The sequence below is a fragment of the Heloderma suspectum genome, chromosome 1 (genome assembly GCF_057233095.1).
Source record: "Heloderma suspectum isolate Gila_16-S chromosome 1, 16-S_ref, whole genome shotgun sequence".
Taxonomy (NCBI): Eukaryota; Metazoa; Chordata; class Lepidosauria; order Squamata; family Helodermatidae; genus Heloderma; species Heloderma suspectum.
This window is the reverse complement of record NC_139458.1, coordinates 276321360-276393448: the sequence shown is the minus strand read 5'-3', so window position 1 is coordinate 276393448 and position 72089 is coordinate 276321360.

Below are 72089 nucleotides of genomic sequence, written 5' to 3'. Positions count from 1 at the left end.
ACCCGCCGCCGGGAGGGACATTCGGCGAAGGTAAGTCCCGTCCCGAGGGGGGTGCGGGGGGCGGGGGTGTGTGGAGGATTTCTCCCTGAAACTTGTTCGGGGGGCCGAACACGTTGGCGCTTGGCCCCCCGAAGTTTCGGGGAGAAATTATCCGCCATCCCTACTGACTGCAGGGACACAAACGGCGGCGGCCATAGCCAGCTGACATTTGCGGCCCAGCCAGCCAGGATTTGGGGGTGGAGGGATGAAGCGCCTCCCCCCCGCCAGAATTTTGAGGGGAGGGATGGAGCGCCTCCCCCCCACCATGATTCAAATTTCATTCAAGGTAAGTGACTTTCGTACATCCCTAGTTCCAAGTTTGTTGGCATATTGAGTGCAGCACTTTAACAGCATCATCTTTTAGGATTTTAAATAGCTCAGCTGGAAGACTCCAGCTAGCTTTGTTGTTAGTACTGCTTCCTAAGGCCCACTTGACTTCACTCTCGAGGATGTCCGGCTCAAGTTCAGTGACCGCACTAGCATGGCTATCAGGGACATTCAGATCTTTCCTGTATAGTTCTTCTGTGTATTCTTTCCTCCTCTTCTTAATCTCATCTGCTTCTGTTAGGTCCCTGCCTTCTTTGTCCTTTATCCTGCCCGTGTTTGCACAAAATGTTCCCTTGAGATCTCCAATTTTCTTGAAGAGATCTCTAGTCTTTCCCATTCTGTTGTTTTCCTCGATTTCTTTGCATTGTTAATTTAAGAAGGCCTTCTTGTCTCTCCTTGCTCTTCTCTGGAACTCTGCATTCAGTTGGATATATCTTCCCCTTTCTCCCTTGCTTTTCGCTTCCCTTCTTTCCCCATCTACTTGTAAAGCCTCATCAGACAACCACTTTGCTTTCTTGCATTTCTTTTCCTTTGGGATGGATTGAGTTGCGGCCTCCTGAACAATGTTACAGACCTCCGTCCATAGTTCCTCAGGCACTCTGTCTCTCAGGTCTAATCCCTTCAATCTATTCCTCACGTCCACTGTATATTCGTAAGGGATATGATTTAGGTCATACCTGAATGGTTTAGTGGTTTTCCCTACATTCTTCAATTTAAGCCGAAATTTTGCAAGAAGCAGCTCATGATCTGATCCACAGTCAGCTCCAGGTCTTGTTTTTACTGACTGTATAGAGCTTCTCCATCTTTGGCTGCAAAGGACATAATCCATCTGATTTCGATATTGACCATCTGGTGATGTCCATGTGTAGAGTCGCCTCTTGTGCTGTTGGAAAAGAGTGTTTGCTATGATCAGCGTGTTCTCTTGGCAAAACTCTGTTAGCCTTTGTCCTGCTTCATTTTGTACACCAAGGCTATGCTTGCCTGTTATCCCAGTGATTTCCTGACTTCCTACTTTAGCATTCCAATCCAATATGATGAAGATGACATCTTTTTTTGGTGTTAGTTCTAGAAGATGTTGTAGGTCTTCATAGAACCGACCGATCGACCTCAGCTTCTTTGGCCTCAGTGGGTGGGGCATAGACTTGAATTACTGTGATGTTGAATGGTTTGCCTTGGATCCGTACTGAGATCATTCTATCGTTTTTGAGATTGTACCCCAGTACTGCTTTTCCCACTCTTTTGTTGACTATGAGTGCTACTCCATTTCTTCTAAGGGATTCTTACCCACAGTAGTAGATATGATGGTCATCTGAATTAAATTCGCCCATGCTTGTCTATTTTAGTTCGCTGATTCCCAAGATGTCGATGTTCAATCTTGCCATCTCATGTTTGACCACCTCCAGTGTATCTTGATTCATTGATCTTACATTCCAGGTATGTATTTATTTATTTATTTATTTATTTATTTATTTCATTTCTATACCGCCCAATAGCCAAAGCTCTCTGGGCGGTTCTCAAATAGGTTCCTAACCAATATTGTTCTTTACAGTTTCGGATTTTCTTTTCACCTCCAGGCACATCCACAGCTGAGTGTCTTTTTGGCTTTGGCCCAGCCGCTTCACTCTTTCTGGCACTACTTGGAAATACCCTCTGCTCTTCCCCAGTAGTATATTGGACACCTTCCGACCTGAGGGGCTCATCTTCTGGCGTCATATCTTTTAGCCTTGTGATATGTTCCATGGGGTTTTCTTGGCAAGAATACTGGAGTGTGCTGCCATTTCCTTCTCCATTGGACCACTCTTTGTCAGAACTCTCTGCCATGACCTGTCTGTCTTGGGTGGCCCTGCACGGCATTGCTTATGGCTTCACTGAGTTACACAAGTCCCTTCGCCACAACAAGGCAGTGATCCATGAAGTGGGATAACTGTTTGGTGCCAGGTAATTCCTTGCCCGGGTATTCTAGCTCCTTTAGCCCTTCTGTGGTTCCTGGTTTTTTTTAAAAAAATGTTGTTGTTGTTTTTGTTGCTGCTGCTGCTCCCTTTTGTCTCTATTGTGTTTTGTACTGATTTGAATCTCTCTCTCTCTCTCTCTCTCTCTCCCTCCCCCCACCTCTCTTATTTTTAAGCCACTCGGGAAGGGAACCTGTAAGCTGATGCACTAGGAAATACATGTCAAAAACAAACACATTAAAATCAAGAAACAAGTTGCATGTACGTTTTCATGAGAAATCATCAACAGAATTGCAAGACTCATCCTCTGCCTGGAAATGGTAATGGACAGACCACAAACTCTCAGAGGAAAAAGTCCACAGTACAGAAACAAATTGAGGATGATGTGAGAGGCTAAAGTGAGTTCAGTGTTAGAAGAAATGATTGAATAAAGCAGACTGAATCCGGAAAACGAAAGGCTTGGCAAACTTTTTACTGAGTCACAAAAAGATAGTTCCCTAGGTAAGCACCAGAAATATAAAACAGCAGAACAAATAAGGCCAGGCTTCTAATAGAATGAAACCACTACAACTGTAGAACATATGGAACATGTAGCGTTTTTATACACAAAAAAACAGGCTAAAAGGAAAGTTATTTGGCTCCACCTGGCTGCTAGGCCACATTCCTCACCACCATTTATTTATTTATTTATTTATTTATTTCATTTCATTTCTATACCACCCAGTAGCCGAAGCTCTCTGGGAGGTTCACAAAAACTAAAACCAAACAACACACAATAAAACAATTTAAAATATATAGAACATTAAAACCACAATATAACAATACAACCACAATAAAACCTAGCAGCAGTACAGGAGTTTAAAATACAGATTTAAAACAGCAAAGATAAAAATTTAGAAAGCTAAAATGCCTGGGAAAATAAAAAGGTCTTCACCTGGCGCCGAAAGGAGTACAATGTAGGCGCCAGGCGAACCTCACTAGGGAGCTCATTCCAGAGCCGGGGTGCCACAACAGAAAAAGCCCTCCTCCTAGTAGCCACCCGCCTCACTTCCTTTGGCAGGGGCTCACGGAGAAGGGCCGCTGATGATGATCTTAAGGTCCGGGCAGGCACATATGGGAGGAGGCGATCCTTCAGGTAACCTGGCCCCAAGCCGTTAAGGGTTGAATGTTAACACCAGCACTTTGAATCGGGCCCGGAAATGGACTGGCAGCCAGTGCAGCTGGAAAAGTACTGGCGTAATATGAGCTTGCAGGCCAGTCCCTGTTAACAATCTTGCTGCCCTATTTTGGACCAGCTGAAGTTTCCGGACCGTTTTCAAAGGCAGCCCCACGTATAACGCATTGCAGTAATCCAGACGAGAAGTTATCAGAGCATGGATAACTGTAGCTAGGCTATCTCTGTCCAGATAAGGGCGTAGTTGGTATACCAGCCTAAGCTGATAAAAAGTGCTCCGTGCCACTGAGTTCACCTGTGCCTCAAGTGACAGTTCTGGATCTAAGAGCACCCCCAGACTACGAACCTGCTGCTGCTCCCTTTTGTCTCTATTGTGTTTTGTACTGATCACCATCACCTTGAGACCCTTGTTTCTCATGCATCCAGAGCTCGCAATTAGCTCTGGACCCCGAGTCACCCTTGTTATTCTGCCTACTAACTGCTTTAAAACTCTAGGGACAAATGAACTCTTAGCTTGCACCCTTTTTAGTCTGATCATAGAATCATAGAATAGTAGGGTTGGAAGGGGACTGTAAGACCATCGAGTCCAACCCCTGCTCAATGCAGGAATCCAAGTCAAAGCATCCGTGACAGGTGGCTGTCCAGCTTCATCCTGAATCCCTCCAGTGTGGGAGAGCCCACTGCCTCCCTAGGTAACTGGTTCCATTCTCATATTGTTCTAACAGTCAGGAAGTTTTTCCTGATGTTCAACCAGAATCTGGCTTCCTGTAACTTGAGCCCATTATTCCATGTCCTGCACTCTGGGATGATTGAGAAGAGACCCTGGCCTTCTCTGTGACAACCTTTCAAGTACTTGAGGAGTGCTATCATATCTCCCCTCAGCCTTCTCTTCTCAAGGCTCATGCTCAGTTCTTTTAGTCTCTCCTCATAGGACTTTGTTTCCAGTCCCCTGATCATCTTCGTTTCCCTCCTCTGAACCCTCTCCAGTGTGTCTGCATGCTTCTTAAAGTGTGGTGCCCAGAACTGGATACAGTACCCAAGATGAGGCCTAACCAGTGCTGAGTAGAGGGGAACTAGTACTTCACCTGATTTGGAAGCTATACTTCTATTAATTTAACCCAAAATAGCATTTGCCTTTTTTGTAGCCACATCACATTGTTGGCTTATATTCAGTTTTAATCAACAATTCCAAGATCCTTCTCACTTGTAGTATTGTTGAGCCAAGTATCGCCCATCTTGTAACTGTGCATTTGGTTTCTTTTTCCTAGGTGCAGAACTTGGCATTTATCCCTATTAAATGTCATTCTTTTCTTTTCAGCCCAGCGTTCCAGCCTATCAAGATCTCTTTGAATTTTGTTTCTGTCTTCCAGTGTATTAATGACTGACCAACAACAACAACCAATTTTCTGCAAATGGGATCAGCATTCCCTGCACCTCCTCCTCCAAGTCATTAATAAAAATGTTGAAGAGCACTGGGCCCAGGACTGAGCCCTGTGATACCCCGCTCGTTACCTCTCCCCAGTTTTAGAAGACTCTTTGAGTCCGATCCTGTAGCCAACTGTGGATCCACCTGATGGTTGTTTCACCTAGCCCACTTTTAGCTAGTTTGATATCATGGGGCACTTTGTCTAAAGCTTTGCTGAAGTCAAGGTATATGATGTCCACAGCATCCCCACAGTCCACAAGGGCAGTGACCTGATCAAAACTTGAGATCAGTTTTGTCTGGCAGGATTTGTTCTTGACAAATCCATGTTGGCTTTGAGTAATCATGGCATTGTTTTCAAGGTGCTTACAGATGGATTGCTTTATAATCTGCTCCAGAATTTTCCCAGGGATTGATGTCAGACCGACTGGTCTGTAGTTCCCAGGTTCCTCCTTTTTGCCCTTTTTGAAGATAGGGACATTAGTCCTCCTCCAATCATCTGGCACTTCACCTGTCCTCCATGATTTCTGAAAGATAATAGACAGTGGTTCTGAGAGTTCTCCTGCCATATTACTCTAGGATGCAGTTCATCTGGCCCTGGAGATTTGAACTCAAAGTAATTTGGTGTTCCTTGACCATATGCCTATCATTCTCAAGCTGCAATCCTGCCCCTTCAGCCTGTACTTCGCCTTTGCCGAGGAGGTCATAGACCCTCTTTCGGGAGAAGACTGAGCCAAAGTAGGAATTGAGCACTTCTGCCTTTTCTTTGTCATCTGTTATCATTTTGCCATCCTCCTTGAATAGCTGAACCACCATTTATTTCCTCTGTCTTTTACTATGCATGTATCTGAAGAAAGCCTTTGTTGCTTTTAGCATCCCTCGCTAACCTCAGCTCGTTCTCAGCTTTAACCTTCCTGATGCCATCCCTGCAATTCTGTGCTACCTGCCTGTACTCTTCCTTTGTAGCTTGGTCTTCCTTCCACTTCCTGTATGTGTCCTTTTTTTGGTCACATAAGGTCATCTCTAAGCTTTTTGTGAAGTCACATTGGCTTCTTCTGTTGACTTCCACCTTTCTTTCTTGCTGGAATTGTTTGTAATTGTGCCTTTAGAATTTCTTTTTTAAAAAAAACTCCCACCCATCTTGGACTCCTTTTCTCATTAGAGTCGCTTGCCATGGGACCTTACTTATCATTGTTCTGAGTTTATTAAAATTGGCTTTCCTAAAATCCAGGGTACACATTTGGCTACACTCGGCTTTTGCTTCTTTTAGAACCAAGAACTCAAGTATCCCCAGAGTTCCCATAGCTGCTACTTTATCCACTAAGTCATTTCTGTTGGTTAGGATCAAGTCAAGGACAGCCAATCCTCTAGTTCCTTCCTCTACTTTCTGTAGGAGGAAGTTATCCGCCACACCAGCCAGGAATCTCTTGGAATCACTATGATTTGCAGAATTTGTCTCCCAACAAATACTGGGGAAATTGAAGTCCCCCATTACTACTACATCATGCTTCCTTGAAACATTGGCAATTTGCTTTTCAAATGTTGCATCCTTGTCTTCTCCTTGATTGGGTGGGCGGTAGTAGACTCCGACCACCATGTTCCTTTTATCCTTTGCTCCATTTATTTCAACCCAGATGCTCTCGATGGGGATACCAAGCTCATCCTCCTGTATTTCTGTGCAGAGATATGTATTGTTAACATATAGTGCGTCTCCACATCCTTTTCTGTTCCTTCTGTTCTTTTTGAGCAAGTTATATCCTTCAACTGCTGTATTCCAGTCATGGGAGTCATCCCACCAGGTTTCAGTTACACCTATCAAGTCGTAATTTCCCTCCCCTATTAAGAGTTCAAGTTTGTTCTGTTTGTTTCCCATACTCTGGGCATTAGTATATAGACATCGAAGACCATGTGCTTTATTGTCTGACTTTCTTCCTACAAGTTTGTGAAGACTGTTATTGGGCTGTATTAGAGCTGTTCCCTCTACTGTGATGCATAAGCCTTCATCTATTGTTACTCCGAAGTCCCAACTTTATGTCTCCCTCCCTGGTAGGATTCATTTTAAAGCCCTCCTTCATGCTGTGGCCAAACACATTCTTCCCAGCCCTTGTGAGGTGCAGCCCATCCCTTGCCAGCAGTCTATCTTCCAGGAAGTATAGCCCACGGCCCCAGAATCCAGGTCTATTCTGTTGGCACCACCTTCATAGCCATACCTGGAGTATTTTTCTTTCCCTTTCTGTCCCTCTTCTAACTACTGGAAGGATGGATGAGAAAACTATCTGGGCCCCGAAGTTCTGGAGTTTCCTTCCCACTTCAAAGTCTGATGTGATTTCTTCGTAGCTCCGCTTGGCAGTATCATTTGTTCCCACATGGATGAGAGGAAAGGGATACATGTTGGTGGGCTCTATGAGTGTAGGCACTTCAGTCACATCTCCAATCCATCCTCCTGGGAGACAGCATATCTGGCGAGTCCATGGGTCTTTCCAACATACTTGGGTTTCAATTAGGGATGGGGGAGAATTTCTCCCTGAAACTTCGGGGGGCTGAGTGCCAACGTATTCGGCCCCCCGAAGTAGTTTCGGGGAGAAATTCTCCGCCCCCCCGCCCCCCACCCCCCGCGGGATGGGACTTACCTTTCACGAATGTCCCTCCCGTCGGCGGGTCCTGGCGGCGGTTCGGCAGGTCTTCGACAGGGGCAGGGGCGGCAACTGGTCTTTCGACCGGCTGCCGCCGCTGCCATTCCAAGAAAATTAAAAAAAAAAACGCCCCCGTGATAGGCTATGTGACAATTAACGTAGCCTATCACGGCTAGATTTGCAAAGTCAGCTGTGATAGGCTACGTAAATCGTCACGTAGCCTATCACGGGTGACTTAAAAAAAAAGCGCGTACGCAAATGGCGGCCCACATAGGGAGCCGCCATTCGCGTTCCTTATTTGGTCGCTGTAGTCTACGTAAATCTTTACGTAGACTATAGCGACCAAATAAGGAACGCGAATGGCGGCTCCCTATGGGGGCCGCCATTTGCGTACGCGCTTTTTTTTTTTAAAGTCACCCATGATAGGCTACGTGATGATTAACGTAGCCTATCACGGCTGACTTTGCAGATCTAGCCATGATAGGCTACGTTAATCGTCACGTAGCCTATCACGGGGGCGTTTTTTTTTTAACTTTTTATTTCGCGGCCGGGTGAGGCGAGGCGCCTCCTCCCCGGCCTGAATTTCGGCCGGGCGAGGCAGGAAGCCTCCCCCCCAAGCCTGAACTTCGGGGGGAGCAGCGAAGCGCCTCCCCCCCCACCGCGAAGCAAGCTGCGAGACCAGGTAAGTGACTTTCGTGCACCCCTAGTTTCAATCCCACGCAGCAAGGAGTCTCCCATAACTACTAAACTTCTCTTCTTGTTGTTGTAGGCCTTAAAGGTTCGCACAATATGACAACCCATGTTGTAGCCATGGTGGGGTGTTGTGTTGTCTGAACACAGACTGCTCCTCACAGGGTGCTTTATTTTGGGGTAACAAGCTACCCTGACAACCCATGGCTTCTTGTAGGGATCATTTAACCCATTATGGGTTGTCGTGTCATCTGAACCCAGGAGAGGAATTTTGTTGAGAATTGTGGTGATCAGACACAGAGCTGCTTATTCACAGGGTGGGTTGTCATGTCATTTGAACCTGCCCACACTTTATATTCAGTCCACATTTTCCAGGATAATATCAGAGAATTTCTACATGTCAGAATCCCAATATGGCTGGGAATGATTGATTTGGCATAATTGATGGTTGGGCCTTTCATTTTGTTTGTAGGCCACCCTGTAACTGAGGTTCTCTGGGTGGCATAGAGGGAATAAATCAAACAAAATTACAACCAAATCACCAAGGGGCCACTATTGAACAGGGCCCTTTCTCTTGTAGCCACCCATGGTAACCCACCATTTATTACCCACATGCATGTTGGTAAGTGGTGATCTAAAAGAGATCCCCCTTTGTCTGCCTTACATTGAGTGAAATTCAAGATATATATTAATTTCAAGTTATTTCTGAATTCATGTGCAGACTTAACATCAGGTTATCTAAGACATTATGTTACAAATTAAACCATCTTTCTTTCCTAGCAGCTCCTCTCTGATACAGCTGTCAGTATGTCCGGTAGACTTATCCAAGACCATTTGCAAAAATAAAGCAGAGTCTATTTGTGGATGGCAGCCTGCCACCTTTCACCTACAATGATGTACAAAATGGAAGTGGAGTACCATTTACAGGATTATTATTATCCAGTGTTTACAGCTAATGGATTTGTGTTACAGCTTCATTTTACAAGGACTCTTCTCTTCTTTTAATTTACCCTTAGGTCTGTCACTTTATTCCTCCACCCACCCACCCCATCATTCTTATAAAAGCCATTATCTTTCCATTAGCAAACCTGCTAGATAGCTCTTCCTCTACTCTTTGATCTGCCCAGCACCTGTTTCCATTTTTTGTGCCCCCCCCCCCGCCACCCCAATTACTCTCAAGAATTTTAAAGAATTAGTTTGCTGAGAGCTACTTCACACACGGTAGTACATTAATTAACGTAAGATGTAGGGAAGGTTGGCATCACTGCTTTTTGCTGCCATAACAACCCCCCTGTTTGTGCTAAGCAAGTCTCAGATGTAAGCATGCTGAACGCCCTTTTCTCTACTCTGATAAAAGGCAACAGATTCAAACAGAAACCAAATTATGCTTATTTCTTTCTCTGTTGGTTTGCAAAAGTTGCTGACCTCTCTGCATACTATTTAGCACGGCCTGCTTCTTTGTCTATCACACAGTCTTGAATAAGCTTTTTTACTGCTCAACCCCCCCCCCCTTTCCAGTTTGGTTATTATGAATGGTCACCATTCATCTACTATCACTGCGGATCAAGCCAGGATTTAAGATTGGCTGTGGAGGCTTTACTTGTGGTGGCCTTGAAGAATGTGGCCTGTGGGCTACCATATGTTGCAGAGCCTTCTTGGAAGTGGCATCCCAACATTGGAACTCCCTTTCAGTAGATTTGGCTGTGCCTCACGCTGTTGATGAATATCAACAGTTAAAGACATATTTATTTGTAGAGGCTTTGGAGGTATGGGCAAGTGTTTTATCTGTTTTCTGGTGTTTTAGTGACAGTTTTATTGCATTTTATTTTGTATTTGTAATTTTAGAGCTATTATTTGAATGGTGTTCATGTGTTGTATTGTTTTTATAGGGGTTGCTAGCCATCCTGAGATCCTTGAAAGAAAAAGCAGGATATAAATAACTCTAACATTAACAAACACTACGCACAAGGTCTCACGGCCATCTCTAGTTTAAGGAAACTAGGGTTGGCACAAGTTATTTTGGTGCCTGAGACAGAAAATCAAAATGGTGTCTCTTGCCAAAGGAGTACCAATATAACAACAAACTCAATCATTGGCAATTGGCTGCCCCATAAAGCTGCCATAAAAACTGCTTCCTGAGACAGGCTGCCTCACTTTGCCTAATGGTAGGGCTGGCCCTTCTGCTTGAAACATTGGATGGCTCTGGACAGCCTGGATAGACAGTCCTGGTCTAGATGGACCAGTGGTTTGACTCTTGCTTGGTAAGACAGCTCTTTGCATCCATCTCAGTAATTGCTTTCACCTGGTCTCCTCTTCACTCAGATTATTAAGTCATCACTAAATGATCCCTGCTGAGGATCATTAAGTGGGGCTGATATTTATGGCAAGGTTCTCAAACTGTGAGAAAGATAGATTTCCTAAGGTGAGCAAACAAACAACCGGTTCTCCAAAAGTAACCATAATTATTCTCCACTGTCCACCCTGGAGCTTCATTCTGAGGTAAGGCATTAAGTGGCCTTGTGGAAAACGACTTCACTTCTTGAGGAAAAGCAGAGGCAGAATTCTGCCTACCTGCCTGCCACCGGCATATATGCTTCTGTGTGTGTGTGTGTGTGTGTGTGTGAAGTGGATGACTTTCCTTTGGCTCATGGTGGACTGGTCAAAAATTAAAATAAAATAGGAAATGCTTTGGCTTATTTTCCATGCCGATCCCACATTGGACAACCAGTGCACCGGAGAGGGCAGCTAGTACTGCTAGTACTGCTGCTGCCCCACTGGGTAGCAAACGGAGCAGGTTTGGGGGATCAGAGGTGTAGGGATAAGGGTGGAATTCTTCTTCAGCTTGAATTGTAATCCAAGCCACAGAAAAAATCAGGTCTCTTGTAATGCTTGCTTGCTTCTTCTTTGAGGTAAGCATGACAAGCCCTGAAGCTCAAATCTGACTGAAGCCGGTAAGCTTCACTGGCATCTGTAGTAGTGGGTAAGAAGTGGGTAAGAAGAGGATGTTGGAATCAGCTCTCTTTGGCTGTCCACCTAGCAGGCTGTTAGTCCCAAAGCAACCTAAGCACCCAGTAGTCCTTCTTTATATTCACCTCATAGGAACTCTGGCAGGAAAAAAAAATCAAAAACAGACTGCAGGGTCCCACCCCCCAGCCCAGACATTATGCCAGGCAAAACTCAAGCTATATATATTCCAAGATGATGGACCATTGACACCTGCTGCAGAGATTGTCCATTATGGAAGGTTCGTCACATCTCTGCCTAGGGCTACTAAGAGAATCACTTTGCATAGCAATACAGCCCTGCTATAACACTATAACTGGGGTGGGGGGCAGGCGACTAACTAAGCGGTACGTGGAAAAGAGGACTATATTGGTATAATAATATTCATTGCAGACAAAGCATATACAAAGCTGGAAAGGCTGTAATGAAATCTCTGTAGCTATGACTTACTTAGCTGGCTAGTGAAAGATTTCTATCCTGCCTTCTCAATCCTGAAGAAGTGTTCAAGATGGCTAACAGAATAAAATTTGTTTTTATGATTTATATATTTTATATAGTTTTATTGTGTGTTCTTTGGTTTTAATTTTTGTGACCCGCCCAGAGAGCTTCGGCTATTGGGCGGTATAGAAATGAAATGAATGAATGAATAAATAAAGCAAAATAACTTAAGCAATTTAAAAATCAACAACCCACAAACCATATGTTGTTTTTTTAAAAAAAACAAAATATAAAAAGTAGTAGAAAAAAAGCAATTGAACAAAAGAGGACCAATAACTCATCCAAATTCCAGCAGGCAGAAAGACAAATTGTTGCCCGATCAATAGAATGTTCAGCTGATAACAAAACACTGAGAGGGAGGGGGTCAGTTGAATCTTCCAGGTTGGGTTCTTCCACAACCTGGGTGCCACAACGGAAGAGGCCCTTTCACACATCCCCGCCACACTCTTGGGCCTCAGAAGAGGCAAGACATGCAGATGTCTTCACCAAATGAGCACAGTGGAAGGGCAGGCTTGTCTATAAATATTTCAGGGGCTGTAGGGAAGGGGCAGGAACATGTATACTTTCGATTTGTACCAGCTTTGTTGCAAATAAGTGCCCGAAAGTGAGTGGCGACACAGTGTTTACTTCCCTGCCAACCAACATTTATCGGTGTTAATTTGTGGCAGGCAGACAATGTGAAATAAAAATCAGTCCCCCAAACATGTCTGTTCCTACCTGGCTGCCTGCAAGTTATTCAGACTTCCCCACAGCTGATTAGGCAGGTGGTGGTTTTCAAATCTGAGTCAGACAAAATCCCAAGATGTTCACCTCAAAATTTGTTCCAGTGTTTTGCATATCAGCATCCAGACAACAGAATAATCACTTTGCCTTCCTGACAGACAGCGACTTTACCACAGAGTTGCCTTTTCGCATTGCTCCATTATACCCTTGATTATATGTCCTCAGTGACAATACATTTCTGGGTCCGTGCACTTCATTGCTTCTAAAAGAAAGTCCCTTTTACAGCTGCCAAAGCAGGAGAAATTATGTCAGTCGCATTCAGAAAACTAGTGAACCATATAATACCATTGACAGTGAACATACGTGACTTTAAGCACCCTGGCTACTGCTGGATTGATATCCCTGCAATTGCTATTAAGAATGCGGTCCAGAAGAATGGGATAGCATGACACTTGAGTAATATGCATTTTGAATTTTTCATTGACCTTGTCAGACTTAAGTGTGGCATTTTTTCTCCTGAGATTAAGAGGAGTGTGTGTGTGTGTGGGGGGGGGGGGGTTCAATGTTTGTGAATTGCCCTCTCATTCCATTTCACCATTAGCTCAATTTGTCACAAGAAGTAAAAGTACCATTATCTGATTAATAAGGAGGCAACAGCTGATGTATTTTTTTTTCATATTTTGAGGAGGAATCTACTGCCAAAAACTAATAATCACAATTTCTGTTCAAGAACACCAAGTCTTTGGAATAGATCCATTATCCTGCAGCCTTTCACTGTGGTTATCACTGTTCCGAGAAAATGTACATCACTATTGAAGCTTTCTAAGTTGCAGTGTTATGTTAATGACTTCAGCCTTTAGCTGCCTTTCAAAGTGGCCATGTAGTCCATTATGCATGCACAATTTGTGTGTGCATGTTTTCAGATGGCACAACATTCACTGATGCAGACCTGTCAGCTATGAGCAGGGGACGTGGCACCTGGTTCTAGGGTTAACCCTCCAACTTGAAAATGTGATTTCCTGGCTGGGCCAGTCACTTGCACTCCGGGGGAGGCAATTAAGATAAATGAGTGGATGAACATACTTAGAAACTGACAAATAGATGATCATTCAGGAACTGAGCTTGCTAGATTGATACATAGCAGAGTTTCTGCAAACTAGTAAAACTAACTGCAATGCATTTAGATTGAAGCAGATCTGCTTGCAAGACCTTTGTCAGCTAATTAAAATAAAACGTTGCTAAGCTTGAGCAGCCAAATAGCTCAGTTCTAAGGTGCTACAAAACCTCTTGCTTGCATATTGAGCAGCAAGCTCCTTCTTAAGCATTTCCAAAGTAGAGAATAAAATACAGGCTTAAGTCACCCTTACTGCATGGCACTGTGTGCATCAACTTGGGTATACCTGCCAAATACAGCCTGTTTCAGGAACCCTGCTTCCTAATTTACTAGCAATGATCAGTATACACTAGGGATGTTGGAGCAATCTAGTTGGGGGCTGGAGCTCAACAAGCTTTCCTCAGTTCGCCCCCCCCCCGACTCCATTCCGTCTTCCACCAGCTGGGCCGACTCGATGCACAATGAGTCGGACCAGATGGCAGAATTCCTGCAAATTCTTATTTCTTTTGCATTAGAAATATTTGTGCAAATTTGGCCTGTGAATTGCGCAAATTTGCATGATTGGCACAGATTACAGCCATAATGTATGCAAATTATGCAAATTTGTGCAATTTACTGCCCAAATTTGCACAAATATCTATTTGCTCATATCCAAGGCAAAAAAATGCATTTAAAGTCCCCAGAACTTGGGGAAACTGTGTGGCTCGGTTTTCAAAAGCAAGCCAAATTGGGTGCACCGCAGAATTCCAGCAAGCCCCCAAAGGGCTGGATTTGCAAGCGACGGACATCCCTAGTGCACATATTCTGAATATATAGTCGCCTAACTTTAAAAATGCAGGGGAGGGGGGAGAGACATGTTTCAGGAATTAAGTCTAAGCAAATCACAAACGGCCAAAGCAAGTTTAATGCTTAATGCTTAACAGAATTACATAAGCATGTCTTACATGAAAAGAAGGTTATAGCAGTATACACACTATAGTGTAGCATAGGTGGCCACTTACACATCACTAAAAAAGAGGAGAAGCATAACCAAAAATAGGATAAAAGAGGACACCAGTTTGCATAGCATATGCAAGTGTATATGTAGACATTAGATATAATAAGCGTAATTTAAATACAAATACAATACATCCCACTATAGTGGAGAAGACTGACTAGGTGACCTGGGTGCCTGCTTAGTTTGCTGTTCAAGTGCCGATGATGGGTCATTTCAAGGTTCCTGCCCTTTCTCTTTATGGTTCTTTGATTCCAAACCAGATGCGGACTGGACAGTGCATCAAATAGATGACACCTTCAAATAGAGGGCTGTCCTCTGTCAGCTCTGCAAAATAGGGGACTCTCCTCTGTAAAGTGGTACATCTGGCCACCCAACTATAACGTTACACACAATGGCCCTGCTGGGTTCCCAGCTGCCTGTAGAGCGCCTTCCATAGGTACAGCTGTATGCATGGGAGTGCCCTCTGGATGTTCTAATAAATAGGCATTGAGTGGGGTGGGGGAGTTCAGTGTTGATGAACCGCCATTGCGCTGTCATTCCGTTTCGCCATTGACTCCATTTGTCTCAAGAAGTGGGGGCAGAGCCCTGCTGCTGCAGTGCTGACCTCTGGCCATGTGCATTCGTTCTTCATGGACTGAATGGCTGAAAAGTGTTTTACTCTCAAGCAATTTCAAACACAGGAGTGCATTTCAACTTGCTCACAAATAAATGCCATTAAAACCCATGGTCCTTGCTATCATAATGCATAGCATCGGGCTGCACAGCTATGCGCAATCCCATGGACTTGAGAACAAGCCCACTGAAGTCAGAGGCACTTACTTTGGAGAAACGTTTCCGCAGCATTCAGGCTCCGGAGGCAGCTTCCACCAAACAACAGCGACTGGGCCTTTAAAAATCCTGGGGAAACATTCCTTTGAATTGTAGTCTTGTATTTGGGAAGAATGAGAACAATTCTCCCTCAGTACTTAGGATGGTTGAGGAATCCAGTCGTTATGAATTCCTATGCAAAGTTACCTGGCTCGCATCTTCCAGGCGCCCAGCTACACCTGGCTTTTACTCTGGGGTGGCTGTGAGTTGAGGTCCGTCATGATAGATGACATAATCTCCACTTCGCAGCCATCCGTGGTTTTTGCCCGGAAAATGCGGAGTTCCAAGGAGTCATTTTGCTCCAATGTTTTTTGTTTGCTACGGGCTTGTGAGCCCTCTGTCCCTTCCCCAAACTGACTCTGCATTTTGCGGTGGGCATGTTGTAGGCGTGCGTAGTGCCTGCATCACTCTGTGATACCCCTTTACTTCCCCCATCCCTTTGTAGCTGTGCAGTTACAGAGGCACAGAGGGGCAGTTTCGTTTATTTAATCTCACTTTTGCACATTTCTGCAGCTTCGCATCTTCGCAATGGTTGCTTTTGGACTCAGTGCCCAAGGGCTGTGGAGGGTCTTGGGGGAGGAACAACATCGCTCCGGGCACTATTTCAGAGCGATGGCTGGGCATGTAGCACTCACGCTTGTGAGTGCAAACCATCGCGAGAGTCTCAGGCTGGGGAACTGACAAACTGATGGTACGGAAACGAAGGAGCACAAAACACCCAATTTTTACCTAAAACAGGGTCAGAAAGACACAGCAGAGCCCCTCAAATATAAAACAGCCACTGACGTGTCGCACCCCTACACTCTCGGGACTGCACAGCTGTACATTTCAGTATAATGGCAAAAAAAGAGGGCACGATGAGTCTGTTAGGGAAGCACACAGTATATTGCCAGTGTGTCACAGGGCATGGTGATTCCAAGCCGCATTGCTGCACAGTTGCGATGGGGTGGAGGGTCAAAGTGATGCCATATAGATGGGGCCCAGATTAGTCTGTGAATCAGATCTTAGCTTTCCACTGGATTTTGCACTTCTCCTAATGTTAGGAACACAGGAAGCTGCCATATACTGAGTTAGACTGTTGGCCCATCTAGCTCAGTATTGTCGACTCTGACTGGCAGCAGTTCTCCGGGGTTTCAGGCAGGATTCTTTCCTCACCCTACCTGGAGAAGCTGGAGATTGAACCTGGGACTTTTTGCATGCCAAGCAGCTACTCTATCGCATTGAGCTATGGCCCCTCCCAGCTGCTCCCAATGTTTTGACACAGCCCTCGACAGTTTAAATGTATCCAAATAAAGCATTTCAATATCTTTTGAGAGAAAAGCCGCATTTAAATATTAATATTAAGGAGGACCAGCCAGCAGCTGCACCGGGTGGATCCTGAGCCTGAGCCTGCTTCTGCCCCTGCCCACAGGTACTTAAGGCGGGGCTGCCAGAGGCTGCTCGGGAAGGAGCCTGGGGAAGGAGGACCAGCCAGCAGCTGCACCGGGTGGATCCTGAGCCTGAGCCTGCTTCTGCCCCCGCCCACAGGTACTTAAGGCGGGGCTGCCAGAGGCTGCTCGGGAAGGAGCCTGGGGAAGGAGGACCAGCCAGCAGCTGCACCGGGTGGATCCTGAGCCTGCTTCTGCCCCCGCCCACAGGTACTTAAGGCGGGGCTGCCAGAGGCTGCTCGGGAAGGAGCACTTAGCGTCGCACTTGGAGTCGCATAGGATCTGAAGACCCACCCGCCTGCCTCTCCGGAGACACCAGCAGCCACAGTACCAGCAGCAAATAGCAGCAGCAGAGGGCAGCAGCTTAAAGACAAGGGGAAAGGGGCAAACGTGGACTTTATCTGCTCCTTCTTAGCTGCTGTTCTCTTTTATCTCTTTTATCTTTTATATTCTTTTAAACTGTTGTGCATTTTATATTCTAACATTTTAATATGTGCCTGGGAGGACTATTGGGCAACTCAGGGGGTGGGGGAGGTGCCACCATAACTGTGGTCGCGGGCAGGGGGAGGTATGGTGTTGGGGGATTAACAGGCCAGCTGAGGAGAAGAGGGGCTAGACACCTTACAGCTGTCCCCTCTTCTGGTTCTTCCCCCAACCTGATGGTTCCTGGCAGCCTTACCAGTCTGCCCTCGGGTCTGGTGGTGCTGCTGCTGAATGCCAGGTCGGCCCAAAATAAAATCTCCCTCATCCATGATTTGATTGTGGATGAGGGGGCTGACCTGGCATGTATTACTGAGACCTGGGTGGGGGAACTGGGAGGGGTCACTCTCTCCCAGCTGTGCCCTCCTGGGTACTCGGTGCAGCACCAACACTGACTTGAGGGTTGGGGAGGGGGGGGTTGCCGTGGTCTATAGGAATTCAATCTCCCTCTCCAGGCTTCCTGCTCATTCGAGTGCAGATCTTGAGTGTTTGTACCTTGTGTTGGGTACCCGGGACAGATTAGGGATTCTGTTGGTGTACCGCCCACCCCGCTGCCCATCAGACTCCCTGCCTGAGCTGATGGAGGTGGTCTCGGACTTGGTGTTGAGGACCCCCAGGATGATGGTCCTGGGGGATCTCAACTTCCATGCCGAGGCCGCTGTATCCGGGGCGGCTCAGGACTTCATGGCCGCCATGACAACCATGGGGCTGTCCCAACATGTCATCGGCCCAACGCATATAAAAGGACACACGCTTGATCTGGTTTTCTCAACTGGGCAGGAGGATGGTGATCTGAAAGTGGAGGAATTAACATCTGTCCCTTTGTCATGGTCAGATCACTTCCTGCTGAGGTTTAGACTCCTGGCGGCCTTTCCCCTCTTCAAGGGTGGGGGACCTATTAAAATGGTCCGCCCCCGGAGATTAATGGATTCCGATGGATTCCAGAGGGCTCTGGGGGATTTTCCTGCTGGTAAGGCTGGTGCTCCTGTCGAAGCCCAGGTCGCTCTGTGGAATGCAGAGATGACTCGGGCGGTTGACACGATCGCGCCCAAGCGCCGTCTCCCTCTGAGCAGAGCACGGCCAGCTCCTTGGTATACACCTGAGCTGAGGGCAATGAAGCAAGAGGGGAGACAGCTAGAACGCAGGTGGAGGAAAACTCGTGCTGAGTCTGACCGAACACAGGTAAGAGCCCACTATCAAGCCTACTCTGTGGCGGTGAGGGTGGCAAAGAGACAGTTCTTTTCCACCAGCATTGCATCTTCTCAGTGTCGTCCAGCGGAGCTTTTCCGAGTGGTTCGTGGCCTGTTACATTCTGGGCCAGGGAGAGAGATGGTGGAACCCTCGGTAGCATGCTGTGACAAGTTTGCATGGCACTTTGAGGATAAAGTCGCTCAGATTCGTCATGAATTGGACACCACCATTAATGCAGTTCCATTGGTAGAGGCATTCAGAGCACCATCTGGTCCAATTTTATTGGATGAGTTTCAGTTACTGAGGCCTGAGGATGAGGACAAGGTGCTTGGCCAAGTCCGATCGACCACTTGTGTGCTTGACCCTTGCCCTTCATGGCTTATTAAATCAAACAAGGAGGGGTTGTCCGGCTGGGTCCAGGAGGTTGTAAATTCCTCCTTGAGAGAGGGAGTGGTGCCTGCCACTTTAAAAGAGGCAGTAATTAGACCACTCCTGAAAAAGCCTAACCTGGACCCAGGGGATGTTGTTAACAATTATAGGCCAGTGGCCAACATCCCCTTCCTGGTCAAGGTGCTTGAGCGGGTGGTTGTAGGACAGCTCCAGGCACTCTTGAATGAAATGGATTATCTAGATCCATTTCAATCGGGCTTCAGGCCTGGTTTTGGAACGGAAACTGCCTTGGTCGCCCTGTGGGATGACCTCTGCCGGGAGAGGGACAGGGGGAGTGCGACCCTGTTGATTCTCCTGGACCTCTCAGCAGCTTTCGATACCATCGACCATGGTATCCTTCTGGATAGGTTGTCTGGGTTAGGAGTTGGAGGCACTGCACTACAGTGGTTCCGCTCCTACTTGGATAGCCGATTCCAGAAGGTGGTGCTGGGGGATTATTGCTCTGTGCCATGGCAATTATGCCATGGGGTTCCACAGGGCTCTATTTTATCCCCCATGCTGTTTAACATCTACATGAAACCGCTGGGGGAGGTTATCCGGAGGTGTGGGCTGAGGTGCCATCAATATGCAGATGACACCCAGCTCTACCTCTCTTATACATCAAAACCAGGTGAGGCAGTGACTGTTCTGAATCAGGGCCTGGGCACGGTAATGGACTGGATGAGGGCTAATAAACTGAAACTCAATCCAGACAAGACGGAGGTACTGTTAGTGGGTGGTTTGTCTGCCTGGCTAGGTGATATTCAACCTGTTCTGGAGGGGGTTGCACTCCCCCTAAAGGATCAGGTTCATAGTTTGGGGGTGCTCTTGGATCCAGAACTGTCACTTGAGGCACAGGTGAACTCAGTGGCACGGAGCACTTTTTATCAGCTTAGGCTGGTATACCAACTACGCCCTTATCTGGACAGAGATAGCCTAGCTACAGTTATCCATGCTCTGATAACTTTTCGTCTGGATTACTGCAATGCGTTATATGTGGGGCTGCCTTTGAAAACGGTCCGGAAACTTCAGCTGGTCCAAAATAGGGCAGCAAGATTGTTAACAGGGACTGGCCTGCGAGCTCATATTACGCCAGTACTTTTCCAGCTGCACTGGCTGCCAGTCCATTTCCGGGCCCGATTCAAAGTGCTGGTGTTAACATTCAAAGCCCTTAACGGCTTGGGGCCAGGTTACCTGAAGGATCGCCTCCTCCCATATGTGCCTGCCCGGACCTTAAGATCATCATCAGTGGCCCTTCTCCATGAGCCCCTGCCAAAGGAAGTGAGGCGGGTGGCTACTAGGAGGAGAGCTTTTTCTGCTGTGGCACCCTGGCTCTGGAATGAGCTCCCTAGTGAGGTTCGCCTGGCGCCTACATTGTATTCCTTTCAGCGCCAGGTGAAGACCTTTTTATTTTCCCAGGCATTTTAGCATTTTAGCTTTCTAAATTTTTATCTTTGCTGTTTTAAATCTGTATTTTAAACTCTTGCACTGCTGCTAGGTTTTATTGTGGTTGTATTGTTATATTGTGGTTTTAATGTTCTATATATTTTAAATTGTTTTATTGTGTGTTGTTTGGTTTTAATTTTTGTGAACCGCCCAGAGAGCTTCGGCTATTGGGCGGTATAGAAATGAAATAAAAATAAATAAATAAATAAACAAATAAACAAACAAATAAATAAATATAGGAATACATATTGTATATGTCTTTTGAGAGAGATGAAAACATACTCTGGATTAATTAATGTGGAAATGGAATGGAACAAAATGGTGGGTAAAACCCATGCAAAAGTGACACAGACCAGAATTAGACATATTCACCCATTACTGCCCACTAGAGACCGTTTTACTACCAAATATGTGTTGGTTTCTCAAGTGCAAATTATGGTTGTATGAATGAGGCTCTTGTTTTGTTTCATCTCTTTACCTTGACTATTAGAATAGGACTTTCCCAAAAGAAAGTTGTTTCTGCCCACCTAAACTTGTTTCTGCCTATCACAGCAGGGCACTTGGACACACCAACACTGTTCCTCTCCATGGAATGACACGTAATCAGTTTCTAAAAAACCCTCCTTTTGTTGATACTGTTAATAACAGATGTTGCTCTGCGACATCACACATGCTGTTTAATATTATCAAAACAATTATTCATTTATTCATCTTTGCACAGTGTGTGCAAGCTGGCATTACAGATCTTGCAGGCATGGCCTTCGTGAATGCATAAACCCAAAATGCATGTCATATATAATAAATCACCCTCTGCATCCCCACTCCCATCACCCTTCCTAATATTTGGTCTAACGTTTTCATTCCATTACTTCTGACAGACAATCCGCTAAGGAGGTGGCAGGCAAAACTTTTGGCACACGCTGAGCAAAGGGCTGGATGTGCCTGATCTCGTCTGATCTCAGAAGCTAAGCAGGGTCAGCCCTGGTTAGTACTTGCATGGGAGACCACCTGGGAATCAGGCTTCCTGCACTGAGCAGCGGGTTGACTCGATGGTCTCGCAGGCCCCTTCCAACCCCATGATTCTATGAAATGCTGAGCTGCCAAAGATTTCACCCTATTTCATGTGATGTCAATAATGACCCTGCAACAGGCCACAGAAAGGAGGAGGAGGAGCTTCTTTGGAGATCAGATGAATCAAAACAGAGAATAGTTCAAAAAAAAAAATCAGAAGTAGAAGACAGGAGCTGGGAAAAGGCAACCCCCATCCTCGTGTGTGTTCTCACCTGTCATGGTGGTTGTGAAAACTCTATAATCTAACAATGCAGCTGGTTGTGGCTTGGCTGAACTTAAGTGCTTTTATGTGCAGGTCCACTAGAGATTTGCATAATGAGGGATCAGTGCAGAACAGCCGGAACCTAAATCAAGGCAGCTTAATATGTTTCAAGGTGTGTGTTTTTTACGTTTGTTTTGTGGACCACCTAGAGAGCTTCAGGTATGGGGTGGTATCGAAATATATTAAGGGCACAGTCCTATGGGTTGCGCCCTGGGTACTCATAAGCCCCTGAATTCGGAGGCTTACGGATATCCTCACGCCTGCCTCTCTGCATTTTAGCTAGAGAGGCGATTTCACCTGTCTAGTGGAGGCTTAGGGGAGGAGGAGGGGGAGGCTGGGGCAGCCATAGGAAAGAACATAGGATTGCTGACCCAGTCCTTTCCCCCTCCCTTCACCCAGGAACACCCCCTTTCCCCCATCTCTGCACTCTACTTTCCAAGTGTGGAGAGGCAGTTGGTGCGGTTCTCTCCGTGCCGGCTATGAGGGGGAGGGGGAGGGGAACGTGGTTTCCTGGCTCTGAGCTCGGAGCCAGGAAACCAAAAAATCCTACATCCCCCAGACATTGTCTGGAGGACATAGGATTGCCCCATAATAATGACAAAATAATGAACTTGCATTAAATATTAATAAAATGACATGTTATAACATTTAAAAGGAACTGGCTAGTCCTTGTCAGTTATCCCAGTGGCTTTGTGCTCATTGGCCAGAAACCTTGGAAGGAGGGAGAAGTTTTGCTTTTATTTATTTATTTATTTATTTATGTATTGCATTTATACCCCGCCTTTTTTCCTCTTGCAAGGAACCCAAGGCGGCTTACATGATCCTCCTCCTCTATTTTCTCCTCACAACAACAACCCCGTGAAATAGCTTGGGCTGAGAGTCTGTGACTGGCCCAAAGTCACCCAGTGAGCTTCTGTGGCTGAGTGGGGACTAGAATCTGGATCTCCTGACTCCCAGTCCAACACTCTAGCCACTATACCACACTGGCTCTCCTTACTGAACATTTGGGTAGAATGCCATCTACCACAAAGCTTTTCTATCTATCTCCACAAGTAAAAGGGCTGGAGGCATACTCTCCAAGTGTGTGTGTGTGTGTGTGTGTGTGTGTGTGGCGAAAAAATCAGAAAGTGGCTTAGACTATCCCAGAGATTGGAGGAAACCCTCATTGCCCTCCTTGGGGCTACACTCTGGGTCAAACTGTGCAATGGTAACTGTTGTCAGCATACTAGCTCTGACCCATGTTGCTACTCTTTCATTGGTTCTTCAAATTCCATGTAACAATGTAAGTTGTATCACTGAAGGGATGCTGCATTCTCTGCACCAAGTTCTGAACACACTTCATTGATCAGAATGGGCTGTGTGAAGTCTAAAACATTCCAATAATCAGATGTTTGGATTGACAAAGCTGGATGGTTGGCTCAGCTGAGTATACCTGAGTACGCTAACATACGTCACGTCACTTACAATGGCCAGCCTCCCCACTGGAAGACGGTCAGCTGTAAAGATTTGGTTCCATTCACTTTCCAGTGCTAAGGGATGTAACGAAGCAGTAGGCTTTATATTTGTTTCTCTTTCTAATTACAAATTGTATAGTGAGCTGAATGATGCCCCCCCACCCCGACCTTGTTGGGATGGGAAAGCAATGGTTTGTATAGTCCTAGTTGTTCATTCAGTTTTATGACATTGTATAAGTTGTGTGTTCACAGACCAAGCAGCAGAGAATTCAAGGTTAAATGAATCAAAAGCTCTAGTTGCTCTACTTAATTTTGCCTTGAGTTCTTGACAGCAGGGGCTGATAAGAATCTTTCGATAGGAGCTGACCTTTGTTTGCTGCCACGGCTGGGACATTTTGTTTGCATGGGACTTTCTGAGGCTGGAGCAAAGGTCAGAGTTGTTCAGTGTGGTACGCCCAGTTCCCATAATTAAAACATTCATTAAAGCTTTTTGGTTAACATTTCTGTGTTTTCACTTGAGAAATTCATTAACCACCAGGCACATCAAAAGATGGGCTTCAGATCTGCTGGGAAACTGAACTTTTAAGCACTTGTATAAGAAACTGTAAAATAAAAATGATTAATTGTTCCTTAGCTGTGACACGAAGGTAATACAAAGGGGTAATACAATGATGGCAGACCCCCCGCTTAAAAACAAACAAAACAGCCAGGGTCTGGTTTCCTGAAGATGGTTAGACTGAGATTTCTAAGATGTGTTTTACTTTGTATTTTGTTGTCATTAATAAATGTAAACAGTCAACAAGATAGCATCATTGATGACACAGCACTTCACAGTCTCATCTGCAAAAAAAGACAGGTTTGGGTCCCTGACCCAAGCAGCAATTTACAATCTAAATGTTGACCATAGGAAAGAGAAGAGAGGAAGGGGATGGAGAGGGTGAATCAAAGGTGACATGACACTGCAACATGAGGAGTGGGAAAGGGAATGGTAGCAAGCGATGATCGTGAACAAATCAAGTGTTATGCATTTAGGCTCCATTTCAGCTAGGGATGAGGATTAAGGGATTAACCGGAGGCCACACAAAAGGAAGATTTTGAGGATGCTTTTGAAGGGGGAGCGGGAGGTGGCATCACATAGGTGTTTGCAAGGTCATTCCAGGAATAACAGCAGAGTGGTTAAGCCAGAGGGTTTGACCAAATCATGCACTTGGGATTAAAAGCATCAAATTTGCCATGAACATGCAGTGTCAGTGCCTACACAGGTCCTGAAATGGATCCCCTTCGAAGATCATCTAGCTAGTCCAAACCCTTGCTCAGTGCAGGATAGCCTCAGGTAAAGCATTCCTCCTTACTCCTCCTCTACATCTCCCACACAGGTTTTTGGTTAGTTTTAAAATCCTGAAACAAAAATCCCCTATAGTATTTCTCCAGAATGTAGAAGGAGCTAAAGAGCTGAGAGAGAGAGAGAGAGAGAGAGAGAAAGAGACTTTTACGTACTTTTTGAGTTTATGGCACAGGAAGGATTCAAGCTTTCGATTTCTTCAGTTACTGAAGTTCATAACTACATGCAAACTTAGTCAAATGTAAACCACATGTAAGGACTGAGATTAGGGCAGAGTAGCTCTCCCTAATAATATTGCAGGGTTAGTTCATGTCATCGGCCACTTAGTAAAAAGTCTTGACTTTTAAGCAGTTAGGTTAGGTAAGGCAATGTATTTAACGGACTCTGAATAAATGTACATACTTTATATTTCTCAGTGCAGGCTGGTGGCTCCGATTTCAGTGGGGCTTTGAATTCATTCTGCATTTCACTCAGAACCAGCCAGAAATCTAAAGAAGCTATCCAAAGTGCTGAACCCTATCCCCCAAATGGGTGCAGCACCTTGGATAGCTTCTGTAGAGTTCTGGCTGGTTTTGACTGAAACCTAGAATGGATCTACAGCCCCACCGAAATTGGAGCCACCAGCCTACACTGGTATTTCTCTTCTTAAACTGGATCAGGGTTCAGCGTTGTGGCTGCTTTTCCTTCAGAATAAAAGTGGCAGGTGTTAATTACACCTCTTCTTCTTTTTAAAGTGTGATTAATGTTGCTTTTAATTTAGTCCTTAGTACAAGCTGGCCCTAGAATATTCTCAGTTTTAGCTCTCGAGGGCCAAACTAGATATCACAGAAGCATAGAATAGTAGGGTTGGAAGGGGCCTATAAGACCGTCGAGTCCAACCCCCTGCTCAGTGCAGGAATCGAAATCAAAGCATCCCTGACAGATGGCTGTCCAGCCTCGTCTTGAATTCCTCCAGTGTGGGAGAGCCCACCACCACCCTAGGGAATTGGTTCCATTGTCGTATTGCTCTAACAGTCAGGACGTTTTTCCTGATGTTCAGCCAGAATCTGGCTTCCTGTAACTTGAGCCCATTATACCGTGTCCTGCACTCTGGGATGATCGAGAAGAGATCCTGGCCTTCCTCTCTGTGACATCCTTTCAAGTACTTGAAGAGCTCCATCATATCTCCCCTCAGTCTTCTCTTCTCAAGGCTAAACATGCCCAGTTCTTTCAGTCTCTCTTCATAGGGCTTTGTTTCCAGTCCCCTGATCATCTTTGTTGCCCTCCTCTGAACCTTCTCCAGCTTGTCTGCATCCTTCTTAAAGTGCAGTGCCCAGAACTGGACACAATACTCCAGATGAAGCCTAACAGTGCTGAGTAGAGGGGAACTAGTACTTCCCGGGATTTGGAAGCTATATGTTAATTGTGGGAATGCAGGGTGTCAAAAATGTAAATAGTCACTGCAAGGTGTCCCAAGCAGTAGCAGGACTGCAGGAGGTGAAGAGGGAGAGTATAATCCTTTTCCCACCCTGCCATGGTTCTGCCAAAAACTGTTTCCCTAAACCTGCTATTTGCATAGGAGATAAGATGGAGGCTTCCTTCCTTATACAAATTGCCACTTCAGGGAGTTGATTTTTTTGTCAGGGCCATGGCAGGGTGAAAAGGGTTAAACTCCCCCTCTCCCCCATATTTCCATTGCCACTTACACTCCTTCATAGCTACTATTTACCTAACAAAACATGTGAATGTTAATTTCATTCACGCAATTAACACCATGTCTAGATTGGCCCTGAGTGATTTGAATAAACAGGATTTTTGTTGTTGTTGGAGGGAGAACCTATTTATGCAGTAATTCACCAGTCTGTAGGCTTTGTTGTTCAGTCGTTAAGTTGTGTCCAACTCTTCATGACACCATGGACCATAGCACGCCAGACCTTCCTGTCCTCCGCTCTCTCCCAGAGTGTGCTCGCCTCAAGTCCATATTCATTGCATCGGTGATGCTATCTAGCCATCTCATCCTCTGCTGTCCCCTTCTCCTTTTGTCTTCAATCTTTCCCAACATCAGGGTCTTTTCCAGGGAGTTTTCTCTTCACATTAGGTGGCCAAAATATTTGAGCTTCAGCTCCAGTATCTATTAGGGGTGGACGAAAGTCACTTACCTTTTCTCGCAGCTTGTTCGCGGTGGGGGGGAGCGCTTCGCTGCTCCCCCCGCGAAGTTCAGGCCGGGGGGGGAGGCTTCCCGCCTCGCCCGGCCGAAATTCAGGCCGGGGAGGAGGCGCCTCGCCTCGCCCGGCCGCGAACGCGAAAGTAAAAAAAAACCAAAAAAACGCCCCCTGATAGGCTATGTGACGATTAACGTAGCCTATCACGGCTAGATCTGCAAAGTCAGCCGTGATAGGCTACGTGAATCGTCACGTAGCCTATCACGGGTGACTTTAAAAAAAAAAAAAAGCGCGTACGCAAATGGCGGCCCCCATAGGGAGCCGCCATTCGCGTTCCTTATTTAGTTGCTGTAGTCTACGTAAATGTTTACGTAGACTACGGTGAAAATAAGGGCAACGCAAATAGCGTTGCCCTTATTTTCGCCATAGTCTACGTAAACATTTACGTAGACTACAGCGACCAAATAAGGAATGGGAATGGCGGCTCCCTATGGGGGCCGCCATTATCCGTACACACTTTTTTTTTTTTAAGTCACCCGTGATAGGCTACGTGATGATTCACGTAGCCTATCACGGCTGACTTTGCAAATCTAGCCATGATAGGCTATGTGAATCGTCACGTAGCCTATCAGGGGACTTTTTTTTTTTTTTTCCTTTTATTGCAGCGGCGGCAGCCGGTCGAAAGACCGGCTGCCGCTCCCGCCCCGCTCGAACACCCGACGAACCGCCAGCCGGACCCGCCGCCGGGAGGGACATTCAGGGAAGGTAAGTCCCGTCCCGGGGGGGGGGTGCGGGGTGCGGGGGGGGTGCGGAGGATTTCTCCCCGAAACTTGTTCGGGGAGCCGAACACGTTGGCGCTCGGCCCCCCGAAGTTTCAGGGAGAAATTCTCCGCCATCCCTAGTATCTGTCCTTCCAATGAGCAGTCAGGGTTGATTTCCTTTAGTATGGACTGATTTGACCTCCTTGCAGTCCAGGAGACTCATAAGAGTCTTCTCCAGCACAGTTCGAAAGCATCGATTCTTCGGCACTCAGCCTTCCTTATAGTCCAGCTCTCACAGCCATATGTTGCTACTGGGAAAACCATACCTTTGATTATACGAACCTTTGTTGGCAAGGTGATGTCTCTGCTTCTTACTATGCTGTCTAGGTTTGCCATAGCTTTCCTCCCAAGGAGCAAGCATCTTTTAATTTCATGGCTACAGTCACCGTCTGCGGTGGTCTTGGAGCCCAAGAAAATAAAATGTGTCACTGCTTCCATTTCTTCCCCTTCTATATGCCAGGAAGTGATGGGGCCAGATGCCATGATCTCTGTTTTTTTAATGTTGAGTTTCAAACCAGCTTTTACACTCTCCACTTTCACCCTCAACAAGAGGCTCTTGAGATCCTCTTCGCTTTCTGCCATTAGGGTGGTATCGTCTGCATATCGGAGGTTGTTGATAATTCTCCCGGCAATCTTAATTCCGACCTGTGATTCACCCAACCTGGCATTTCTCATGATGTACTCTGCATATAAATTAAATAAGCAGGGCAACAATATACAGCCTTGTCATACTCCTTTCCTGATTTTGAACCAATCAGTTGCTCCATGTCTGGTTCTTACTGTTGCTTTATTGACTACTGTTGCTTCATTGACTACTTTAGCATAGTCAATGAAGCAGAAATAGACGTTCTTCTGGAATTCTCTTGCTTTCTCCATGATCCAGTGAATGTTGGCAATTTGATCTCTAGTTCCTCTGCCTCTTGGAAACCCCGCTTGTACTTCCGGTAGTTCTCGGTTCACATACTGCTGAAGCGTAGCTTGTAGGATTTTGAGCATCACCTTGCTGGCATGTGAAATGAGCGCAATTGTACGGTAGTTTGAACGCACTTTGGCATTGCCCTTCTTTGGAATTGGAATGTAAACTGACCTTTTCCACTCTTGTGGCCATTGTTGAGTGTTCCAAATTTGTTGGCATATTGAGTGCAGCACTTTAACAGCATCATCTTTTAGGATCTTAAATAGCTCAGCTGGAATACTGTCATCTCCGCTAGCTTTGTTGTTACTAATGCTTCCTAAGGTCCGCTTGACTTCACTCTCGAGGATGTCCGGCTCAAGTTCAGTGACCGCACGATCATGGCTATCAGGGACATTCGGATCTTTCCTGTATAGTTCTTCTGTGTATTCTTTCCACCTCTTCTTAATCTCATCTGCTTCTGTTAGGTCCCTGCCTTCTTTGTCTTTTATCATGCCCGTCTTCACACAAAACATTCCCTTGAGATCTCTGATTTTCTTGAAGAGATCTCTCGTCTTTCCCATTCTATTGTTTTCTTCGATTTCTTTGCATTGTTCATTTAAGAAGGCCTTCTTGTCTCTCCTTGCTCTTCTCTGGAACTCTGCATTCAGTTGGATATATCTTCCCCTTTCTCCCTTGCTTTTCGCTTCCCTTCTTTCCTCAGCTACTTGTAAAGCCTCATCAGACAGCCACTTGGCTTTCTTGCATTTCTTTTTCTTGGGGATTGATTTCGTTGCTGCCTCCTGAACAATGTTATGGACCTCCATCCATAGTTCCTCAGGCACTCTGTCTATCAGGTCTAATCCCTTCAATCTATTCCTCACCTCCACTGTATATTCATAAGGGATATGATTTAGGTCATACCTGAATGGTTTAGTGGTTTTCCCTATGTTCTTCAATTTAAGCTGAAATTTTGCAAGAAGCAGCTCATGATCTGAGCCACAGTCAGCTCCAGGTCTTGTTTTTACTGACTGTATAGAGCTTCTCCATCTTTGGCTGCAAAGGACATAATCCATCTGATTTCGATATTGACCATCTGGTGATGTCCATGTGTAGAGTCGCCTCTTGTGCTGTTGGAAAAGAGTGTTTGCTATGATCAGCGTGTTCTCTTGGCAAAACTCTATTAGCCTTTGTCTTGCTTCATTTTGTACACCAAGATCATGCTTGCCTGTTATCCCGGTGAGTTCGTGACTTCCTACTTTAGCATTCCAATCCCCTATGATGAAGAGGACATCTTTTTTTGGTGTTAGTTCTAGAAGGTGTTGTAGGTCTTCATAGAACCGATCAACCTCAGCTTCTTCAGCCTCAGTGGTTGGGGCATAGACTTGAATTACTGTGATGTTGAATGGTTTGCCTTGGATTCGTACTGAGATTCTGTCTTTTTTGAGATTGTACCCCAGTACTGCTTTTCCCGCCCTTTTATTGACTATGAGTGCTACTCCATTTCTTCTAAGGGATTCTTGACCACAGTAGTAGATATAATGGTCACCTGAATTAAATTCACCCATGCCTGTCCATTTTAGTTCGCTGATTCCCAAGATGTCGATGTTCAATCTTGCCATCTCATGTTTGACCACCTCCAACTTACCTTGATTCATTGATCTGACATTCCAGGTTCCTAAACAATATTGTTCTTTACAGCATCGGATTTTCTTTTCACCACCAGACACATCCACAGCTGAGTGTCCTTTTGGCTTTGGCCCAGCCGCTTCACTCTTTCTGGCACTACTTGGAAATACCCTCTGCTCTTCCCCAGTAGTATATTGGACACCTTCCGACCTGAGGGGCTCATCTTCTGGTGTCATATCTTTTAGCCTTGTGATAAGTTCCATGGGGTTTTCTTGGCAAGAATACTGGAGTGGGTTGCCGCCATTTCCTTCTCCAGTGGACCACATTTTGTCAGAACTCTCCACCATGACCTGTCCGTCTTGGGTGGCCCTGCATGGCATAGCTTATGGCTTCACAGAGTTACGCAAGCCCCTTCGCCACAACAAGGCAGTGATTCATGAAGGGGGTCTGTAGGCTACATCCCCAATAATTTCCACCGTTTAGGTTGAAATTCTATGCTCACCAACACTTACCTAGACTTGCATAAGATTGCACTGTTAGTAGGTATTCTGGTTGTTTGAGAATTAGTTTTTTCAGTTTCATTCTCACCTCAGTCATTCCCAGTCCTTGTGCTGGATGTGTGTGTGTGTGTGTGTTCATTCTAATGCTACAGGGAATGATAATAATAATATTACATCTTATTATGGCTATTGAGTGAATATAGTGAATTTCAGTGTAATCAGTGGATTGGCATATCTTTCACTTTTTTCAGTGTCGTTAGAAATCTACTGAGATTTAATTTGGTACAATGTGGATATGTAACAGTAAGCAATCTTTACAGTAGCTAAGGGTGAAAGAGCCTGAGCAGGAGGAAGGAGGCAGTCAGGAAGATAAATGAGCAAGTATGGTTTCTTAATGAGACAAAGTTCCTGCCAGAAGTGGAATGAGAAGAAGATGAGGCAGCATAAAAGAAGGACCAGGAGTTAACTTACGGAGTAATTCATGGGTGGAGTAGCTGAAGGCAAATGGGGTGTAGAAACCAATAGGAAAGGGTGGCGATGACATGCAAAAAATAAAATAAAAAGGGGGAGGAGATGGTCAAATTCACATGGTAAATCAGTCTCCGATAACAGTACATTTAAGGCTATGTCTACATATGCAGCAGGATAGGTTGTAGAAGCTTAAGTTAAAGGAAAACAGCCAGCAGCACTCCAGTGAGGCTCAACAGGGAGTGCCCTGCCCCATGTGTCTTGCTCTGAGGAAAGGGTCCTTCCTCCAAGCGAGGTACTGTGGACAAAGTGTTCCTGGAGAGCATCTGCACTGCCACTGCTTTGCTGCAATGGCAGCACATACCAGTGAAAGCTGAACTTCAAGGAAAGTGGCCATGCGACTCTTTGGAGTGTGCCTCACTCCATGCCGGTCACTCTGCAGAAAGGGGCTTTCCCCAGGGTGAGGCACTGAGGGGCGAAATGGCCCCAGACATATTGAAATGGCCCACACCAATAAATACAGAAATAAAAATAAAGGGAAGCCAAGGCTGGCAGAGCAGGAGGAGATGGCAGTGGGTCAGCCTCCCTTCAGGTGGTGCAGTGTCTTGCGCCGGCCCTGCACATCAGGGAGAAAGATTAATCGCTCCATCCTCTCATTACTGTGCGGGTTTTCTGCACAGAAGGAAGTTGTGTGTGCATGTGCGCTTTACGAAGGGAGAATGCAAAGCTGTGATCCCCCCACTTGCAGCTTGAAGTGGTGCAATCCGTTTTACTACCTCAGATCTAGACTTGGTCTAGATATGCAGCAGAATGTGGTGAGAGAGTAAGGCAGGTGGGGGCTTCGAGTGATCTTATAGATAGGCACATTCCCCAAGGCCTGTTAGGGATTGTTCACAATGGCTGGAGAATGTGCAAAATGCAGTCGGCATGTGCACATTTCCTCAAGGCCTATGAATGAAATAGGGAAATGTAGGGATGTATGAAACACCTACCTGGCTCTGCGCCGGGCAATCCATGGTGGGGGGGAGGTGCTCCCCCCAGAATCATGCCTGGCTGGCTCCGCTCCATGGCCAAGCTGCGGAGCCGCCGGCCAACTCCAGCCGTGCAGGACATCCGGCCACTGGGCAGCCCTGCAGGGATGCAAATGGTGGCTGTCGTAGCCACCGCCATTTGCGTCCCTGTATTGAACCGTGATAGGCTATGTAAATATTTATGTAGCCTATCATGGCAGGGGGAAAAACCCCAGCGTACGCAAATGGTGGTAGCCACCGCCATTTGTGTACGCTGGGTTTTTTTCCCCCCTGCCGTGATAGGCTACATAAATACTTACATAGACTATCACGGCCTCCACAGGGATGCAAACGGCGTCCCTGCGTTAGCCGTGATAGGCTACGTAAGTATTTATGTAGCCTATCATGGCTATGAAGAGGAGGAAGCGAATGGCGGCCGCAAGACGGCTGCCATTTGCAAAGCAGTGCGGACGGGAGCAGGTAAGTGCTCCGTTTCGCGCGCCTTTTGTGGGGTGGGGGCAGTGGGGACTTCATCCTGCATGCCTTTCGTGGGTTGGGGGGCGGGGGCTTCGTTCCGCGACGGATTTTGGGGGGCTGAATGCACTGGCATTCGGCCTCACCGAGATCCGTCGCGGAATTCTCTGACATCCCTAGGGAAATGTTATCACTTAGGCTGACTCGACTCAAAGCAGTTTTACCGTTATCATCATAACTGCGGTGATAACTACTGGTGCCCATTGGCATCATGTGCACCAATCATTATCATTGCAGTATGATAACGGTAGAGCTGCTATGTGTAGATTCAGCCTTACTCTCTTCTTTTTGAGATAATATGAACTATTAGATTTGCCAATGATGCTGATTTAACCGGAAGTTTACTTGTTGTATTATGGTCCTAATTAAATGTTGTGGTCCTGACAATTCTGAAACCTGCTCCAAAAATTCTGGTAAGTTTCCTAGTATCTGTCATGCTTTTGATGAACCCTCTATTTGCTCATCCTGGAACAAGAGAAGGCTAGGCTACAGCTGAATGAAAAATACCTCCTCACTTTTGCCAGCCTCATTTTCTCAGGGGATGGGGGAAAGTCGCAAAATCTTCAGAAGTGTGTGTGTGTGTGTGGGGGGGGGGGTTGCTTACCAGGAAGTGGAAGCAACATTGCCTTAATCCTGCCCCCTAATGCTTTTTCCTCTGCCATGAGTGTCAGTGGCAAGAGAGCCAGTCTGGTGTGTTGTTTTGACTGGGACCTGGGAGACCTGGGTTCAAGTCCCCACTCAGCCATGAAGCTTACTGGATAACTTTGGGGCAGTCACTGACTCTCAACCTAACCTACTTCACAGGGTTGTTGTCAGGATAACATGGAGAGGAAGAGGACCATGTAAATGGCCTTGGGTTCCTTGCAGGGGGGGGGGGGAAAGGCAGGCTATAAGTTCAACAACAACAACAATAAATAAATAAATAAATAAAAACTATTCCCAAACCAGGGTGGGATGATGGGGCAATTGCAGAAACACACAGGTACAGCCATGCACACACACCTAATGTGCACCTAGGAGGATCCTCTGATGTTCAACCCACACATGTTCTGGCTGGTGAGAGAAGCAAGGCTCCTCTGGTGTAGGGCATTCAGAACTCTAAAGCTATCTAGGGTGCACCTTGGATACCTCCTTTCGAGTTCTTCTAAATGGCTCTGACTGAAACCCAGAGCAGATTCACTGCCCCACTGACAGTGGAGCCACCTGCCTTCACTGGAGGGGAACTCAGAACCAATGGACTATAAAATCCCTAACGGAACACAACATAAAGCAAAATATGCATGCACAAGAGTACACTGTTCATGAAATCTTAAGGCTACAAAGCTCATGATGCTTTGCATCCAAGTGGAAATGTATGTGCATATACATCCAGTGTTTTGAATTCAAGCAAAGAACTGAGAAAGTATTGGGAAAAAAAACACATCAGTGTACCTAGAACTAGCTGAGAAATCCACCCCTTTCTTTACAAAAATCCACTCCTTTAGGTCCAGAAATCTGAACTTCCTGCCAGTTTCACAAATGACTACATAAATGTAATTAAGTTTTGAAAGAACTGGTGACACATAGCAATAATATCACACCAAAATGGTCTTGAGATATGCATTAAATGCTAGAACCCTTGGTTTTTGTTTACATTTTAACTTGATTTCAGAATGATACTGTTTGCTTTTATGGAAATCCATCTACTTTTGTGTATGAACATTTTAATCAGAGTCCTGCTTCAGGTCCCACCAACTTCCTCCTTTCCCTCCTGACCCTTACTTCACTTGAATGTATACTTGTTTTTCTTTTTCTTCTTCTTCTTTTTAGCTGTGGTGGTTTGAAATTCTGACCAGATGGCCTGCAAGTTGGCAGTCTGAATGCTGGTAGCCATCATGGGAGCATTGCTTTCTTTACGCATCTGTCTCTGAATTTTCAGCTTAAACTAGATGCCTGGGTCAGCCCAGACATCTTTTTAGACATCCTGTTGGACTTCTGCTGTTCCCGACGGTGACAGGCCACAGGTGGAAACCAGGAATGCTAGTTAAAACAACAACAACAACAACAAATTATAAAGGACAGGGATAATACAGTCCCACCTGCAGTTCTGAAGATTGGTATCAGCTAGGTTTTGGGGGCTACAGATCCCAAGAAAGATGTTTTATAAATGTGATGATATGGTCCCAAACTGGACCAGTCTTTTTTGAGCTTTCATGTTACTCCAGCCTGTCCAGTTTAGATGCACATTTCCCAAGCATATTTTCTCCTGCTGTTGGCTTCCCTTCTGTCTCACTCATGCTACTGAGGCCTCACATGCTGAGGAGGCTGTTAGCTATTTTTATCCTTCCTTCAGCAAGACCGAACCTCTATAGGATGTGCCATTTGGTCTGACTTTTAATACGCTGTGTATGTGCAATTGCTCCCCAGTTTGCTACCATGCCTACACGCACACACGCGCGCGCGTGCGCACACACACACACATTAAAAAATGTTGTCTCTTCAGGTGCTTATGTGTGTGCCTGATTTCATTTTTCCTGTCACCGCTATTTAAAGACTGTCAATCTGGTATACATGCTGGTGTTGCTGAGGTACATCTGTAGGCAGCACAAGGAAAGAGTGTTCTTTGTCTACGATTTCAAAGTGATGAAATGTCTCACATCTCTCGTCCCCCTGCAACGTAATTAACATATTAAAAGCTAAGTAAGTTTAAAATGGATTAAGAGTTAATTCACATCTTAACATGCAGCATTTCACCTATTCATGGCATTGGGAACCATACTCTTTTTGAGCTCTGCAGTGAGAGATAGACTACAGAGAATATCATCTGCAGCATCACGTGTTGTAAAAACAAGATCATGCTCTTGGTGTCCTTCTGGCTTCTGAATCAACCAAGAAGCCATCCTGTATCTCTCAGATCTCCTCAGCCAGCTGGGCCAGCTGCTTGAATTCTGAAAATCATTTTTTTTTTTTAATGTTGAGCCCTAGCTTTACAAACTAGTGTCTTTTAATTCTCACTAGTTAATTCTCTCTAATTAATCCAGGGTTACATTTGTCTTCCCTCACCAGGAGCTCTTTTTACTTTCTCTTTCACTTTGCAGTGTTTTCTTCCCTGCTCTGTCCCACCACCACCACCACCACCCCACTGATTTTAAAACCTTGCTTCTGTTGTTCTTTTAGTTTCCACTCATCTTTGTTGCAGTCTTGAGTTGTGGCCATGAATTATTTTCCTCCTCCAACTCAATTCTCCTCTGCTGGGTCACAAAATTGTCCCACTCTGCCACAAGGCAGTGAGTATAAAAGAAAGACCAGCAGCTATGATGAAGTAGAAAATGAAGTGTCTCCCCTAGAGCAGACAGCTCCTTTATTGAACGTCACCTCTCCTTCCTATTCTCCCATTAACCCAGGAAGAACCATGACTGTATCATGCCACCCCATAACTAACAATGCATGCCCACTATCAGGTTTGTAGGGTAGCAGTCAAGCAATGCATTTAATGCACCCTGCCATGTTTTTTAACATGTACAGCCTTTCTACATGAGGCATTTATTATGCGCTCATGATTCCTGACTCACAGTAGTTTGCAGGTGCTTTACATGACGTTGTCATTCTCCAAGGCCTTTCCTATCCTTTGCAACCATTATAGTGTTTTGTTTTCTAACAAGGAAAGTCTGGTATTTCTGTGAATGGCAGCATGAAACCCAGGTGTATTTGTGTAATTCCACTATACCTCAGCACCACCTAGTGGTTGTGTAGTGGACATATTGAAAGGCAGAGAGAAAAAAAAACCCTGGGGAAAAACATGTATAAAGGAGCTGATCTTAATTCCACAAAAAATCTGGAAGCAGAAGCTTTGGTAAAGCAATTGGTTAAAAGCCTCATGTAGAAAAGCCTGTAAACCATTACAAGCTCAGAATTTGGTTGTACATAGGGATGTTGTGGGTGCCCATTTCAGTCCACCAGACTGCTGGCACCCACGCCCGCCGAGCTGCACCCGGCCCGCCGAGCCCTCCCCCCTGCTCGCCGGTCCCCGGACCACCTTCCCACACTCAGTAAGCAGCCTGCTATTTACCTGGGCCCGTTCATCTCTGTCCCTATCACCATGTTTTTTAAAAATGTGGCAATCGGCAGCCCATGCCCATAGACTTATAGGCAACATAGCACTGTGAAACTAGAGTCTATGGGTGATTCACAGCACTTTTTGCGTATAAGTCTATGTGGGCACAAGTCTCATAACCCCTCACCATTGGCTCTGCTAGCTGGGGCTGATGAAAGCTGTAGTCCAAAACATCTGTAGGGCACCAGTTTGCCTACCTTGGCTGTAAGAGGAGTGCTCCTGCTTGGTGTTCCAATCTGCCTGGATCAGAACTCTTGTAATGCTGTTAGGCCTCTGGATGGGGGAGGGGGTGGTCAGGAGTGTAGAAGGGATAAAAGTCACCTTTTTTCTAGGGCTGTGCACAGACCCACTGCTTTGCTTCAGATGCTGCCTCAGATCCTCTGAATCAGCCCCGCTTCGACTCGGAACGATTCGAACGCCCTCTGCTTCAACTCGGTTCTGGATCAGAAGCGAGATTCGGATATCCAGATCACTCAGTTTGGGCATTTCCCCATTGATTTGCATGGGAAAACACAAATGGCCATACAGTTTTCAGTTTTCATGATAAATACATGAAATTTGGGGGCCTCTGTATCAACATGGAGGGGAGCCTACCTGCCATTTTTTTGTGTGCTAAGTGCAGCTGAAATTTTGTTTTTTTCCCACAAAAACTCTCAAAGCAAAGAGATGCACCTCTCAGCCCCATGCTGCCACCACCTCCTGCCTGCTCTGCTGTCAAGCACTGCTAGCTGTCTCCTGCTCATGAGGAGGAGACAGCTAGCAAGTGGCGGGGGCATGCGCTACGCTGCTGGTTGGCTGTCCTTGACAGCGGACCAGGGAGGAGGAGGAGGTCTGGTGCATGCCCCCCACCGCTAGCTGTCTTCTGCTTGTGAGGAGAAGACAGCTAGCAAGAGGTGGGGGCATGCACCATGCCTCCTCCTCCTCCTGACTGCCTGGGCGATTCACGGCGCTTTTTGTGTATAAGTGTATGTGCACCTAGACTTCCAGTCACCATGTTTTTTAAAAACATGACGATCACGGCAGAGGCAGAGGGACCGGCGAGCGGAGCAGGGGCTGGGGGGCGGGCGTCTGGACAGGGGTGGGTTCCCCCTCCCTCCTCCTCACCCCTTCACTGAACTTTCTCAAATTGATACTTTTGGTGCCAGGCTGTCTGAGTTGCTCAGAACGAATCACTGAGTCAGAGAAGGTGCTTCGTATACAAGCCACTTTGCTTCAGGGTGCTTCGATGCTATTCTGCTCTACCTCGTATCACACGGAGGCGAGGCACCTCCGAAGCAGCCCACTTCAACTTGTTATTCAGGCTTTGGACCGAAGCGGTGCACAGTGCTACTTTTTTCTACCCATCCCCAAGCTTTTCCTCTTGTTTGCCATATCACAAACCTGAACATTTTATAGCAATATAACAAGGGAGGGGGAACACACATCTGGTGAATGGGATAGGGTATAATTTCCCTTTCCCTTTCCTTTCCTTTTGTTTCCTTCTGAAACATGCCTATATAATGCAGGGGAGACATTTCTTAACCTCATGGCCTGCATCCCCCAACGCTAACCTCTTCCTCTGGGATACTTATAAGCTATCAGGGGTTTGAGCAGCCAATTCCCTTTCTTCCTGTGCTTTCCATTTCCCTGTTGCTGTTGTTGTTGATGATGACGACGATGTTTTCAAAGGCCATTCTATGTCTCAACTGCTCACAGCCATACACTTAACTGATAGCCTCACACAGAGTCCTGGCTCCTTTAGACCCCTTTCCCCTCTCTTTTTAGGCTCAACAGCCCTCAGCACTCTGTAAGCTGACAGGTTCATGTCAGGCAATCTTTAGGTTTGCAAAATATGTTTCTTTTAATTGATAAACATACATACTTGTACATAGTTACGGAGTCCTCTGAGTATGTAGAGACCGGTCCATTTTGGGGTGGCCCCATTTCACTTCCAAACGTATAGGCCTTTAACCTCCTGACTTTGCTATTAGAGAGGATTGTTACTGTTTCTGTAGCATCATCTATGTACATAGTGTTTTTCAAAGAATGAAAGGACAGTTCCTTAACTCAAGGGGCTTGAGGAAAGCAAAAGGAGCTTCAGTGGGATTTTTAAAATTCTAAAGGATCTATCCAAGGTGCTGAACTCTTGGGCCAAAATAGGTTCAGCACCTTGGATAGCCCCTTTAGAGTTCTGGCTGGTTCTGACTGAAACCCCGAATGGATTCACAGCCCACCGAAATCGGAACCACCAGCCTCCACTGGCTAAGTCATAGCCAAAGTGCAGCCACTCTCTCCATGTACCATTATATAAACTAGAACAATTTGTGAGGGGTCTGGGTGCCTGAGATTCTGTTTGCCTTCTTGTATATAGCCCCAGTAGCAGTTGCACAAAGCGAGATTGCGCTGTACCTCATGTCTCTTTCCTCTGTGGAAGCAACTGTAGTGTGCTCATTTTTTTTTGCTAACTTTCATGTTTGATCATGGGTAGCACATTATAACTGCCCCATTTGAATCCTGCTGCACTCAGCTTTTTCAAAACCTTTTGGGACCCACCAGTCTGGAAGGTCCTTATGGTATTTCTGCATTCGTTGCTACCTTTCAACTATTCTTCTCCTAAGGCAGCAAAATGTGACAATTCCATTCAAAGCCTACTAAGATTTTTTCAGTGTGGTCCTATATGCATCTACGCATGAAGTAAGCTCCATTGAGTTCAATGGAACTTACTTCCAGCTAAGTGTGTATAGGATTGCGGCCTTCTTTTTCCATCCATTCTCTGTCTACGCCTAGAAAGTTCTGACAATTTCCATTGACCCTTTTCAAACAGAATCCTTGATATTATTCCCCCTACACACACACACACACACACACACACACTTTTTTTTGGCATCTCCCTCCCATCTCCTCTTGCTCATCTTCTTGATCAAGCACAGTATGGAGAACAGATGTGGTATGAAAGCCTTGACAAAATTTGAAGTGAGTTGCCTTCCCCTGGTAAAGGGTGGAAAGGTAACGCAACCTGACAAAAAGTCTGCTACCCTCCACAGATGATCATAGAAGTTCTAGGATGGCAAAACCCAACTATGCCCAAACAGTTCCTCCAATTGTTACCTTATGCCCTGTGTGGAAAAAGAAAGGAAACATAAATGCAGAGTTTTCTTTACAATATGGCTTGTTTCTGAATCGAGGACATTATTCGGTATTGTTGTACATTAAATTTCACCTCCTCAAATCCATACCACAGATAACAGATGTATGGTTGCAAATCCCGAGAAACTTTGATGAACCACTACATCCCATTGAAGTAAATGCCAATGGCATGCTGAGAATGTATGCGTAATGTGCTTGAATCTAAAACATTCCACTTATTTCAATGGGCTTTTGCCTGCCTGGCTTTCTCTAGATTGTACATAAATCCACAGTGTGCTATTATGAGTTGTGCTAGTGCAACCTCATTTAATTAAACCAGTAACCTCGTTTTTTAAAACACACACACACACACCCCGCCCCCAACCCACATCATTATTATGTGATTTTATTTAAATGTGTGTATAATTAGTTAGAAAAGTCACTCTCGGATCAAAGAACTCTGTGTAAGTGTTCAAGAAGGAGAAAGTTCACACATACTTCTAATTTTTTTCCAAATATCCGAGTTGGTTGCCATAGAAATCACAGTCGTGTGATATTGATTCACAGCTGCTTGAGTCTCTTAGGTTGAAAGTTTTTTTACCCGACAATAATAAAAATACACAGACTATAAGTGTCCTGCTTGAGGCATAAGCAGCAGCTTGATAAAGAAAACAGGCCTGCTGTTTGTGTAGTATATTTTAGTTTTAGGGTGCATTTTTAAGGGAAGTGAGCTGAAAGACAGCTTGCTTTCTTATAGATGTTCAACTTAAATTACCAAATAAAACCATTATGCAAAAAAGATCTTGAGAAGCTGCAGTAAAAAAATGTATTTGCTGCTAGAGAGCTGCTTGTGTGTTGAGTGTGCTTAAACAAATATTATTGATGTACAAATAAGCCTAATAATCCATATTTGACTACACAGGGGAGATTCCAGTCTGTGAATGAAAGGTTTTTTCAACAAAATTGACCATGAACTATAGCTGACTGTATCTGTAAGAGTTCTTGTAAAGATTCTGGTTTGTAAAGATGTTGTAAAAATTCTTGTAAAAGTTCCTGCAAAGTTATGGTTCTACGTCATAAACTTCTTCACAACAAGAAGATCAGTAATGGTGGACATCTTCTCTCAGGCATTTGGCAGCATATAAGGAATCTCTTTGATTGTCTCTGGCTGATAGTTTTAAATTGTTTTAGATATATGTTGTTGTTGTGTGTGCTATTTGTTCTGTCATTATGTGAATGGTTATACTTTATATAATGTATTTTAGCGGTTTAAAATTTTTGTGAACTGCCCAGACAGCTTCAGCTATGGGGCGGTATAGAAATATAATAAATGAAATGACATGAAATGACAAGCTTCCCTGAGAGACAGGTTGATAATGTTCCTGATGGTTCTCTGCATTGTGTGGGTGGGGTTTATAGTGGTAGTAGGGAAGTGGGTAAGGAATGCAGGGGAGTGTATCTCCAGGACTATTTTCAGAGGAGGAGTGCTGATGTCTTCTGCCAGAGCACCAGGCTAAGTGATGGACCCTTCTTGCTCTGGCAAGTGAATGAGGTGGTAATAAGGCTTTCAGGTTTTAATATTAAGACAAATTAGCATAGAAGAAGTCAGAGAATGAGGAAAATAATCAAGCAGAGGCAGATACTTTCCTTTTCTTTGATGGAATTCCTACTTCATCCTAGCAGTTTCAACGGTAACACTACTTTGCAAGATAGCTTTGCATTTCTCATTGAAAGTGAAACATTGCCTTCCAGCGGACAAAAGCTCTTTGGTTAAAGCTCAATGCATTTTACAAGTTTGAACCTATGCCATCAGATGTAAGCAACGCTGAGTTCAGTGGAGCTAACTTGCAGGTCCCCTTCATGGATCACTGCCTTGTTGTGGCGAAGGGGCTTGTGTAACTCAGTGAAGCCATAAGCTATGCCGTGCAGGGCCACCCAAGACGGACAGGTCATGGCAGAGACTTCTGACAAAATGTAGTCCACTGGAGAAGGAAATGGCAACCCACTCCAGTATTCTTGCCAAGAAAACCCCATGGAACGTATCACAAGGCTAAAAGAGATGACGCCGGAAGATGAGACCCTCAGATCGGAAGGTGTCCAATATACTACTGGGGAAGAGCAGAGGGAATTTCCAAGTAGCGCCAGAAAGAGTGAAGCGGCTGGGCCAAAGCCGAAAGGACACTCAGCTGTGGATGTGTCTGGTGGTGAAAAGAAAATCCGATGCTGTAAAGAACAATATTGTTTAGGAACCTGGAATGTCAGATCAATGGATCAAGGTAAGCTGGAGGTGGTCAAACATGAGATGGCAAGATTGAACATCGACATCTTGGGAAAATGGACAGGCATGGGCGAATTTAATTCAGGTGACCATCATATCTACTATTGTGGGCAAGAATCCCTTAGAAGAAATGGAGTAGCACTCATAGTCAACAAAAGGGTGGGAAAAGCAGTACTGGGGTACAATCTTAAAAATGATAGAATGATCTCAGTATGAATCCAAGGCAAACCATTCAAAATCACAGTAATTTAAGTCTATGCCCCAACCACTGAGGCCAAAGAAGCTGAGGTTGATCGGTTCTATGAAGACCTACAACACCTTCTAGAACTAACACCAAAAAAAGATGTCCTCTTCATCATAGGGGATTGGAATGCTAAAGTAGGAAGTCAAGAAATCACCGGGATAACAGGCAAGCATGGCCTTGGTGTACAAAATGAAGCAAGACAAAGGCTAATAGAGTTTTGCCAAGAGAACACGCTGATCATAGCAAACACTCTTTTCCAACAGCACAAGAGGCGACTCTACACATGGACATCACCAGATGGTCAATATCGAAATCAGATTGATTATGTCCTTTGTAGCCAAAGATGGAGAAGCTCTATACAGTCAGTAAAAACAAGACCTGGAGCTGACTGTGGCTCAGATCATGAGCTTCTTGTTGCAAAATTTCAGCTTAAATTGAAGAACGTAGGGAAAACCACTAAACCATTCAGGTATGACCTAAATCATACCCCTTATGAATACACAGTGGAGGTGAGGAATAGATTTAAGGGATTAGACCTGATAGACAGAGTGCCTGAGGAACTATGGACGGAGGTCCGTAACATTGTTCAGGAGGCAGCATCTCAATCCATCCCCAAGAAAAAGAAATGCAAGAAAGCCAAGTGGCTGTCTGATGAGGCTTTACAAGTAGCTGAGGAAAGAAGGGAAGTGAAAAGCAAGGGAGAAAGGGGAAGATATATCCAACTGAATGCAGAGTTCCAGAGAAGAGCAAGGAGAGACAAGAAGGCCTTCTTAAATGAACAATGTAAAGAAATCGAGAAAAACAACAGAATGGGAAAGACTAGAGATCTCTTCAAGAAAATCGGAGATCTCAAGGGAACGTTTTGTGCAAAGACTGGCATGATAAAAGACAAAGAAGGCAGGGACCTAACAGAAGCAGATGAGATTAAGAAGAGGTGGAAAGAATACACGAAGAACTATACAGGAAAGATCTGAATGTCCCTGATAGCCATGATAGTGCGGTCACTGAACTTGAGCCGGACATCCTAGAGAGTGAAGTCAAGCGGGCCTTAGGAAGCATTAGTAACAACAAAGCTAGCGGAGATGACAGTATTCCAGCTGAGCTATTTAAGATCCTAAAAGATGATGCTGTTAAAGTGCTGCACTCAATATGCCAACAAATTTGGAACACTCAACAATGGCCACAAGAGTGGAAAAGGTCAGTTTACATTCCAATTCCAAAGAAGGGCAACGCCAAAGAGTGTTCAAACTACCGCACAATTGCGCTCATTTCACATGCCAGCAAGGTGATGCTCAAAATCCTACAAGCTACGCTTCAGCAGTATGTGAACCGAGAACTACCGGAAGTACAAGCTGGGTTTCCAAGAGGCAGAGGAACTAGAGATCAAATGGCCAACATTCGCTGCATCATGGAGAAAGCAAGAGAATTCCAGAAGAACGTCTATTTCTGCTTCATTGACTACGCTAAAGCCTTTGATTGTGTGGATCACAACAAACTGTGGAAAATTCTTAAAGTGATGGGAGTACCAGACCACCTTACCTGTCTCCTGAGAAACCTGTATGAGGGTCAAGAAGCAACAGACATGGAACAACCGATTGGTTCAAAATTGGGAAAGGAGTACAACAAGGCTGCATATTGTCACCCTGCTTATTTAACTTATATGCAGAGTACATCATGAGAAATGCCGGGTTGGATGAATCAGAGGTTGGAATTAAGATTGCTGGGAGAATTATCAACAACCTCCGATATGCATACGATACCACCCTAATGGCAGAAAGTGAAGAGGATCTCAAGAGCCTCTTGTTGAGGGTGAAAGAGGAGAGTGCAAAAGCTGGTTTGAAACTCAACATTAAAAAAACGAAGATCATGGCATCTGGCCCCATCACTTCCTGGCATATAGAAGGGGAAGAAATGGAAGCAGTGACAGATTTTACTTTCTTGGGCTCCAAGATCACCGCAGACGGTGACTGTAGCCATGAAATTAAAAGATGCTTGCTCCTTGGGAGGAAAGCTATGGCAAACCTAGACAGCATAGTAAGAAGCAGAGACATCACCTTGCTGACAAAGGTCCATCTAATCAAAACTATGGTTTTCCCAGTAGTAATGTATGGCTGTGAGAGCTGGACTATAAGGAAGGCTGAGCGCTGAAGAATTGATGCTACGAACTGTGGTGCTGGAGAAGACTCTTACGAGTCCCCTGGACTGCAAGGAGGTCAAATCAGTCAATCCTAAAGGAAATCAACCCTGAGTGCTCATTGGAAGGACAGCTACTGAAGCTGAAGCTCAAATATTTTGGCCACCTAATGCGAAGAGAAGACTCTCTGGAAAAGACTGTGATGCTGGGAAAGACTGAAGGCAAAAGGAGAAGGGGACGGCAGAGGATGAGATGGCTAGATAGCATCACCGATGCAATGAATATGAACTTGAGCACACTCCGGGAGAGAGCGCAGGACAGGAAGGCCTGGCGTGCTATGGTCCATGGGGTCACAAAGAGTCGGACACGACTGAACGACTGAACAACAACTCGCAGGTAACTATGCATAGGATTGCAATCACGCCCATAAATGTATGGTAAAGTTGTAATTTTTTTTAGTGGTTTGCTTGTTTGGATGTCTGTGCTTTATGATGGAGTTTTTAAATATATAGCTATAGCTGCAGGTACTTCTTGGGGCATGTCTACAGGGGCTGTCATGGTGAGCTCCTGCACTTCAAAATTCACATCTGCACCAATGCATATTTGGTATTATTTCTGGTTGTCTAGTGAGTTCACAAGGATTGAGAATGAGACTAAACAAGCCTGATCAGTCCCCCTTGTCAACTGAAGGCTCTAGACTTCTGCAGTACACAAGTGCAGACATTTAGGAAGTCCCTGGAGGGCAACGTGACTGTAACTCAGTGCTGGAGCACATGCTTTGCATGCAAAAAGTCCCATTCCAGGTTCATTTCCTGGCATCTCCCAGTCAGTGTAGACAATACTGAGCTAGATGGTTGAGATGGTCTGACTCAATAAAAGGCAGCTTCCTATGTTCCTAATGTATACACTTTGAAAAAACAATGATCTGTTTTCCCGCACTCTCGTGATTTTGAAAAGTTGAGCCTTTCTATGATTTCATGAAGTTGTTATGCAGGGATGCAGAACCTTAGGCCAGGGACCCAAATCCAGCCCTCCTATGGCCCCAATCAGGCCCTCTAAGGTTCCCCAGATGGCCCCAGTCCGTTTGCTCCAACCACTGACCATTTGGTGGTTTCCTGGTATTTGTGCAGTTTTCCCTCATTCTAAAAGGTTGACCTGCTTCTCCTAAGGCTGAGTTACTTACGAGCAGGAAGAGCTTGAAGCTACAATAGGCTGATATTTTGGGCCACCCTTTGCCTATGGTCCACCCACCACTGGAATGTGGCCCCTGAGAACTTCTCTGAAATGGAATGGCCTTCAGGCCAAAAGAGGTTCAGCACCCCTGTTGTAATTTATCGCAGCACACACTACCTAAGAAGTCATTCCCAGTACTGCCTGGCCTTTGTACTTATGCCTCTGCTGCCATGATAAAACTGGCCAAGGGACATGGAAAACTACAAGATGAGCAAAACATTAAAGGCATGAAAGTGAAATGATTAATACTTAAGTGAGTTACTTGGTGTAACAAAGAGCTAATTCATACAACCCAAAATCATCCCTGGACACGGTACAAGTGCAGCACACATGACTACAGCCGGAAATATGGTCAAGCGATTCTTCTGATGGCCCTGTGGAACGGTCAGATAATGGTGATGATAATGACAGTGATGGTGCTTCTCAGCCCATAATCTGGTTGCGTAGCCATCTGGCTGTACGCTTGTGTGGCTGGCTGTGTGGTTGGCTGTGATTTGCTTCTTTGAGCTTGCTGCCCTTCTAGGGGCTATTTCTCACCATGACAAACAGCTGAAGGGATTTTACTGTAGAAAGAGGTAATAAAACATGTACTTGGAGGACCTTTGGGCTTTTTAAAAATCCCTTCAGACTTTGCATTGCTTTTGCTGAGACCGCATATAGCATGGACAATGGTGGCTCTGTTGCCCCACTTCCAGCTCGTATCAATAGCAAACACTGACCATCTCCACCCTGCCTCTTGTGATGACTTCTTCACTCAGCTCGCCTCTTCCAGTTTAAAAAGGGAGCTACTATTTGCACTGGCCAAAGCTGTGAAAATGTAGACGTGCATACCAAGCCTCCCAAGGTATCACTCACTACAAAAGTGTTAAACACGGGGAAGGGTACTGGTATGCATTGCCAAGGGACATTCTGTACAGAAAACTCACTCATAATTTGTCCGAGATTGAGACAGTTGCATCACCTCTTCCCTGCCCCCATGACAGATGCAAAGGATGAAGGGTTACAGCTACAATTCCTATTCTCTTTCTGTGTTTCTCTTACTATTTCTACTGTGCACAATACATCCCAGTGACCTTAAGGTTCTTCTTTTCTCCATACCCCCTCAAGTTCAGTTAATCTATAGGAGCAGCACAAAGATACATGCAAGAGCTTGCTGGCACGTGGAATACGGCTGGAAGGCCAAAGTATATTTCACATGCTGAACACTGCCGAGATATACAATGCAACTGCAGAGCATGGTGAGAGCATCTCTTATCTCAATGCAGCGTCTGCTTGTTCCAGTTTGAATTCCGGCAGCAAAATCAATTCCCCATTGAATTGGTACCTCATGATACACCAACCCTGAGCGGACCAGTTCGGCTGCAAGCTCTGTGCGTTTGGCAAGGAAGCAGTGTCTCCCTGACAAAAGCCAATTGTCAGCAGAGATGTTGGCAGAATCGTTCCCTCATTTTTGTTCATTTAACCTCTACAAACAATTGGGGAAACGCGAAGTATTTCCGCCCCCTGCTTTTATTCCAAGACTTCAAATTCTACACTTCTTTCCATTTCGTTTTGAGTCTTTCTTGCCCAATTCTACTTGTGATTTGGGTATTCAGAGTTTAAAAGAACCAAAGAAATTATTATGGATCAGTAAGTTCACTCATCCTTTTAGAGCAATCAATAATGTTCTGTAATACACACAAGATTTGATCTGTTCAAGTTCCAATAAAGCAGCATGGACTGACAGAAATCATGTACTACCATGTTTATTTTATTTTTTCTTTAATAAAGAAATAAATAGGAAGGAAACTCTTCCAGAGTAGGGATGGGGGCAAAATTGGTTCGGATCTAATTTTAAGGCAAACTTACCTTATTTCATACATTCAAACCAATGTGCAAACCGAAAGTCAATTATCGTTTTTAATTTGCCATTCCTGAATTTTACAGTAGAGTTCTCCAATCAAAAAAATGCATACACATTGCATATATTAGGGGGAAAGGTACACAAAAAAAGTATATTAGTGAAAATAATATTAAAATGTGTTATATTAGGAAAATTACTTGCAAAATCTCTATATTAGGCACAATTGTGTACAAAAATACATGTATTAGGAGAACTGCACACAAAAATGTGTAGAGATTTTCATGCAAACATATTAAAAAATTTGCAAAGTTTGGGAAGAACGGAATTTAAGATTAGAAATATTCCCAAAGTTTGAGACAAACTGAATTAATGATTGAAAAAAATGAGAAATGGAGAGAATCCGCAATTGACAGATTCATCCAACCCTGTCCCAGGGTTTTGTGGCTTACAAAAATCAAAAACAAAAACAAAGTATAACTTAAACTGTCCTCTGTTTAGATTTCAATCTCCCTCTTGCTGAAGTTAACCAAGTAACACAAATGTCAGGTGTATCCAAACTGCCACCTCTCCAAACCCCCTTTTCTTTTCTGGGTACATTGGGTGTATCCAAACTCCCTACCCACCTTTTTTTTTTAACTTAGCCAGGGAACATACAAGGTAATAGGAAAACTGAATGAAAATTATCTAAGCTATATTCCTCATGCTGTCATTCATCCTGAAACACCACGGGAAGAAGAACTACTTGTGCCAGGTCAGATCAAAGATTCACCTAGCCCAGCTCTTTGCCTCCAGTAGTGGCCAACCAGATGCCCTTAGGGAGCTCACCAGCAAACAAGATGGAGACAGGCATCTGGTGTCAATGGCCAGCCTATGGGTACATAGGTCTGGGGGCCTGTGGTCTGGGGGGAGGGACAACCCCCCGACCAGTAGTGAAGCTCTGGGAAAGTGCTGTGGTGGCAGCCAGCCTGTCGAGGCTTCATCCCCACAGTACTTCGTTGTTGTTCAGTCGTTCAGTCATGCCCGACCCTTCGTGACCCCGTGGATCATAGCATGCCAGGCCTTCCTGTCTAGGGATGGCAGAGAATTCCATGGATCACGGTGAGGCCGAATGCCAGTGCATTCGGCCCCCCGAACTCTGTGGCGGAACGGCCTGCCACCCCCCTGCCCCCCCGTGGATCACCCCCGGGACGAGACTCACCTGGGGCGGATCTCTGCCGCCGCCACCATTTCCACTCTGGTAAAAAAAGAAAGAAAGAAAAAGAAAGACGTGATAGGCTACGTAAAGATTTATGTAGCCTATCATGACTAGGTTTTTTAAAAAAAACACGACGTGATAGGCTATGTAAATCTTTACGTAGCCTATCATGGTTGGGTGGGTTAAAAAAAAACACATAAAACCCGCGTACACAAATGGCGGCGGCTATGGCCGCCGCCATTTACGTTCCTTATTTTTGCCCTCTTAATCTACGTAAATATTTACATAGACTATGATGGCGAAAATCAAGGGGAACGCAAATAGCGTAGTGGTCGCTATTTGCGTCCCTTTTTGATTCCCCGTTTTAGTCTACGTAAATATTTACGTAGGCTAAAATGAGGAATCAAAAAGGGACGCAAATAGCGCCTGCTACGCTATTTGCGTTCCCCTTGATTTTCGCCGTCATAGTCTACGTAAATATTTACGTAGATTAAGAGGGCAAAAATAAGGAATGCAAATGGTGACGGCCATAGCCGCCTCCATTTGCGTACACGTTTTTGTTTTGTTTTTTACCCAGAGCCCTCTGCGGCCAGAAATCCAGCTGTGGATGGCTCTGGGCTGGCCGGGCCTGGCCGGCTGCTCTGCGGAGCTGCTGCGGAGCACAGCCGGCCTCGGAGAATTCCGGGAGGGAGGAACGGAGCGCTTCCCCCCGGCGAGGATTCCGGGGGGAGGAACGGAACACCCCCCCATCAACATAATCCGTGAACAGGTAAGTGACTTTCGTACATCCCTATTCCTGTCCTCCGCTCTCTCCCGGAGTGTGCTCAAGTCCATATTCATTGCACCGGTGATGCTATCTAGCCATCTCATCCTCTGCTGTCCCCTTCTCCTTTTGCCTTCAGTCTTTCCCAGCATCAGGGAAAGTGACTTTTCTCTTCGCATTTTCCAGTGACTTTTCTCTTCACATCAGGTGGCCAAAATATTTTCAATTAAAGTATTTTCCTTTCCTGAGTTTGAGTAGCAGTGAGCTGGACCATTCAGATGCTGCCTTTGGGGGCGTGCAGCCGATGAGGGCAGCAGAGTGGCAAGAATGAGGGGACTGGAGCAGTATCCCTTCACCTCTCTGATTCTCTTGTTGGCTGTACAGCCACAAAAGCAGTGTCTGACTGGTTCCACTCGTCACTACTCCAAATAAGGAAAGAAAAATATTTTAATTTAAATGGGGCACCACAAGGCCACAGCCTCGACTTTCTGGCTGCCACCAGCACAATGCTTTCTTAGGAGGAGGAGTCACTGATGCTGCTATGACCACTACTACTTCCCCAAGGTTAAAAACAATTAAAGTGCAGGGTTGGCAGGGCAGCAGGGAGAGTAGCCAAGATGAGTGGAGATGTTAAAGGAAGTTCTAGTCCTGTTGGGGCTTCATGAAATGAATTGGCATAAAAGACTGAGAGAAACAATGGTTTGAGAAGACTACAAAGTGGCAAAAATTAGAGACAGCAGACACAAGAAAAGTACCACAGCCATGTGGCACTGGCATCCCCAGGGTGGCAGCAGCACCCAGCATCCTTTGGCTCACCGGGGTTAGCCCCTGTCTGCCAGGGCTGTCCCTTAGCCTCCGACTTCTGGAAGCAGCAGCTGGGAAGCCACCTGCCATTTCAATTTTCTCACTATGCTCTAGAAAGCCTGATGTACATCGCTCTGGGACATTAAGGGGAAATTAACATGGCAGGGGGCTTCCAGTCTGCTGCCATGGCCAGATAAGTGGTGGTTGGGCTAGTGACAGGGGTGGAGGCTCTCACCTGCTCCTACCCCATGGCACTTTGAAGTGGGCCTGTCTAACCTTTCATCAGCCCCAGCCATCCCTTTATGTGTCACTAGAAATGTACCTTTGTACATGTACCTATGATAGAGATCATCACGCACATGCCAAAAATAACATTGTAGCATATTAATAATTAAATCATCCCCATTAAAGACATATGTAGGACCTACTCCCTGCCCTATGTGTGCTCTGGGCCTGCTAGCATGTGCACACCATCTCATGAGAACATTCTGTTCTGTGTAAAGCGGTGCCAGAGGAACTCCATGTCCAATCCAGGAGGTGCATCCTTGGATGAAGGAGAAAAGGATTAGGGAGGGAGAGAAATTCAATCCAGCAAGGTGTGTGTGTGGGGGTTAACAGATTTATCCAATTCATACCTCCCAGACTGAAATGTGGACCTGAACAGTTTGTGGTCAGAAATCCATACATTTTTGAGCTTGCAATTTGTTCCATAAAACAAAACAAAACAAAAAGATTTCAACAACATGCAGGCATTTGAAAAATATGCAAACAAAAATATGTTTATTTCAAAAATGTGCTTTAGTCAATGAGACCATGTGGCCAAATATGTATATCCTTAAAAATGCACACATTAATTCATACATTAATGCATACATTACAAAAAAGGTGTATGAATTTCTGTAAAGATTTCTTTAAAAAAATTGCCAGCTCGTGTGGAAATGGGACAGAATAAGTTTGACCTAAAAAAAAGGCAATCTCTGTGAGACCAAGACTGACAGTTCCATCCAACTCTCAGAAGGATGTAGAGGGAGAATAGAGAAAAGAGATCCCAAAGTTACCAAAAGCTTTTTGACCTATATTTGTATACACATACAGTCAGCAGCCCATGATGTGCATCGTATCACAAGAATTACTCATCAAATGTTTCTTTTCTTTTTTTTCCAAAATGTGAAATAACTTACTATAATTTTGCAGTGAACATTATGCTTTAGAGCTGTGTGTTTCCTTTAATACTTTTTTCTCTTCAAAATCTGTTTTATCCTCCTTATAAATTGTTTCACAGAGCAGAGGGCTGATAAACATAGGAATTGCATTAGAAAACAAAAGTGAATTTCAACACCATCAACTGCAAAACCTCTGCAATTTCTCAAGGCTGATGTATTTTATACAGTTTTTTCCCCCCTGGAGAAATGCATATTTTATGAGTCTGAGATGCACACTGATTTCAGTTAAGTCTTTGGGCTACAGAAGGAGAAAAGAAACAGGATGTAATGTAGCATATAATATTTGAAGTAATCATTCAAATGTGGCTTGCAGTTACACCTCTGCTAAACCGAAGTAGCTGAGGTGGAAAAGATATCCAATAGGATTGTGCTTCCTGTTCACCTGCAAACATGGGGGGGAGGGGCAGGGGGCTGAACACTGCCGTTTTGAGAAGACTGAAACGCCACCTCCCCCCATGTGTTTTAACATATTTTGGGGTGATGACCGCAGCTGTGTTTTCCCAGCCTTCTGCTTTGGCACCATTTTTCCCTGCCTTGGAGCTCTCCTTCCTAGAGTGATGCCAGCTATGAGCTATCAGGGATCACATAAGTGGATGTGATGATATCTCCGAAGGCCAAGGTAGAATGAGAGCAGTGCTTCCTGGGCTGGACGTATGATATGAATGATCCCAACCAAGTCAAGACCATGTTGCTGCTCGTCTAAGCTAACACACAAAGTTGTATTTGACAAGAAGAGAGGAGGAAGGGGTTATAGTGCAGTGCACAAGGCAGAAACAGCCCCCGGCTGTTCACGAGCCACCCAGGTGCTGTATTCACCCCCACCCCACCCCACGCACACACCGCTGCTTCATTTTCATCCCCCTGGCAGTTGAAGCAGCTGTCTGAAATGCATTGGCAAGATCAGCATGGGTTGCGTAGGGCAGGGGCCCTTTCAACAGATCAGGTCGTGAAGTTTTGACATTACTGATCCAGACAACTGCAGAACATGGGCTTCCTTCTCAGGACACTGATCAGCAGCTCCTGGGCAATCTTCATCACCTGCTCACCATTCTAGTGAAAGGGTATAGGCAGTGCTGGCTCTAGACTTTTAAGAGCGCTGGGTCAAGGCACCTTCGGTGGGCCCCCTTCCTCCAAGAATCTGCCTTGTTCTCACCACCATTGATATTGCTCCTCTGTCTTTCATTGCTACCAAATGCTTGCTTGACTGGCAGAGAGCCAGTGAGGAAGCAGGCAGTGAGTGGCATCTGCTCCTCCTCCTCCTCCTCCTCACCACCACTGTTGTCTGGGCCAGAGGGAGAGGTGGGTGAACAAGCAGGGTGCAATGGGGAAGAGGAGCAAGGCCAGGGGGCCCTTGCCCACGCCCCTTGCCTACAGGGGCGTGGGCCCTCAGCAGTTGCCCTACCATGCCTACCCTTGATGCCATCTCTGGACGTAGGGATGGTATGTGTGCATATGCGTGGTGGGGAAGCGTCTGAGTTCATCATGGGCTCACTGAGCCGCTTGCAGCAAGGAAGTTGCTTCCATGTAACAATGAGCGCCCTCTTCACTCATGCCGCTGAATGTTGCCAATGCCAGTCTTGAGAAAAAAGAAAGAGAAAAGAAAACTTCTCAAAGCAACTCAATATATTTTGGCAAAGCTTTGAAAGGAACGCAGGTTTGAGATGAAAGGATCGCTTCCAATCCTGCTTTGAAAAGCCCCCAGGTATTCAAACAATTCTGTTTACCTCTCTGTGTGTCTTTCTTTAGGAAACTAGCACCCTCTCCCCTCCCGCTCTCTTTTGTTTGAAAAACAGCAAAGTTTCTTATTTTATTTTTAGACAAGTAGCAGAGCACTGGATGCTGGGGACAGCTGGAGTGTGTGGGATGTGGCATGCTATTTATTCTCCTCCACTCTTAGAAGGCAGCAGATGGGGGGCTACTCTGTTATATCACAGCTCATCTACAGTAACCTCCAGCTGTTGGACACATAACCAGTCCTACTGTCGAAATAAAAGTAGATCCTTTTATGTCCACTTTAAAAAAAAAAAAAGGTATCTTAACTATGTATACTTGCCTGAATACTGTTGTTAAGCTTCTGATTTCACATCTGTCTGGGGATTTTTTTTTAAATCCCTTTTTGGATGGAATAGCCCCTCTGTGCTGAAACAAGAAAAACAAGAGCTTTCCATGTAGTTTCTAAGCACATCCTCTTGCATTTACACAGTTACATTTGCTGTCAGTCACTTCAGTTTGAGAGACACTCTCAGCACAATGTTTACTTGGAAGTAAGACCATGTTCAGTAGGGCTTTCTCCCAGAAAAGTGTGCATAGCATTGTCGTCTGTGTGTACTACTTATCTTAAAGGTGCTTAAAGGCATAAAGTAGATCGATTTTGTAGCTAAGGCAGAATTGACTACCTTTTAGGGCTACTGGATTTACTAGATTTTGCTTGTGCGTACATGTGTCTATATATGAATCTACGGGAGGATCTACACTAGACCTTTTGTGTGTGAGACACTGCTGTGCTGGTATTTTTTCAAAATGCAATTGTTGCTCTGGGGACACATGGTAATGAATCCAGCACAGGATCCACCGTGTTTATGACATGATTGAGTGACACACAAATACATGGTGTTCGAATTGTGGGAAAAGTAGGATGAATTCCAAGGTCACTTCTTTCGTGTTTGTAGCATAAGCACATCACACAAGCCTCAGTATATTGCTGCAATTCCAGGGGAAATGGGAGGGCATGCTGCTGTTTCAGTTTCTTTCTCTCTCTCTCTTTGAGTCCACTGACTGCTGCATGTGCACCTTTGATGATATGCAACAATATAGGTTTAAAAATAAATTGTGTGGTAATTCACAGCTGCACAATTCCATGTGCACATAGTCAAAATTAGCCACAAAAGAAGTCATGGAGGAGGAGCAAGAGGAAGATTGGGGGGTGGAGAGAGGTCATGGTGCCATTTTGGGTGTTTGGCTTGGTTTTGTCCTACCTGCAAATCCCGTAAAAATCAGTGTGAGGAAAGAGTTGTTGTTGTTGTTCAGTCGTTCAGTCGTGTCCGACTCTTCGTGACCCCATGGACCATAGCACGCCAGGCCTTCCTGTCCTGCGCTCTCTCCCGGAGCGTGCTCAAGTTCATATTCATTGCATCCGTGATGCTATCTAGCCATCTCATCCTCTGCCGTCCCCTTCTCCTTTTGCCTTCAGTCTTTCCCAGCATCAGGGTCTTTTCGATGTTCAATCTTGCCATCTCATGTTTGACCACCTCCAGCTTACCTTGATTCATTGATCTGACATTCCAGGTTCCTAAACAATATTGTTCTTTACAGCATCGGATTTTCTTTTCACCACCAGACACATCCACAGCTGAGTGTCCTTTCGGGTTTGGCCCAGCCGCTTCACTCTTTCTGGCGCTACTTGGAAATACCCTCTGCTCTTCCCCAGTAGCATATTGGACACCTTCCGACCTGAGGGGCTCATCTTCCGGCGTCATATCTTTTAGCCTTGTGATACGTTCCATGGGGTTTTCTTGGCAAGAATACTGGAGTGGGTTGCCATTTCCTTCTCCAGTGGACCACATTTTGTCAGAACTCTCCGCCATGACCTGTCCGTCTTGGGTGGCCCTGCACGGCATAGCTTATGGCTTCACTGAGTTACGCAAGCCCCTTCGCCACAACAAGGCAGTGATCCATGAAGGGGGAGGAAAGAGTAGGGGACAACAACAAGAGGAGAAAGATATGGGGGGGGGGTGTAAGAAAATGTTGCAAAAGCAGTTCTACAGCTTTAAAGCCACTCCTGCTAGGTTGGAGTACACATGATTTGGTAGTGCACTAAAACCACGATCAGCAAAATGTTTTGGGGGAAAACAGAACATTGAGGGAGAAATGGTGTCAGGACAATGAGTTGGGGAGTTTGTCATATGCTGCATGACTGAGTGATCCAGATATTAGAGTACTGGGATAAAACAGTCATACAAACTAGCACCGCGTCAACTGACTTCGTGCTGAAAAAATATGATGCAGCCATCCTTAAATTAAATTCAGGGAGAACTAATCAGGTTCCAGTGATATTTGTGGTATTCTGGGATGTCAGTCATGGCAATCACTCGTGACTGAGTAAGATTGTCTTCCAAGAGTAGAGTCTTAACAGTGGGTCTGCAGGTGTCTGTTAAGGCCGATTCTGGATCTACACAGCCTCCCAGAGTGAGGACATAGGTTTCCAGGTGGAAGGCCGTCACAGTGAGGGTTTGCTTGACGTGCCTTCTGCTGAGCTCGTCTCTCCCTTTCACCCTGTACTCGTGCTTCTTCAAAGTCCATAGTGCCTTTAATATAGGCTGACCTCCAGTTGGAACGCTCATGGGTTAGAGCTTCCCAGTTCTCAATGCTTATGTTACATTTTTTTAGATTACCTTTGAGAACATCTTTAATTCTCTTTTGCTGTCCACCAATATTCCGTTTTCCATTCATAAGTTGGGAATAAAGTAGCTGCTTTGGGAGACGATGATCAGGCATTCGAACAACATGGCTGGTCCAGCGAAGTTGATGTTGGAGAATCGTTGTTTCAACACTGGTGATCTTTGCTTCTTCCAGTACACTGACATTAGTCCGTCTATCTTCCCAAATAATTTGCAGAATTTTTCAGAAGCAGCGTTGATGGAATCTTTCGAGAAGTTGGAAGTGGCAGATGGTCCATGTTTCACAGGCGTACAGCAAGGTCAGTAGTACAATGGCTTTGTAAACAAGCATTTTAGTCTCCCTGCGAATGTCCCGATCCTCAAAAACTCAACGCTTCATTCGGGAGAATGCTACACTCGCAGAACTCAGGAGATGCTGAATTTCAGCGTTGATGTCAGCTTTTGTGGAGAGATGGCTGCCAAGATAAGAAAAATGATCAACATTTTCCAGCATCACACCGTTAAGCTGGATTGATGGCGCTATAGAGGGATTGGTTTGTGTTTGCTGGTAAGGCACTTTGGGTTTTTTGATGTTAAGCGAGAGACCGAGCTTTCCATATGCTTCTGCAAAGATGTTTAGGATAGTTTGGAGATCTTCCTCTGAATGTGCGCAGATTATGTTATCATCAGCATATTGAAGTTCTATGACAGAGGTTGTAATTACCTTACTTTTTGCTTTCAGCCTACTGAGATTAAAAAGTTTTCCATCTGTTTGATATATAATTTCTACACCAGTGGGAAGTTTCCCTTCAACAAGGTGTAGAATCATAGCAATAAAGATAATGAATAAGGTTGGAGCAATGACACATCCCTGTTTAACACCTGATCCCACTTTAAATGGATCACTTTGAGAGCCATTGTTATCCAAAATTGTTGCTGTCATGTCATCATGGAGGAGCTGCAAGATGTTCACAAATTTATTAGGACATCCAGTTTTCAGAAGGATGGTCCAGAGAGCAGTTCGGTTTACGGTGTCTAAGGCCTTAGTCAGATCAATAAATGCCATGTACAAAGGTTGGTTTTGCTCTCTGCATTTTTCTTGGAGCTGACGTGTGGTGAAGACCATATCCACTGTCCCCCTGGAGGGATGGAAGCCATTTTGGGATTCAGGGAGGATATCTTCTGAGATAGATAGAAGGCAGTCTGCGAGGATCCTTGCCAGGATTTTGCCTGCCACAGCTAGAAGGGAGATGCCTCAATATTTTCCACAATCTGTTCTATCTTCCTTTTTGAAGAGAGTGATAATTATGGCATCCCTGAAGTCTGCTGGGATCTCCTCCCTCATCCAGATTTTTTTGATGAGCTTGTGAAGCTGTTGTGCAGCTTCAGGCTCACCTTCTTTAAAAACTTCAGCAGGGATCCCGTCGGGTCCACTAGCTTCGTTATTTTTCACTTGGTTGATGGCTTTACTGACTTCCTCCAAACTAGGGGATACTGCAAGCTCATCTCTGGTTTGTTTTTGTGGAATTTGCGAGAAGACCTCATCAGCCACAACAGAGTTACGGCTAAGGAGGTTGTGATAATGCTCTTTCCAATGCAGTGCAATAGACTCTTTGTCCTTTAGAAGTTTGGCACCATCTATTGAGCATAAGGGGTTTGTACCATGATTTGTTGGTCCGTAGATGGCCTTTGTGGCATTAAAAAAGCCCCGTGCATCATGGACATCTGCAAGATGCTGGATTTCTTGAGCTTTCTTTATCCACCAGGTGTTCTTAAATTCTTTAGTTCTTCTTTGGACCTCAGCCTTTGCACTGGCGTGGATTTTTTTCTTAGCAGCACAGTTGATGTCTTTTTGCCATATTTGGAAGGCTTTCCTTTTCTTATCAATAACATGTTCAATCTCCCTATCATTCTCATCAAACCAAAACTGATGTTTCTTAGCTTGGTATCTGATAGTTTGTTCACAGGCTGCGATAATGGAGGTCTTCAGTTTATTCCACTGTTCCTCGACATTTTCAGGGGTTTTCATAGACAGATGTTCCTTGAGAGTTGTTTGAAAGCAGGCTCGCTTAATAGGATCTTGAAGGGCTTGGGTGTTGATTTTACGTCTTAGTTTTCTTCCTTGGAGCCTACGTTGAGGGACAATCTTAATGGCCATTGTAGAATGAATTAATCAGTGGTCTGCCCAGCAGTCGTCAGCTCTTTTCATGGCTCTAGTGAGGTGTACATCACAACGATCTCTAGCACAGACAATTACATAGTCTAAGAGATGCCAGTGCTTCGACCAAGGATGCTTCCATGATGTTTTAAATTTATTTTTTCTGATGAAAGAGTGTGTTGGTAATAACAAGATTATGCTCTGCACATTTAGTCAGAAGTAAAATTCCATTCTGGTTACTATTGCCAACTCCTTCTTTCCCAATGATCCCTGGCCACAAATCAAAATCACGCCCAACTCTTGCATTGAAATCGCCAAGGAGGATAATTTTGTCCTCCTTAGGTATCTCTGATAAGATGGTGTCCAGCTGGGAGTAAAATTTTTCTTTGATGTCTTCATCAGCATCTAATGTTGGTGCATAGACACATAAAATAGTTGCCTGCTGGTTTTTGGTGAGTTTTATTCGAAGGGTTGATAGTCGTTCATTAACGCCAGTAGGAACTTCTGACAAGAGCTTCATAAGATCATTTTTAATAGCAAAGCCTACTCCATGTATTCATCATTCTTGTTCAGGCAGTTCTTTCCAGAAGAAGGTGTAACCACCTTTTTCTTCCTTCAGTTGTCCCTCTCCTGCTCTTCAAGTTTCTTGGAGTGCTGCTATATCAATGTTAAAACGTCTCAGCTCCCTTGCAATGATGGCAGTCCTGCGTTCAGGGTGTTCACTATCTGTATTGTCTAGTAGTGTCCGTATATTCCATGTTCCAAAGTTCATTTGTCTTTTGCGACCACTAAGTGGTGACCTCACTGGACATGGTAATCCAATCAGGGAGGAGTGAGGCAGACTATGTTTAGGGCACCTTTTCTAGCCCCCTCCCCATACGGGGTGAGCAGAGTGGATCCTAAATAGGACTGCTCAGTCGTGGATACAGCTGCTGAACTACTCAACTGCCTCGGTCCTTGAGTCAGGATGGCTGAATCTGTATCCACCGCCCATGTGCCGGTCCATGACTAGGAGCTTCAAGATTTCATGGTCCTGCCCCCGTTGCCATTCACTGATCACCATAGGACTTTTGGTTGGTTAGGTGGATTGGAAAACACCTGTGCGTGAATTTGTTTTATGTGTGGAGATCAATGCACAATGATCAACACACAGTCTTCACAGAGAAAGGCTCTAATCCAATGGCATGAATAACATGACGATTGGTAGTTCTTTATCTGTTGCAGCCTTCATCCGACTTCACAGCCGTTGTAACATACATCTTGTTATCTTCCGCCTGTTCTGCCATTGAGAACTTTCTTGGATCATTCTTTGGTTCCTCCCCCTTGACCTTACTGCCGTGGGTGTCCCCGCTGGGAGTATGTAACTCCCAAATGCTTCACTCACAGGGTTCATTGGAACACACAAGCCCATTTACCACAACAAGGTGACAATCCAGTGAGTGAGTATTCTGGGATGTAGGACTTTCATAGATACAAGCCAGGCTGGGATCCAGATTTAGCCATACCTAGACTAGACCCACTGAAATAAATGGAATTTGAGATAATCATGATTAACTAAATATCTATTTATTTTACTAGGTCTACTCTAGATATGTTGAAATCTAGATCCAGCCCCCAATTTCCTTGCCTGCTCTGCCCTTCCATCCACCATCAAACTATCTGAGATCTTTGCTGACCCTGCTACATAAATAATCTGTTATTTATTCATACACTAACTTATCTTCACCTAATTGGCCCTGCCCCAAAACATCACAAGAACTTTGGTCAGCTAGCCATACTCTACAACACAGTGGAAAGACCAACAACGCACATAACACAAAGAACTAGGGCAAATATTCCATCCCCCCATCCACTGTCCCAATTATGCCCCATTCCCCCTCAGAGCTTCAAGACTAAGGCTCTCTTCACACCTGAGGTTTTTTAGCAGGGTGGTTCTTTAATCACTGGTTTTCACAGGAGCTTTAGATGACGCAGCTGATCTCCTGTTGCTATCTCACAACTTCCACTTCCTCTTTCCGTGTTATCTGAGAATGGGGAAAACCCAGCATTTTCTGTGCTTGTGACTGAAAAAGCTATTTCCTCCCTGCTGTGTATTTCCCCTTTAGCACTTTGTCCTGCTTTGTGTGGGCATGTGCTAGGGGGTGTGGCTGGGCAGTGTTGAATAACATTGTCATGACAACAGATTGGTGGGAAGGGGGGGCAGATCACTGACGGCACTTCCAGTGACCGTTTCTGCCTCTCCCATTCCACTATGAGCTCCGAGATCCCTTGAACTCAGCAATGTTACTTCTGAGTAACCTCATTGGTTGTAAGGCTTTCCCTTCCTGGGAGTAAGTGTCATTGAAATCTGTGTGGCTTGCTTCTGAGTAGGCATGCATAGGAGTGCATCCCCTTCAATGCATTTACTTGGAACTTCCCCCTCCCATTGACTTCACTGACTGCTTCTTCTCCCTTTTGCTCACCAGTTTGATGGGCTTTTTTCCTCCCAGGTGGTGGAGAAGTCTCCCTTCTCAGCCATGCAAGAGAAAGGCTTGACAGTTACGATTTCAGTGGGTATTAAAAGTGCCTTTTCTCCTCCCCTGAATAAATTCATCATGCAGAGCTTGGAATGGTCATTTTTAATAGTTTCCTTTTGGGGTGTGGAGTTGTTTTAGATAAGGCAGTAATGTTGAAGTGGTTTTCCATAGTACTCCCCCCCCCACCTAGCCAGCCACTATCTCTTCTCCTAGCCCACCTTGCGGGGTCGTTGGGCAGCCAGAATAAGGGGAAGAGCAACAACAGGGGGAGGGGAAGCAAGCCGGGTCTAATAAAGAAGGTGTCCCCTGTGAAGCAGTCACCTGGGGGATGGGAGGCTGCTAGGAATGGCTTGGTTCATTGACTGTATACAAGTCTGTTTGCGGATTTCTTACTTCTGTAGTTGGGAACCCAGAAATCGGTATACCCTTCAAACTCAGTAGTGCAAGCAATATACTGCATTTAACTCCATCACACACTGTCATATTTAGCAGAGAAGGACTAGCAGCACCAGCAACTTTGGCGTAAGCCACTGAGAAGAAGACTGTCTCTCCCTCAGAGGAAGAAGGGGACCAGCTCCCATAGCCCCCTATCCAGGCCACTAGAACTGCTTCCTATTTCCCTCCTGCTTTGGAGGAGTGGAGGGATGGGGCAGAGCCATCAGTCATGTTACAGAAACCAATGATTAGGGGAGGGGAGGGGGTATGGAGCCAGCAGTCCCCTTCTGTCCTGATTGTTCCATGCAGCTCAGCCCAGCCATGAAAAGATATAATGTGGAGGGAAGCGCTATGAAAGATGCCTGTATACAGGGCCAGTGTAAATCCTGGAAAGGATTTGGAATCAAAAGGAGTGGTTTGTAGTGGAATACAATGCCAGGTGTGAAGAGAGCCTAAAACAGATATTAGCATCCCTTGCAAAAAGGCTGTCAGGCTAGGAACAAGTATAAGATTCATCCTCTGCACCTTGAGCCTGGCTTCAAACTGAACTGACAAATGTGCCAGCACATCATGAGCTCCCTGCACCCTGACAGCCTTGCCCCCCTCCCTCAGCTGTGTGGTGTTCCCCTTCTTACTGCCTCCGGCTCCCCCACCTCTGTCAAGAAGAAAGCCATTTTCTTTCTGTGTCTTAGCAGCCTGTAAAGTTCCATTCCGTGAGGCTGCATATATCCGTTAGAGCATCTGTGAGTGTTTTCTTGTACTGTCCAGGGCATGAAGGCCAAAGCTGCGCTCTCAGTAATTGGGCTGAACAAGTTCAGCCGAGTGTTTGTGGGAATGTTCTGCCAACCCCACCTGCCCCCCAAAGCGTGAGAAGACTGTTTCAGTTAGCTTATGATTGGCTAATAAGCATTGCCTTAGCTTGGCTGAAGGTTTGAGGGTATAAAGGGGGGGGGGTGTAGCAGCTGTTCATTGTCTTCTTTTGGGTTCATTTGACTGCTTGGGATTGCTGGTTTCTGAGGTCCTGTTCTACCGAAGACCTGTGCCTTGGAATGTATAGACAGGTCTAGTCGGCTTTGTTGTTTTGCCTTGTTTTCTGATATTGCTCTGTTTGATGTATGTTTTCCCTGTTCCCTTTCCCTTTTTGTAAATAAGCCTACTACCTATCATATTGGAATGTGTGTGCTTTACTCCAATTGGCCCTGGTACTAAGTCCAGAGCTTTCCTCTTGGCTATTGCTACTGTTAAAAGTTTCTGGCCTAAGGCTTTGAAATAGAGGGTGCTAGCATGGGCCCTTGTTTCATAAGCCTTAGGAGTGTCCTGTAAGATCTGACAGTCCCCTGGTTCAGGCCGCGTTGGACAGAAGGGATGGTGGCAGCCTACCTTGCTGGGTTGGTGTTCAATCCGAGCAAGCTTTTGCCCCTGCCTACATGGCTGGAAGTGAGGGCACACACCCCATCCTCCCTTCACGACCTCCTTTCTGCTTCCAGTTGGGGAAAGCTCAGGCTGCTGATGCCAGGGCACCTGGTTAGCTTTCCTAAGCCAGAGGAGGAGAAAGAAAGGGAAAAGGAGAACATGGCAGTACTGACCAAAAGAGCTAGTAGGCAGGGGCAAATCGGAAGATCTTCAGCCAGCATCCAATCACCTTGTATTTCTGATGATTCAGCTTTGATGCAGTTTCAGAGTGCTGGGAACCATCCTCTGAGATCTTTTCTCCCCTCCTCTTTTCTTTTGTTATTAACACTGTATTAGGTTTTTTTAAATTCATTTTTCAATACAATCAGTAAACACTTCCTGTGTCCTGCCCCTCTTGTTCCCCTCTCCTTTAGGTTTTCCCCTCCCTTCTTCATATTAAGAACACAAGAACCTAAAAAGAGCCCTGCTGGATCAGACCAAGGGTCCATCAAGACCAGCATTCTGTTCACACAGTGGCAAACCAGCTGTTGACCAGGAACCCACAAGCAGGGCATGAGCGCAACAGCACCCTCCCACCCATGTTCCCCAGCCATTGGTGCACATAGGCTCACTGCCTCTGGTACTGGAGGTAGCACATAGCCATCAAGACCAGTAGCCAGCCACTGATAGCTTTTTCCACCAGGAATTTGTCCACCCCCCTTTTAAAGCCATCCAAATTGGTGGCCATCACTACTTCCTATGGTAGCAAATTCCATAGTAGCTGTTTAACTATGCTATGTGTGAAGGAGTACTTCCTTTTATCTGTCCTGAAGCTCCCACCACTCAGTTTCATAGGTTGACCTGGGTTCTGGTATTTTGAGAGAGCAAGAAAAATGTCCCCCCACCCACATTCTCCACACCGTGCATAATTTTATAGAATAAATTTACCATTTATTCCCACTCTCTGCTTTCTGTTCTTTAACCAGTTACTGATCCATAAGAGGACCTGTCCTCTTATTCCATGAGTGCTAACTTTTCTCAGGAGTCCTAGGTGAGGGACTTTGTCAAAAGCCTTTTGGAAGTCCAAGTAAACAACGTCTACTGGATCACCCCTGTCTACATGTTTATGATACTCTCAAAGAACTCTAAAAGGTTATTGAGACAGGACTTACCTTTATGGAAGCCGTGTTTATTCTTTTTCAGCAGGGCTTGTCCTTCTATATGTTTACTAATTTTATCTTTCATAACGCCTTGAACCAATTTCCCTGGAACAGACATTAAGCTAATCAGCCTGTAATTTTATGGATCTCCTCTGGATCCCTTTTTGAAAACTGGGGTTACATTGGCCATCTTCCAGTCCTCTTGTTTAGAGGCTGATCTTAGGGACATCTTGCATATTTTGGTTAGAAGATCAGCAATTTCATATTTCAGTTCTTTGAGAACTTTAGGATGGATACCATACCATCTGGGCCCTGTGATTTATTTGCTTTCAATTTATCAATTAGGTTGAGAACGTCATCTTTTGTCACCATTGTTTGCTTCAGTTCCTCAGACTCCCTTTCTGTGAAAACATCAGTTCAGGCAAAGGTATCTGTCCTATATCTTCTGCAGTGAAGACAGATGAAAATAATTCATTCAGCTTCTCTTCAGTTTCCTTGTCCTCCTTCAGTATTCCTTTAACTCCATTGTCATCCAATGGTCCAGCTGCCTCCATAGCTGGTTTTCTGCTTCTGATATATTTAAATAATTCTTTATTGTTGACCTTGATGTTGTTAGTGATATGCTCTTCAAAATGCTTTTCTGCATCTCTTACTGTCTGCTTGCATCACCTTTGTGCAAGCTTGTGCTGCCTTTTGTTTTCCTCACTTGGGCAAGACTTAAATTTTCTGAAGGAAGCTCTCTTTTCTCTAATAGTTCCCTTAGTTAACACTGCTTGTTAACCATGCTGGTGACCTCTTGGACTTGGTGCTACATTTCCTAACCTGTGGTATACATTTTAGCTGGGCTTCTATTACTGTGGTTTTGAGTAACCTCCAAGCATTTTGAAGGGATTTAATCCTCTTGACTCCCCTTTTAACTTCCTTTTCACCAGTTCCTTCATTTTAGAGAAGTTTCCTCTTTTGAAGTCAAATGTGACTGTGTTGGACTTCCTGGGCAATTTTCCACTTAAAATTGGGGTTGCACTCCCCCTGAAAGACTAGGGGTGCACGAAAGTCACTTACCTGGTCTCGCAGCTTTTTGTGGTGGGGGGGAGGCGCTTCGCTGCTCTCCCCGCGAAGTTCAGGCCGGGGGGGGAGGCTTCCCGCCTCGCCCGGCCGAAATTCAGGCCGGGGGGGAGGCTTCCCGCCTCGCCCGGCCGAAATTCAGGCCGGGGAGGAGGCGCCTCGCCTCGCCCGGCCACGAAATTAAAAGTAAAAAAAAAACGCCCCCGTGATAGGCTACGTGATGATTAACGTAGCCTATCACGGCTAGATCTGCAAAGTCAGCCGTGATAGGCTATGTAAATCATCACGTAGCCTATCACGGGTGACTTAAAAAAAAAAAAAAGTGCGTATGCAAATGGCGGCCCCCATAGGGAGCCGCCATTCGCGTTACTTATTTGGTCGCTGTAGTCTACGTAAATTTTTACGTAGACTACGGCGAAAATAAGGGCAACACAAATAGCGTTGCCCTTATTTTCGCCGTAGTCTACGTAATCTTTACGTAGACTACAACGACCAAATAAGGAACGTGAATGGCGGCTCCCTATGGGGGCCGCCATTATCCGTACGTGCTTTTTTTTTTTTTTTAAAGTCACCCGTGATAGGCTACGTGACGATTTACGTAGCCTATCAAGGCTGACTTTGCAAATCTAGCCGTGATAGGCTACGTTAATCGTCACGTAGCCTATCACGGGGGCGTTTTTTTTTCTTTTATTGGAATGGCAGCGGTGGCAGCTGGTCGAAAGACCGGCTGCCGCTCCCGCCCCGGACGAAGACCCGACGAACCGCCGGCCAGACCCGCCGCCAGGAGGGACATTCGGGAAAGGTAAGTCCCGTCCCGGGGGGGTGCGGGGGGTGGGGGGGGTGCGGAGAATTTCTCCCCGAAACTTGTTCGGGGGGCCGAACACGTTGGCGCTCGGCCCCCCAAAGTTTCGGGGAGAAATTCTCCGCCATCCCTGTGAAAGACCAAGTGCGCAGTCTGGGAGTCCTCCTGGACTCTGAGCTCACTGGGGAAGCCCAGGTGGCTGTGGTGTCCAGGAGTGCTTTCTACCAGCTTAGGGCCACAGCTGGAGTACCAGCCTATCTGGAGATGACAGACCTTGCCTCAGTTATCCATGGTCACATCTAGGCCAGACTACTGTAATATGCTATACATGGGCTGCCTCTGAAGACGGTTCAGAAACTCCAGCTTGTGCAGAATGCGGCCACCCGAGTATTGGTGGGGGCGAGGCGATCCCATCATATAATGTCTACACTGTGCTAGCTGTACTAGTTACCGATGCATTTCTGAGCCAATTGAAAGTGCTGGTTTTGACCATTAAAGCCTTAAACAGTTTGGGACCAAGTTACTTGAAGGACCACCTTTACCCATATAGGCCTTCTCACACTTTAAGATCAAAAAGAGAGGCTCTTCTCATTTGCCCACCCATGAGAGCAGTCAGGTGGGTGACCACATGTGAGAGGGCCTTCTCTGCAGTGGCCACACCTTTGGACCAAGGTACCATCGGAGGTCCGCCATGCTCCATCATTGCAGACTTTTAAGAGGGCCTTGAAAACATATTATTTTACCTTAGTCTTCTATTGATTTGACTGCTATTGTTGCTGTTACTGCTGTTATCATTGTTGTTGGTTTTATCACTGGCTTTTATTGTTCTTATTGTTTTTATGTTTTTATCACTTTTAATGTTTTAACATTTTTTATGTATTTTATTGCTGTGAGCCACCTTGGGAGGGCTTTTGCCCTGAAAGGCAGCCAAGAAATATTTTCAATCAATCAATCAATCAAATAAATAAATAAATGTATTGTGCCTGTAAATGCACACAGCACAATGGTGTATGCTTTAAAACTATAGCTTACAGTATAAGAGGTACATCACATAATAAAAAAGGAAAATGGAGTGGGGAAAGAAGGGGTGAACAAAGGGATTCAGATATCAGCTCTTACATAATGGCCTCATTTGCACAATCACAGGGTGATCAACAAGCTACTGTGCCTTGGTAACCACCCTGCAAACACTGGTCACATGCTGGCCAGATTTGCATAATTACCCTCCCTGGGGTGCCTTCTTGTATCTTCTGAACCTGGCAAGGGACGGTGTCTTGTTGGGGTGGGTAACAAGCCACCCCGCAAACCTGTAACAGCCCATGAGTTCTGTTTGGTTTCTTACCCACAAGCCATACTCGCTGGGTTTGGACAACAGAAGAAGTCACGCTGATGAGGATAACTATGCAAATCTGGCCAGTGTGCAACCGACATGCACAGTGTGGTTAGCAATCACAGTGGTTTGTTCACCACGCTGCGGTGTGAGCCAGCTCCGTTACAGAATGGCAGGATAGACTGGCCACTGTGGAAGATGGCCTGGGAGGGGAGAAGCCAAGTGACAGTCAGTCCCCAAAACGCGGCTGGAGGAAGTTCTCACTGTCTCACTTCTCCCTCTGGAGAGTTTGAAATCCACCTCTAGACAACACCAGCTCTTAATAGCCACCCATATGAAAATTGCCAAAAAATGTTAAATTGCCAAATGCTGTGTTAAAGATGCTTGCTTCTGCTTGCTTGTAGTATTCTGGGACCCGCTCCAAAGCCCGCTGAAACTAATGGAATTCCTTCAGGTTCTGATTGAATTTGATAGGGTTCCATCAGCTTACCAGATGCTGTTATACGATATGACTTGTCTTGCACTAGCTTGAGTTGTGACGCACCTTCTTCTACGCTATCTTTGGATATGCTCATACATCACTTCTTCCTTAAAGGGTGTTCTGCGGAGTTGGATATTCACTGTTTCCGACACTGTGTGGAGTATAGCCAGGCTCAGAATCTGATGAAAGTTAGATGGTTTTAATGCTCAGAAACAGGTACCCAAGGGTGGATGCAGACTTGATTTTACAAGTACATCTGTTCTGTTTATTTTTGCTTCTTTGCGGCATTATCAACTTCTGCTCCATATGGATGATCCATATTGTGCCTTGGTGAAATGATATCACATTATGCTTTTATGCTTTTTATCATCAAACACTACTCATGAAAAAAAAAAATCACCAGGTTTTACCTACATTCATCTGTTCAATTTAGTTTCCCCAAACTTTATTTTGAATAAAACACCTAAAATAAATGTAATATATGTAAATGAATAAAACCCAAACTCCATAGATTAAAACACACACACACACACACACACACACACACGCGTTATTTCCATTTCTGTCAAACCTGAACAGATAGTCTGTGTGTGTGGGTATGTGTAATTTTCTAAAAGTTAATAGTCAACAACTGTACTGGTGTCAGAGCCAATTCTAAAATATAGAAAAGCTTCAGAATTTCAAGGAGATATTAATACTTCCAAAAGACCTTCCAAGCCTTTTTGCAAGCCTTCACACACACATTTACACAGACTGTACTTCAGAAAGGTTGCTGTAGTCTGGCTATTCACTACAGAACTCAGTGCTCTCAAAATGTTTAATACACCAGTGTATTAAACAGTCATCACAGTAATTCAAGTCTATGCCCCAACCACTGACGCCGAAGAAGCTGAGGTTGATCGGTTCTATGAAGACCTACAACATCTTCTAGAACTAATACCAAAAAAAGATGTCCTCTTCATCATAGGGGATTTGGAATGCTAAAGTAGGAAGACAAGAAATCACCGGGATAACAGGCAAGCATGGCCTTGGTGTACAAAATGAAGCAGGACAAAGGCTAATAGAGTTTTGCCAAGAGAACACGCTGATCATAGCAAACACTCTTTTCCAACCACACAAGAGGCGACTCTACACATGGACATCACCAGATGGTCAATATCCAAATCAGATTGATGATGTCCTTTGCAGCCAAAGATGGAGAAGCTCTATACAGTCAGTAAAAACAAGACCTGGAGCTGACTGTGGCTCAGATCATGAGCTTCTTGTTGCAAAATTTCGGCTTAAATTGAAGAATGTAGGGAAAACCACTAAACCATTCAGGTATGACCTAAATCATATCCCTTATGAATATACAGTGGAGGTGAGGAATAGATTGAAGGGATTAGACCTGATAGACAGAGTGCCTGAGGAACTATGGACGGAGGTCTGTAACATTGTTCAGGAGGCAGCAACTCAATCCATCCCCAAGAAAAAGAAATGCAAGAAAGCAAAGTGGCTGTGTGATGAGGCTTTACAAGTAGGTGAGGAAAGAAGGGAAGCGAAAAGCAAGGGAGAAAGGGGAAGATATATCCAACTGAATGCAGAGTTCCAGAGAATAGCAAGGAGAGACAAGAAGGCCTTCTTAAATGAACAATGCAAAGAAATCGAAGAAAACAACAGAATGGGAAAGACGAGAGATCTCTTCAAGAAAATTGGAGATCTCAAGGTAGGTATGTACGAAAGTGACTTACCTTTCACAGATTATGTTGATAGGGGGGGAGACGCTCCGTCCCTCCCCCCAGAATCCTCCCCCCAGAATCCCCCAGAATCCGCCCCGGAATCCTGGCTGGCCGGCTGTGCTCCGCAGGGATTCTGCGGAGCCACTGGCTGGCTCCGCCAGCAGCCAGACATCCGGCCGCTGGCTAGCAGGGACGCAAATGGCAGCGGCTGTAGCCGCTGCCGTTTGCGTCCCTGTAGTCAGCCGTGATAGGCTACGTAAATCTTTACGTAGCCTATCATGTCTTTAAAAAAAAACAAACATGCACGTACGCAAATGGCGGCAGCTATGGCCGCCGCCATTTGCGTTCTTTATTTTGGCCCGTCTTAGTCTACGTAAATATTTACGTAGACTAAGGCGGCGAAAATAAGGGGAACGCAAATTACGTAGCGGATGCTATTTGCGTTCCCCTTATTTTCGCCGTCTTAGTCTATGTAAATATTTACGTAGACTAAGACAGGCCAAAATAAAGAACGCAAATGGTGGCGGCCGTAGCCGCCGCCATTTGCGTACATGCATGTTTTTTTAAAAAAAGTCAGACGTGATAGGCTATGTAAAGATTTACGTAGCCTATCACTTTTTTTTTTAACCTAGCTGTGATAGGCTAGCTACATAAATCTTTACGCAGCCTATCACGTCTTTTTTTTTTTTAACACGGAAAATGGTGGCGGTGGCAGCCGGTTGGAAGACCGTCCACCACAGCCACCACCGCCAAACCGCCGCTGGAGCCACCACCGGAGCCGCCGCCACCCGGAAGATCCGCCCCAGGTAAGTCTCATCCCGGGGGGATCCGCGGGGGGGCAGGGGGGGCAGGCTGTTCCGTCACAGATTTCGGGGGGCCAAATGTGCTGGCATTCGGACTCCCCGAGATCCGTGGTGGAATTCTCTGACATCCCTATCTCAAGGGAACGTTTTGTGCAAAGATGAGCATGATAAAGGACAAAGAAGGCAGGGACCTAACAGAAGCAGATTAGGGATGTCAGAGAATTCCACGTCGGATCTCGGTGAGGCTGAATGCCAGCGCATTCAGCCCCCGGAAATCCATCGCGGAATGAAGCCCCCACCCCCCCGCCCCACGAAAGGCGCGTGAAATGGAGCACTTACCTGCTCCCGTCTGCGCTGCTTTGTGAATGGCGGCCATCCTGGCTGCCATTCGCTTCCTCCTCTTCCTAGCCATGATAGGCTATGTAAATGCTTATGTAGCCTATCACGGCTAATGCAGGAACGCCATTTGCATCCCTGCGGAGGCCGTGATAGGCTACGTAAGTATTTACGTAGCCTATCACAGCGGGGGGGGGGTGAAATCCCCAGCGTATGCAAATGGCGGCGGCTACCGCCATTTGCGTACGCTGGGTTTTTTTCCCCCTGCCATGATAGGCTACATGAATATTTATGTAGCCTATCACAGCTCAATACAGGGACACAAATGGCGCATCCCTGCAGGGCTGCCCAGTGGCCGGATATCCGGCTGCGGTTGGGTGAAGCCGGCCGGCGGCTCCACGGCTTGGCTGTGGAGCGGAGGCGGCCAGGCAGGATTCTGGGGAGAGGGACGGAGCGCCTCCACCCCTCGAGGATTCTGGGGGGAGGCACGGAGCACCTCCCCCCCCCACGGATGCCCCTGCATGGAGCCAGGTGAGGGATTCATACATCCCTAAAGCAGATGAGATTAAGACGAGGTGGCAAGAATACACAGAAGAACAATACAGGAAAGTTCTTAATGTCCCTGATAGCCATGATAGTGCGTAGGGATGTACGAAAGCGACTTACCTGTAGGGATGGGGGAGAATTTCTCCCCGAAACTTCCGGGGGCCGAGTGCCAACGTATTCGGCCCCCCGAAGTAGTTTCGGGGAGAAATTCTCCACCCCCCCGCCCCCCACCCCCTCCCGGGATGGGACTTACCTTTCCCAAATGTCACTCCTGGTGGCGGGTCGCAGCGGCGGTTCGGCAGGGCTTTGACAGGGGCAGGGGCAGCAGCTGGTCTTTCGACCGGCTGCCGCCGCCGCCATTCCAAGAAAAGTAAAAAAAAAACAAAAAACGCCCCCGTGATAGGCTACGTGACGATTAACGTAGCCTATCACGGCTAGATTTGCAAAGTCAGCCATGATAGGCTACGTAAATCGTCACGTAGCCTAACACAGGTGACTTAAAAAAAAAAAAAAAGCGCGTGCGGCTAATGGTGGCCCCCATAGGGAGCCGCCATTCGCGTTCCTTATTTGGTCGCTGTAGGGCTATTTATTTGAAAATAAGGGCTATTTGCGTTGCCCTTATTTTCGCCGTAGTCTACGTAAAGATTTACGTAGACTACAGCGACCAAATAAGGAACGAGAATGGCGGCTCCCTATGGGGGCCACCATTATCCGTACACCCTTTTTTTTTTTTTTTAAGTCACCCGTGATAGGCTACATGACGATTAATGTAGCCTATCATGGCTGACTTTGCAGATCTATCCGTGATAGGCTACGTAAATCGCCACGTAGCCTATCACGGGGGCGTTGGTTTTTTTTAACTTTTTATTTCGCGGCCGGGCGAGGTGAGGCGCCTCCTCCCCAGCCTGAATTTCAGCCGGGCGAGGCGGGAAGCCTTCCCCCCCTTGCCTGAACTTCGGGGGGAGCAGCGAAGCGCCTCCCCCCCACCGCGAAGCAAGCTGCGAGACCAGGTAAGTGACTTTCGTGCACCCCTACTTACCTGTTCGTGGATTATGTTTATGGTGGGGGGGAGGCATGCCGTTCCTCCCCCCGGAGTCCTCGAATGGCCGGCTGTGCTTGGCGGCAGCTCTGCAGAGCAGCCGGCCAGGCCCAGCCTGGCCAGAGCTGTCCGCAGCCGGATTTCCAGCTGCGGAGGGCTCTGGGAATACAAAAACAAAAACAAAACCGCATACGCAAATGGCGGCGGCTACGGCCGCCGCCATTTGCGTTCATTATTTTTACCGCCTTAATCTACGTAAATATTTACGTAGACTATGACGACGAAAATAAAGGGGAACGCAAATAGCGTAGCGGGCACTATTTGTGTCCCTTTTTCATTCACCATTTTAGCCTACATAAATATTTACGTAGGCTAAAACGGCGAATCAAAAGGGGATGCAAATAGCACCCGCTACATTATTTGCATTCCCCTTTATTTTCGCCATCATAGTCTACATAAATATTTACGTAGATTAAGACAGAA